General features: G+C 30.2%; 1 protein-coding gene across 1 annotated transcript; it reads left to right on the forward strand.

Moving 5' to 3' along the window:
• Window positions 1-2,611: 2,611 nt before the first annotated feature.
• On the forward strand, window positions 2,612-40,819 carry LOC142317866 (uncharacterized). The gene is made up of 5 exons (XM_075354413.1): window positions 2,612-2,699; window positions 10,395-11,051; window positions 11,520-12,077; window positions 13,197-13,388; window positions 40,785-40,819. Exons 1-5 carry the CDS (start codon window positions 2,612-2,614, stop codon window positions 40,817-40,819), a joined length of 1,530 nt encoding a protein of 509 aa, XP_075210528.1.
• Window positions 40,820-72,089: the final 31,270 nt, after the last annotated feature.

Here is a 72,089-nt window from a genome sequence, read left to right on the forward strand (position 1 = left end):
GTAAAAAACAGGAAAAGAAGAGTAGTGAAGACTCAAAGTATTTCTTCTTTTTCATTATTCTTTTCAAGAATGAATTATAAGTTATTTTTGTTCAGCAGCAATCGAATTTTGAATAAGAATTTATTAAAGAAATTTACTAGATCTTATTATTTGAACCGTGTTTTCAATACTAGGCTACGTTAAAATTAAAATGTATATTAATATGACCTCGGATAGAGGGCATTTAATTCAAGCACATAAAAGAAAAAAATCCAAAACCTTTTATCCAAGATTTTAATTTTATTAAATTTTTGAGTCCCCACTTATTAAAAAATTAGTGTTTTCGTTATATTATTTTCTTTATCAAAATTAATTTAAACCAAGTAGGAAAAACATAAAATAATGACCCGCAAGAAATTGTAAACCCTTTTTTCACCTTCCTCTTTTTCCTTTCCATATTATTTAAAAGGATCTAATTTTTCTGAAACTGTTTAAGTTTTAATTGTTCTTTAGCTGCTATAGAGAACTCCCCTTCTAAGGTTTATAAGGTTTATCCATTAAAAAAAAATTAATAAAAGTTCTTATTTTCTCTATCTTTAATTGATAGTGAATGCATTATTATCACTTTGGTTTATTATAAGCAAATTAAAATAATAGTTATAAAAAGTAGAGAAAGTACTAATGAATGAGCTAAAACTTAGCAGTAATGGGTATTATCTTTGCCTTCTAGAAATATAGATTAGCGGCCAAATATTGAAACATTCACAACAAATTCATCAGGTGCGCTCACAACTTTATCCAGCTGCCTACCTTTAGATCATAAATCAACCACTGATACAGTCCAATTAATAATAAATAGTAATGCTAATGAAACAGTAAGACAAAATTTAGAATCAATTTCGTTCCAAACAATATATTACTTTAAATGTGAAATATCTCAAGCTAATCTTGAATATTTCCTCGTTAATTTTTAAATATTTATACTTTGCGCTCTATTCAAACTGTAGAACTAAATGAATTCATAACTTTAATTGTAACACTGTATCTTTTTCCATGTGTTTGAAGCTTAATGATTTGCTTAATAATATTGCTAAAACTCCGAAAATGTTGCAATTTACTCCACAACGTCTACGACACAACGCCTACTATTTTAACTTACGAAATTCCATTTCGTTACTAAATTATTCTTTAAAAATCTGAAAAATATCAAACAAAATCAAAATATATCAAACAAAACTTTCTTTGTTTATTGAAAATGACTGGATTTTTACAGCCGTATGAAAATCAAAAAAAAATATTTCAAAAATATATCGTATTAACTCCATAATAAATAAATTTTTATCATTGTTCTCACCTATTTTAGGAAATTTAGAAACAACTTTTTTCTTTTTTCTTCCGTGGGCGCAAAATGAAGTGTCGTCACCTTAGTGCTGAAACACGATATTTATATAATAAAAAATTAAACTTAAAATATTAATCTAAAAATTACATAAAAGTAATACATGAACACGGAATAAACGTAAAATGTCCATATCGTATATTAAAAGCAAAACCTTTTCAGATCAGCAGCCTTGGAACTGGCTATGCACGGCGTCAGTTTTAAAACGCTTTTACAAAATCATTTTATATGGCATCTAAGTCGGTTATTTTTTTTTATATTCACAAAGGAATCAGTTTTACTACACAATTTGAATGACGTTTATACGATGTATAAAATGTTTTATTTAGAGTAGAAAGAATATGACCATTTTTTTCTCAGAAATGTGCTTGTGTGTATGTGACTTGTGTATTATAATTGCTATGAGGGTTACGGATTTATTTATTATTTACAAAAATATCTTATCTTACTAGCAACATATCGATGTATTGAAACACATAATAAATTATGATATACGGCACACAAAAAAAAGGAATTTGTGGTCATAAATACGTCACTTTTTCTTGAGATCTATAAATATCTTTACTGACAAATGATGTCGGTAAACATGTAACACATATCAATTCGCAATGAATAAGAGTATACAGTAAAAATGGTTTTTTGTCATTCTGAACAGCCTTTTGAGTGGTGGGGATTTTTATAAAACATAACACAATAACATTCAATAGTGAAAATTTAACTTAAAATAAAAATAAAAATACCATCTGGCGTACCCCAAATGGCATAAATAGATGAAAAATATTGTATGAATATTTCGATTTTTTAATCCAGATATACGGTCTATGAAATCCTAAGACAATCGATAAAATAGTCTGATCGTTACCTAAAATATTTGGCACGATAGCCCCTAGTTTAAACTTGCAACGCAATGCCGCATAACAGTCACAATCCACGAGAATGTGGTGCACTAATAGTTGGCAGTTGCAACGAAAACACATCAGTGCATCGGCCTCATTTATGAGATATACAAGAGTGAGACTATTCGCAAACGGCAAATCCTACATGAAAAGGTCAGTGTTGTGAGATGCTGTTTATCCGGTTAAGAAACCGGATGAAATTTATTATTGATGATAGCACTTTGCCATTCATCACGAACCACATTCTTCAGAAAACAAACAAGATCATTCGAAACAACGCGATTAGTGAAAGAAGTTCAGAAGTTCACAGTTTATATTGCGTTTAGCCATTTCAGAGATGATAGACTGTGTATCACTGACAACAGGGTTCCTGGAGTACATGTCAATAATGGCTTGCAAAGCACTCATGGAACCTGAATATACAAGTACGTGTCGCAATGTTGGCCTAAGTATATTTAAGGTCTTTTCAATTTCAAGCAACTCCGCGACGAAAAGAGTGGCGTCACTGGGAAGGCCAAACATGTATGTATTATTGCCAACCAGTACAGCTCAATCAACAGAATTATCGTGTCTAGAACTCTGATGCCTACGGGGCAGCAATAGATCCCGGTTGTTCCTGATATCGATTAAGATGTTGGTTGGAGAACACCGCATCAAAGATAGGATGATTGGATTTCGCTTTAATACGAGCTACATAGGAGCATATCATTTAATTTCGTCTATCCCAAAAAGGGTGACTCACTACTGTCCACTAGTAGACTGGGAACAAAGATTCCAGATACCGGTCACTTTAAAGAAAATCTACTTTGGTCAAGAGAAGATGTTAAATTTGTTATAAAAAAACAAAAATATGTTACTTTTGATTTATTGAATGGACATTTAATTCTTAAAACAAAGCCGTTATTACGAAAGGAGATATTTTTCAGTTTTTCTCCAGTTATTTAAGAAAGGTTTTTAATAATTAAAATAAATTGAACAGAAAAATTATAATGTGATATAAATAACGTAACCTCGATTACTTAAGGTTATTATAAAGCTAAATTATTAATGTTCAAATTCATCGGTAATAATATAGCATGCCAAGTATACTGATATAGATTATTTTTATTTAAACAGTGTTATTGTAATAAATAATAAAGAAAAAAATAGCAAATAAAAATAATAATTATTATTAGACTTTGATTTAAACTAATATTGAGTAAGTGCATGGATCTAAAGTGATATACGTTAAAATTAAATTAATAATTGCGATAAATCGACGTAAGTTAAAATATTGCTGAAGTTCTGTCAATCAATCTGGTTTACTTATTTATTTATCTCTTTTAATACTTATCACATTTGAGATTACCTTCTTTATAACATAAGTTTTCAATTAACGAAGACTGTTAACAATTGTAAAAATATAAGTATTCTTCTAAGTGCTTAAAAATAGTAATGATAAATCCAATAAATGATTTACTTTTCAACTGAATTACACCTTTTAGATTTTAATATTTAAGTAAGCGCTACGCAACTAGAATAGTTTGAATAGGCTAATTACTTATATATTAATTTAATAAAACTGCGTTCAATTTTTACTTCACCTTATTAGTTCTGTAAGTAATGATTTATAAATTAACGATAGAATCGTTAAATTTAAATTTTAGTTCTAATATTATTACGTGCGTAAAGAGCTTGCTATGACCAAAATGGTTTTTAAGACAATAACTTCTCCATTACAGAAAAAAAAATCTAATAGATTGACTGAACCTTCGTAACTGGTTAGTTATCTACTTAACCTATCTTATTAGTTCTATTCCAATGGGTATTGTATAAGTGTCTCACAGATCAACCTTTTATAATAAAATTATTTATTTTAAGTATTTTTTGAACTGATTTATCCTTTCGAAAGACAACATATAATCTATAAAATCGTTATAATTATTTGCACTATTATATATTGAAATAAATATTCAGTGACTGAAATCAAAGCTAAGATAATAACAAAATATAATTAAATTAATTATATAATTAAATATAATTAAATTAATTATAATTAAAAAACACGACCGTAAAAAAAAAATTGCTCTTTAATATCGAATAATATAAGGTAATTAGAGTGTTGGTGAAAATTTGAAATATAATTTTTATCAAATTTATTTAAACATACATACATATATACATATAAACATATAACATATATACATATATATATATATATATATATATATATATATATATATATATATGTTTGAAATATTATATATATATATTTATGTGGCCTATGATACTTCGGCGGTCATACATCTAAATCGGTTCAGCTGTTGAGCTACTACGGTGGAACAAACACATATACACCCTAAATACATTATACGCTTGTTGATCACAACTTAAAATAATACTTTTTCCTTGTAATTTATTTAAACACACTTAAAACGTTAATATTGTGGTAAGAAAAGTAAAAAGATAAAAACGTACTGCCTCCTTTCAAGAAATTGACTGGTTATTCTTTTAAAATTAACAAAGCAATTCTTTTGGAACTGGTATTTTTTTTCTAGAATATCTCTTTGATATTGAGGTTTCAACTAGGCTTTACATAATAATTGATATCAATTGATTGCTGTATTCAATCTTTAGCCTAGTTGTTAATAAATTAAAGGTAATGTTTATTTAGATTATTTATCCTGTTAAACGAGGGAAAAGAGAAAATACACTATTAGTAATTCAACCAAATATAATTACAAAGTTAAGTTATATTAAGGTAAAAGTAATAAGGAAATAAAAAAAGCAAATATATTATAATTGATAAATAAAACATTAATAATTGATGATGATTGGAAGTTCTAGAAATATGCTAAAATTAAACATTTTTATATTTGAATAATTGGTGTGATATTCAAATTAATCAAATGAGGAACTACGTAAAAAGGAGACGTATAAAATAACATTACTTTTTTAAATTATATTTTCAGATTTACGCTACTAATTGTTTTACTTTGTTGAACCGTGAATAAATTTGATAAAGGCGTGTATAATGCAAAGAGGAATAACGAGAAATGTACTAGAAATTCATGGATAAATGTCGAACGTATAAAAATCTGTAATATACTGAAAGCAAATATGAGCACTTTACTATTCAGAGATTGCAAAACAACAGAGGAAAATAATTTGAATTGTTAAAATTTGGAATAAGAGAAAATGTTTGTGAATAGGCCTAAAATGTATCGCTTTCAAAAATTCGCCTGAAAACTATAATTAGGAAAAGAAAAAAGATATTATATTCAAGAAATGTGTAAAATGACTTTAGAGAAAAATTATTAGATGAAGTTTGGGAAAATATAAAAGATATTGATGAAAACTTTTATTGAGAAAACTAAATTTGAAGGCTTAATCTTTTGACTGAGATCGTAAAAAAATAAAATATATTATAAACCAAAACAACATTAATTATTACATTTTTAAAGATGAAAATGTCTAATTAGGCTATAGAAATTGGTAGGTAGATATTTTGAAACTTGAGAACTATCTAAAATTAAAAAAAAAAAAATTATATATACACAAATGTTATCTTAAATATATCCAAGAGCAATTAGTAAAAACTACCGTTCGATCAGTTTCATGCGTAGAAAGTATTCGATAAGACTGAAGAAAAGCCAATAGAGAATATAGCGTACATAATAAAGACCAAACTCAGCCTGAAAATAAATCTGGAGTGTTTCAGCCACCAGATTAACTTTATAAGCAAACATATGAAAAATGAAGTTACAAATAGAAAACGGACATTTGGTAACGTAAGTGGAATAAAATAATTAAAATTTTACGGAAATTCAAACTAAAATACAGTCAAACAAGTGTTATTTGCAATCTGTGTAAGATCAGGTAATATTGATAAGAGCAGTAGATGAAGAAACCTAGTTATGGTTTAGGAAAGAGTACGACATATACCTCAATTTATTCATACAGCTTCTAACAACGCATTACTAGAATTAAAGGATTAGAGCACGGATTACTGCAAGGAAGAAATTTTCTTTGAAAATAAATAAATGTGAAAGAATCATTATTTATAAAGAAATTACGATAAGAAAGCACAATATACCTAAAGTGACAAAATTCTGTAATTTTGGTGGTAAAAATGAAGGGGACAGCAAATGAAGCCTGCCTGAGCAAAATTATCGTTCATTAAATACTGATTTCTATTAGTATCAAATTTGATTAAAAAAATTCTTAAGTACGAGGTCCAGCTGAAATGTAATGCACATTGGTTCGTAACGGGAAAACAAAGTGATAGGTGCTGAGCATACCAACATTCCAAATTCGTTGACTTATGACTTCTCATTTTTGTCAGTCACCATTGTCATGAGTTGAGTGCGCCTGCTTGTCAGCAATTCTAAAGAAACGTGCAGTGATTGAAATTTAACCGTTGAAAAAGTGACCGCTAGTGATACTAATCCTTTTCTAAAAATCGTTTATGGTAATGAAACTGTTGGTTGAAGAATTGTGAGTAGGTGGGCAGTAAAATTTTTTGTATCAGAAGCTGATAAACCGAATGTTATGATTAACCTTATATTGGTCGACCAGTTTCTTTAACTGATGAGAAGAACCAATATGAGGCGGATAAATTGATTCAAAATGACCATCCAATCTCACAATAACGCATTAAATCACCTTAGAAGACGAGTGTGTGTCGTGTTTGACAATACAAGGAGCCGATAATTCTGCAATACGATAATGCTCAGACCTCGCCACATACACCGACCTCGCCACCGAGGCTCTTGTGAAGTTTGAAATTTGAACCTATTCCATAACCTCTGTACTCATCGGATTTGATGTTCAGCAATATTCTTTCTTTCAGAAATTAAAGAAAAGGATAATCGATGATGTACTGAAATAAGCAGCTGAGGTCGTGGATCGAAGAAAGACCAAAAGTATTTTTCATTGACGGAATGAGAAAACTGGTTCACCGTTGGGAGAAATGTCTTGCAATAATTGGTACGTGGTAAAATAAACGAAAGTTGTTACTACGTTACTTTTATGCTATTTCTTTTTTAACTATTTTCATTTGCCAGTTATAAAAACTGTGTATTACATTTCAATCAGCCGTCAATTTTTGTGGAGTGATTGATTTTATGGTAGTAATAGCAAGTATTTATTAGCCCAGTATTAGAACAATAGTAGCATTTTAAATGAGGTTTTGATAAAGAAATTATTGAAAATTAATAGAAAATTTATTAAGGAAAATAAAAATTACGGAATAGTTTTATTAAGTTATGAAACGAGTTGGTAGACCGTGTATCAAGAGATTACGGTTTATCTAAAGGATAATTTTAGCAATAAAATAATAAAGTGACTAATAACTCTAAAAAATAAATAAGTACAAGATTAAGTAAAAAAAAATATTTTTTTACTCACTGTTTAAAATCTGCAGTTTGGGAAGTATGCTAAGCAAACAAAACAAGGAAATATTTCAGGCAAACTAAAGATTAACGGAATGTCTACCAGAAAGTTGTCTATACTCAATCGGTAGCTTCCTCTCGATATCTACTCAGAATTTTTTAATTTTTTTGCACTAATCAATAAATCTTTCACATTGTTTTCTTTATAATGATTATTTTTCATGATATACATTTGAGTTGATTTCTACCCTCGAGAAAATTGTTTACCAGATATGGAAGGCAATTTGTTAATTACATTTTTATTCATAGCTAACATGTTTTATTTCATTTAACAACATAATTTTGCAATTGTTTTCCTTCATCAGACTGCTAATACATTATGAAACTATAACTAACCCATTAGATTTGTTTACCTTATTTTCTGATTGTAGTAGATTCATTATATCCTTGTTGAATATTTTCAGCTTATTAGATTACAAATATAACAATAGATTTAAAAGATTTCATTTATTTTCCAATCATTTTCTTTTTACCCAAAACGTAACGGAGTGGTATATTCTTTTGAGGTAAAAGGGTCTGTGTTTGTGTGTGTGTGTGTGTGTGTTACCATTTTCCTCAAAAAGTGCTGGACCGATTTCGATACGGTTTTTAGCATTACATAGGTATCACTTCAGAGCAGGTTTTTAGACATGTTTTACGATTATAGTTCACCAGGGGGCGCTGAGTAGATGTGTTTCTCTAAAATGGCTGAGCCGATTTTCATCCGGTTTTTTTACATTACATAAGTATCAATCACCTCATTGCATTATATATGTATCACCTAAGAGTAAATTCTTAGATTAGTTTTATGGTTATAAGCCGCAAGGGGGCGTTGCAGTAGATATGTTTCTTCAAAACGGCTTTTGAGTGATTCTAAGACTTTTTAATTAATATTTTAATATTTAATTATCCTTTTTAATAATCCATTTTAATTTCGTTGTGGGCTTTTAAATATTTATAATTTTATTACTTGTAGCATGTTCAATAGTATTTCGTTACTCAAATTTAATCTTCAAAATTTTAAAGGAAAATAAATCTATCTCTTTATGACGTTTTGAAATAACTTTTTTTTTTCATAAAACACCCCAAAAATTTCTAAAAGTATTTCCTGTTCCTCACCTTACTTATTAACCTTGAAGATAGTACTTAATTTTAAATTTTTGGATCAAATTTTTTCAAATTTAAATAATTTTCTATGTTGTTGTTTTTTCAGTTAATATTTAAATTCATTACGTGAACTGACGAAAAAAACATAATATTAAAAATAAATACATACGTTTGCACAATAAAATGACAAATTTTGGTGCTAGGTTACTCACTTTAAGTATTTTAACGTATGCAAAACTACTTAACTTGTGTAAATACTCCTATATAAATGGAATATAAAAATTCTCCATTTTTATATTTTTTCTATACTTTGACAACCAATTTTTTTTTTTGTGATTGTATACGGTTACAAGAATATCAAATGTAATTTAGGCTTGTAGTAGCAGATAAAAATTTGTATTATTCTTCTTTAAATTTGAGCGGTTTATTTTTGTTTGTTTTCATAAAAGTTTTTAAAAACCAAATAATTTGAAATATAACTCTTTTGCTAAAATAATAAATTATTCATTGCTGGGAATATTGAATATGAGATTAAATCCTGTTTGTATTTGTTTATGTAATTTGAGTATTTATTTATGAATCAAGATGACTTAAATAATCATGTGTTAGCAAGTCCTACAAGTGAAACTTTCAACCCGATCACTGTATAGAGTGGCTCAATAATAATAAAATTACTCTTAGAAAAGGCAAGTCTGATTCCTACTGATTAATGCTCAGATGTTTCACGTTTGTCGCAAGAAACACTGGGTCAGATAGCGTAAAGCAATGAATTAATGTTGACTATTCCTTCTTTCAAGAAATAATACGTTATATATATATATATATATGTCGGAGAATAAAGTACAGTGGAGTATCTTCCGACAAAACGATGAGAATATTCTTTAGAATATCTGTATTTTTAGTAGTTTTAAGAAATGTACTATTACTTGTAATATTTTGTAAAATAAGTTTTAAATTGTTTTATTGCGGTAGGCTTAGGCCTAGGTAGGCACATGGTTGTCAACGTAGTCGGGATCCCAGGACGATAGGGGTATCATAAAATTAATAATGAAAAGGAAATATGCAGTAGGCATATTATTTGAGAATATTGAGAAAAGGCAGTCTTGCTTTGGAACCCAGATCGAACAGACGTCCTGGTGATCGCGAATTCGTTATTTCCCTGAGCCTCGGTCTATCGCAAGTTGTTTTAATATTATTTGAATTCTAAATTAAATTAATCTTATATTATAATTCGTGTACTACTGAGTTATTGATAAGTGATAATTATCATTTGTAATTATTTCATTGTACGAGTTATCTACTCATTTTTATTAATTGAACTTTATTATAATCTTATATATTCTCCACTTGTAATAATAAAAATGAGTGAAACACAAAACGTTGAATCCCTGACAAATCTCCTCGCCTCTCCGACATCAGAAGTGGGATCGTCTCCATCTGGTCCATCACCTGATCAGTGGAATACATTGTTTGAGTTTATGAAGTGTTGTATGCAAAAGCCATTATCGACAAAGAAAAGTGTGGCGTTACCACGATTTAATCCAGAGAGTGCGGGATCGGATTCTGTTGCTTGGTGCTCTGCAGCAGAACTGTGTCTATTAGAAAATCCTCTTCAAGGCAGTGAATTGATATCTGCGCTTAGCAAAGCTTTGGAAGGTTCAGCAGCTCAGTGGCTATCCCAAGTGGCAATTCCAGGTATACAGTGGCCTCAATTAAAAGAACTTTTTGTGTCACGCTTCGGGGGACAAGAAACTGCGACAGCGGTTGTGCTGAAAATTCATCAGGAGGCACCAACCAAGGATGAAAGTGTCGGCGCCTTTGGCATTCGACTTCGATCATCGCTAAAGGCCCGATGGAGGTCTTTAACAGTTGACGAAATAGTTAATGCGGTTGTGCTTGCGCGATTGACCCATATTGATAATCGAGTGGAGCGCGTAGCATTAACTAGCGACATCAAAACGGAAGCCGAATGTTTGAGCGAAATGCGAGGCTTTTCCTACACCCGAAAAAGACCAATATCAGCTTCAGATAACTCATCTACATCCGATTTGAAGCGTTTTAAGCCAGCAGCTTCAGGGAAGTGCCATTTCTGTGGGGAAATAGGTCACAAAAAGTTTGAGTGTCCTAAACTTAAGAAGAAGCAAGCGGAGCAAAGCAGTAACCATCGTGGCTCCAAAGAATCATCCTCTTCATCGCGCAATGTGACGTGTTTCAAATGTGGGGTAGCTGGTCATATTGCGCCAAACTGTACGGCTCCAGGTAGCAGCCGTAGCGGTCCAGGGAACAACAAGGAGAATGGTAGCGTCGAACGCCGTGTGAATCTTTTCACAGTTGCAGCTCCTACTGGTATTCTAAACCATCTTGGTGAGTCGTTTCCATATTGTTTTGATTCAGGAGCGGAATGCTCATTAATAAAGGAATCGATAGCGATTAAGTTTTCTGGACGTAGAATTAATGAATTAATAATTTTGAAAGGCATCGGAAATGTTGTAGTAAATTGTAGCATGCAAATTTTATCTATTGTAATTATGGATTTGTTTACATTAGAGATTCTTTTTCACGTTGTCCCAGATGAATATTTGAGTTATAATATTTTAATTGGTCGAGAAATTTTGAGCTTGGGTTTTGAAGTAAATATTTCTCAAAATAATTTTAAAATCTGTAAATCTAAAGTAGTAAATGAATGTAGTAAATTCGAAATTATAAATTTTGATAATGTTGATACAGATGTTGATAAAAATGATAAAATAAGATTAGTTTCAATCTTAAAAGAGTATGAAAGTTCTTTTATTACGGGTTTTCCTCGTACTCGCGTCAACAGTGGTGAACTTGACATACGTTTAATAGATACAAACGTTACGGTACAGAGAAGACCATATAGACTTAGTGTAGAAGAGAGACAAATAGTTAGAGAAAGAATAAATGAGTTACTTGAAGCTAATGTTATTCGTCCTAGCAATTCACCGTTTGCTAGTCCTATCTTACTAGTCAAGAAAAAAGACGGATCGGATCGTTTATGTGTCGATTATCGTGAATTAAATAAAAATACAGTTGCAGACAAATTTCCTTTGTCACTTATTTTAGATCAAATACCGAGACTTAGAAAGGCTAAATTCTACATTAGTTTAGATATGGCCAGTGGTTTCCATCAAATTCCTATACATTCGGAGTCTATAAAACGTACGGCATTTGTTACTCCTGATGGTCAATTTGAATTTTTAACAATGCCATTCGGCTTGAAAAATGCTCCTTCGGTTTTTCAAAGAGCAATTTTAAAGGCATTGGGTGAGCTCGCGTACACTTTCGTTGTAGTTTATCTAGACGATGTACTGATAATTGCAGATACGATAGAAGAAGCGTTTGAATTACTTCGAGTGGTATTAAAAATTCTTATAGATGCGGGATTCTCATTTAATTTTTCAAAATGTTCTTTTCTCAAAACATCTGTTTCATACCTTGGGTATGAGATTCAAGAAGGACAAGTTCGTCCAAACCCTCGTAAAATAAACTCTTTACCAATGTTACCCGCTCCAAGGACCGTTACTCAGCTTAGACAGTTTATTGGCCTTGCATCTTATTTCCGACGGTTTGTCCCTAAGTTTTCACAAATCATGAAACCGTTATATGCTTTTACCTCAGGTAAAAAATATATTGAGTGGACTGAGACACATGAAAACGCCCGACAAAAAGTAATTCATACTTTGACCAACGAACCCGTCTTAATTATCTTTGACCCGGATTATCCTATAGAACTGCATACCGATGCTAGTTCCGATGGGTACGGAGCAATACTCATGCATAAAGTAGACGGTAAAAATAAAGTTATTGAATACTTTAGTAAAAGGACAAGCCCAGCCGAGTCCAGGTATCATTCTTACGAACTCGAAACTATGGCCGTTGTTAAATCTATTAAACACTTTCGGCATTACTTGCATGGACCACAATTTACTGTTGTAACTGATTGTAATTCATTGAAATCTTCTCAAAATAAGATTGATCTTAATGATAGAGTCCATAGGTGGTGGGCTTATTTACAGGCTTTTCAGTTCGATATAGTTTATAGAGAAGGCAAACGTATGTCGCACGCGGATTTCTTCTCTCGAAACCCTTTGTCCGATTTACCAAAACAGGTTAATAAAATTGAAGAGAAACGCGTTAACCTCGCGGAACTATCGGTTGATTGGCTTCTTGATGAACAACAGCGTGACTCGGAAATTTCGGAAATAGTCACCAAATTGCAAAGCGATGAGCTATCGGAAGATCTCTTAAAATCTTATGAAATTAAAGCCGGTACGCTATACCGGAAAATACAGAGAAAAGGCGAAACCCTTTATTTGCCGATTGTACCCAGAGCATTTCGGTGGTCCGTCATTAACCATGTACATGAGTCTGTTATGCACTTAGGTTGGGATAAAACACTCGATAAGGTTTATGAGTATTACTGGTTTGAAGGTATGTCTAAATACGTACGTAAATTTGTTGACAATTGTATTACTTGTAAACTCTCTAAAGCTCAGTCAGGTAAAATTCAAGCTGAATTACATCCCATCCCTAAGACCCGCATACCTTGGCATACTGTGCATATAGATATTACAGGTAAATTGAGCGGTAAAAATAATACTAAAGAATACATTATTGTTATTATAGATGGTTTTACCAAATATGTTTATTTACATCACACCAGAAAAATTGACTGTAATAGTGCTATTAAAGCTTTAAAGGCTTCAATATTTATATTGGGAGTTCCCGCTCGTGTGATTGCCGATCAAGGTAGATGTTTTACTGGGAAAGATTTTAAAGACTTTTGTAAATCTTTAAATATTAATCTACATTTAATAGCTACAGGTACTAGTAGGGCAAATGGTCAAGTAGAGCGTGTAATGAGTACGTTAAAAAATATGTTCACTGCTGTTGAGTCTAATAATCGTCCATGGCAAGACGCCATTGGTGAAGTTCAGCTAGCTTTAAACTCAACCGCGAATCGTATTACCAAATCTAGTGCGTTAGAATTATTAATTGGTAAAAGGCAAGACCCTACGGGTTGTTAGTTGATGACAACGAAAATGAAATTGATATCTCTAATGTAAGACAACGAGCGATTGAAAGTATAGAGGAAAATGCTAATTATGAGAAGATTAGATTTGATAAAAATAAAGCGAAGGTTAATAAGTTTAAAATAGGAGATCACGTTTTGATTAAGAACGAAGAACGTAATCAAACGAAACACGATAGGAAATTTAGAGGTCCATTCGTATTAACAGAATTACTTGATAACGACAGGTACACACTAAAATCTTTAAGTAGTAGTAGAAGTTATAAGTATAGTCATGATAAGTAAGTCAGTGGCCGTGTCGGAGAATAAAGTACAGTGGAGTATCTTCCGACAAAACGATGAGAATATTCTTTAGAATATCTGTATTTTTAGTAGTTTTAAGAAATGTACTATTACTTGTAATATTTTGTAAAATAAGGTTTAAATTGTTTTATTGCGGTAGGCTTAGGCCTAGGTATGCACATGGTTGTCAACGTAGTCGGGATCCCAGGACGATAGGGGTATCATAAAATTAATAAGGAAAAGGAAATATGCAGTAGGCATATTATTTGAGAATATTGAGAAAAGGCAGTCTTGCTTTGGAACCCAGATCGAACAGACGTCCTGGTGATCGCGAATTCGTTATTTCCCTGAGCCTCGGTCTATCGCAAGTTGTTTTAATATTATTTGAATTCTAAATTAAATTAATCTTATATTATAATTCGTGTACTACTGAGTTATTGATAAGTGATAATTATCATTTGTAATTATTTCATTGTACGAGTTATCTACTCATTTTTATTAATTGAACTTTATTATAATCTTATATATTCTCCACTTGTAATAATAAAAATGAGTGAAACACAAAACGTTGAATCCCTGACAAATCTCCTCGCCTCTCCGACATATATATATATATATATATATATATATATATATATTACGTTGTGTATATATATTACTTCCATTCAGAAGGAGATCGTTTGTAAGAAATTCTATTCTGTATAAAATAAGCAACTGTAAAATACTTAATCCTTTAAAAGTAAGACATTAAAAAAAGCTGCTGAAACATTAAATTAAAGAAAATTAAAACAAAAATACGAGTTACAAGTTGATATTACACAAAAATATTTTTATAAAATTCATGAGGAAATTTCTTCTCAAAGACTAGTTCTGTTTTGGAATTACTTTAATCTGCTTATAAAGGATGAATTTGAACTTCCTTTCTGGTATTTTTTCCTGCGTTTAAGTGATTTTTATAATAAAGTTGTATTAAAAACTTGGAAAATAATATTTTAAAAGAAAAAATCAAGTTACCTTTTACTTCATTTATAAATTAATTATCTTTCTTTAAATCCTAATAAATTATATTATTTGAAAAAATAAATAAATAAACATAAAATTGAAAATATGTCTCGATTTATTAGCGTTAAATGACTAGAATTAACAGTAGTAGGTCAGTCATTTGGAATGAATGTTGTTAGTAGTTGTGTGCAGAGCGGGTCTATGCGCCGTTAATCGTAACTAACCAACCGTCAAAATAATACTGGCCTTTACAAGGGTGAGTGGTGAACCATGGCCGACCAAACTTACTCCACCCTTTCAAAAACGATTCATTTCTCTTATCCCTTATTCTTAATACATTCCCCTCATAAAGCAATTAGTCACTACTGGCTTGATAAAAATTAATATTTCACTTTTTTTTATTACCCTGGTTTATTATTTACATTATTATTTCAGTTATTATTTTATTATTATTTATATATTTACTTATTTTATTTAGTTTATATTTCTTAAAATGAATAAACAGTTTTGAATCAATTTAGTTTATTTGTTAGATGAGTATCGAGCGATAGATTTTAACTGTTTTTACATTTTAATCTTAAAAATTTATATTAAGATTTACTCTACTTTCAATAAATAACTGGCAATAAGTAGCTTCACTTTTTTAACTATTGACTTGTTTTTTATAAGCTTACATATTTTTATTAAAATAGTTGGTCCGTCTAGCCAGAACCTGAACCCTCAGGGCTCAGGTCAGCCCAAGCGAATTTCGAAGCCAACTCAGGGGCTCCTCGCGGCCTCTCGGGGCCTATCCCATGGCAGCAGAGTTCGCCATTTCAAATTGGCAGGGGGACCGGAACCCTGGACAACCGCAGAGCTAGCTACGGTCACCATTCCCAGAGGGCTCAACCCGCTGGATCCCCGCACTGTACGTTATCCTTATGAAGAATAATACAGATAAATAATAATTATGGTATTCAAGCTTAATAGAAACCTCAAAAAGAAACTAAACTACAAAGGATAGAGTAATAGTATCTGTGGTAACTGAAGTACACACAGCTTTGACGACGAAAAATTGATAACTTATTTCGTAGCCAAGGTGGCAGAAATATAATAATGAAATAAAGGGATTAATCTATTTTCTTCTTAATGAATAACTTTAATTCACAACTTCACCCTTCTTGGGGGCGAAGAAATAACGAATATTTTTAATATCTTAACCTTGAAAGGAGCTAGGGTCTTGGTCAATTGTTTCCCCAGAATAACACGAATGTATCTGCAAATTTGAAAGTAATCGGTCGGTTGGTTCTCGCGATTTGCAACAACAAACAAACGGAAAAACTTTATATATAATGTATATACATTTCCGAATAACCGTGATCTGTTAGATGGAAGCATGTACCTGATGCGTGCAAAAGTTAGTCTTCAGCCTACTAACAAATACTCCGTTTGAATTTTGAATATAGGACGATTGTTTGCAGAGATATTATAAGAACACTCCATTACACTTCCCAAAACTGCGCCCCAGGGGCACCCCGATTGTTACTAGTAGATGGTGATGATCGGTCTAGCCTACTACGGGGTGCTAGCATTCCTCACTACTCTAAACTCACACGCATTCCCCAAGAGAAGCTCGTTATTGTTATATAGAAACTTTTAAAATTTATTTAATATTATTTTATTTAACGTAAATTTAATCCTATTATTTTTGTAATATTATTCGTTCGATTGATTCGAATCATTCAGTTGAAACCCAGCTCACACAGTGATAGAAACTCCCAATTCATTAATACAAATCATTAAAGTTTACCCTTCAATCAGCTCCACTATTACATATACATATATATAGAATATCTTATACATATATATATATATATATATAGATTATAGATTATCTATATATATATCTTCGAGATGAAATACTTCTAAAAATCTTCTCAGTTATACCGAGAAAAATGGGTAAAAATTTGATTGCGATTGATAGAGTAGTTTTTTTGTTAACCCTGAACAAATAAAACCCCTCTTTCTCTTATATAATAGTATACAGTATAGATATTGAACATTTAAAAAAAAATTAATTTTGATGATAAATTTAAAAATAATCAAGTTTATTCTTATTTTATAACAATAAAAATTCATTAAGGTGTAGTCCACTTTGAACCATTACATATACTGTAGTTGTATGTTCTACATAAGATGGTTTTAATTGATTCCCGGCAATATTCTGACTTTTTTTTCATACATAATTTCATCTACCAATTAAAATATCGGTAGAAGTGCGTCCGAGGTCAAAATAAAAGATAAAATTTTCTACTCAATGTATTCGGTTGAAGTTGACGACTTAATTAAATAAAAAATAAGAAGGTATAAGTGAAACTAAAACTAACTTTCAAAGATATGTTATTCTAGAAAAATACACGATATTGTGACATAACTGAAACGACAGTTTGTGGTAAATAAATAATACAGTCTGTATATTAATGTAACTAAATTAACTAACTTCTTAATTAATTTTTTAAATATTTTGCTTATTTCAATAAAATCCATAAGGTTGATTTAATTTGTTAACTCCAACTTCGTTCTTACGGTAATATCTTTGTAAAAATCTGAAAAATCCTAAAGTAAATTAAGGTAAAAAAAAATTATATATTTTAGTATTACAAATAATAGTAGTATATTTCTAAAAAAAAACTAATTTCAAAATTAAATATTCTCATTATTATTAAATTTACTATTATTATTCTAGCAAGTTTGCAATTACAAGAGTATATCACGATGCTTAAAACTATTTTTTTTTAACTAATTTATAAAAAAAATTATTTTTTATAAAATTTAATAGCCTAAAGTAGATTCTCAAATAAAGAGATCTCAGCATTAAAACAAGTTTTTTCTTAAGCTCTTCTTTCTTGCGTTTTGGGTATTTGATGCTTAAAATCTAGGGCAAGTTTGGGAGTTCATCTATTTAAGTGCATCTAATACATAAATACAAATAAAATAATAAAAAATATACTATAATTTCGTTTTATAATTTTTAATTTCTAATATAATGATTATATAAATAAACATAGTTTTTTCAATATAATTTTGAATGTCAAAAAGTGAATAATAATCTTCAAAATTAATAAATAGAAAACACCCAAAAATCCTTTATAAAAAATAAAACTAAAAACTCATTTCGGTTTTTAAGTTTAAACAGGAAATTTAGCAAATGTAACGATACAGAATGTACCATACAAAACGCAACCCAACCTTATATTGGTAGGTATTGAAATAATAAAAAAGCATGTTTAATGTAAATGTAATTTTTATTATTACCATCCATTACCTTACATTTAGAGTAAATGTTGGAAGTGGCCGCCATCTTCTTGAATACAAGCTTCAATTCTTTTTACAGCGTTTCTTGCAACTTTTTTCAAAGTTTGTGGCTGGATATTTAATACAGCTTGTTCAATATTGACTTTCAATTGTTCAAGTGTTCGTGGTTTGTTGCTGTAGGCTTTTTCTTTGAGGTAACCCCGTAGAAAAAAATCCGCTGCAGTCAAATCTGGAGATCTTGGTGGCCACAAGCCTCGACCGATAACACGATTACCAAAGAATTCCTCAACGAAATCAGAAGTTGAACCTGCGTAGTGCGATGTCGCACCGTCATGTTGTAGCCAGCAGTGTCTGTCTTCCTTTTCCAAGAGTGCAGTGAACTGAAATAAAATATCCTGATATCGTTCTGCATTAATGGTGTACTCGAAAAAAATAGGACCGATTATTTTCTTCCGCGATATCGCGCACCACACGCCCAACTTCTGCGGGTGTAATTGTTTTTCGTTATAAACGTGGAGATTTTCAGCGCTCCAAATTCTACTGTTTTGGCTGTTTACGTAGCCATCCAAATGAAACCGTGCTTCATCTGTGAAAAATAACGAATCCATAACTTTAATTCCCTCACGCACAAATCTACGGAACCGTTGACAATATTGTAGCCGTTTTTCTTTGTCGGGCTCAAGAAGTTGATTAACCGTTTGAATGCGATAAGGTCGTAATTGTAATTGTTTGGTGGCCCGATGAACAGTTGATTTAGACAAATTAATTTCAGCAGACAAACGTCTGATCGATTTATTTGGCGAGGCGAGTAATCGGTCTTTGATTTCAGTGACTGTATCTGTATTCAACACTGACGCAGATGTTTTGTATTCCTTTATATTAACAGAACCAGTCTCTCTAAATTTTGCAACTAACTTAATACTGATGTTTTGTTAGGAGCTGGTTTATCTGCGTACTTATAGCGAAACAAATCTTGCACTGCAACCACTGATTTCGTACTGAAGTACGACTGAACAATGAAAACACGTTCATCTAGCGAAAACACCATCTTGTCTCTAGCAATACACTGAACGTTATGATTGCATTGTTGTTACTATCGGTAGTGTTCTACTGCGTCGCCGTGATGTTCAGATGTAGGACGAGTCCATTTCAGTAACGAGTAAGGAGGTAAGCTTGACTTTTGAAATTTCATGGATGAGTGATTGATGGGTTACATTTTATATGGGACACCTGTGTGTGTATATATATATACACACACGTATATATATATATATATATATATATATGTTTACAATATGTAACATAGATATAACAATTAACGAAAATAATTTGTACTGAACTAAAATTTATTTCATTAGTAACTTCTGATATATTTTCATTTTATTTTTTTATTGTTATTATTAAATTATTATTTATTGTAATTCTTTTTTTACAATCGGAGGTTAATAATTATTAGTAAATCAATATATTTAAATTAAAAAAAAAAAGTTAAAAAACAAAAAAGGAGATTAAGTCTGATACAAACCGATCCGCCTATAACTCTGGAAGCAATGAAAATAATTACCACTTATGTTATATCGTTATCGTTATATCGTTATCGTTTCAACGATATAACATAACTTATAACATAAGTTATAACAAATGTTTATTACTACATTTGAGAAAATTTCCAAAAAAATTAGAAATTGGGCTTTTTTTGACACTTTTTATCTAGTCGATTGTAATCAAAAGGTTTGGTGCACAACTAGATGTTACAACAGTCCTAAATAAAAAATTTCAACATCCTACGGCTAATCGTTTTTGAGTTATGCGAGATACATACGTACGTACATACACACGTTACGCCAAAACTAGTCAAAATGTGTTCAGAGGTGGTCAAAATGGATACTTCCGTTGAAATCTGAAAACCGAATTTTTTCCTCTTTACTTCGTACAAGGAAGTAAAAATTCTACTTGTGTTTATCTTGTATTGGTCATATCTTTTTTTTTTATTTTATTACTTTCCTTTATATCAATTTATTGATTTTAATTATCTTATTTCTACATTTTCATTTGAGCAGTATTTGAAGTGCTCTGAACTATTGCTTTTAATGAATACCGACGTAGTTATGCTTATGTTTTTATGTGCCATAAACTTGGAAAAGAAATCCGTCGCAGAAATTTCATAGCCATTCACGTGAATCGCAAATTCCCATTTCTTATGTAAAGTGAGGATTAAAGTGGTCTCTTGTCGCTTTCTTTCTAAGATGAATATACTATTATAGATCAAAATGCTAATCTCTTTGAAATACAGTTGGTATTTCAGCCTTACAAGTGAACATCTTCAATTATGAACATAATTACTCTGTAATTATAATAAACATCATTAATCTCAGAGAAAGGAAATTTTGTAGTTCAAGAAGCAAATATCTGAAATGATTTGCGTACGTCACGTATTATAAAAACTGGAATAGGTAGTGTAAATCAACAAATTAATATTATCCTTCTTGTATACATTACGTTCACTGAAAAAAGGATCATAGTTAAGTTGTGCAACAAGAAGTAATAAAAATTATGCCTACTCCAATCTTGGAATAAATTAATTTTTTTTTCTTAATCAAAACTGGGTTTTATGGTTCCTTTTAAGTTAGAAAAGAATTTTAAAAAAAATATTATCTTTCATTATTAAAACTATTTGTGATACTTTCCTGGCATTTGTTATTTATTCTTATATACTGGAAAAATAATTATACATGAAAAAATTAACCTAAGATTTAATTTTTGGTGGTGGGGGTGACTTATGATGTTATTGTAATATTATTTCTAAAATTTATTATTTAAACTTTTAATTTTATTAAAAGTTTAAATAAACTAAAAGTTTTGAAAAATTTCCAAAAATTGAAGTATCTAAAATGTTATCGGCTCTCCCACCGCGAATATTGTCTCCAAAGATTTTATTTAGGGTCGCTTGCACTAATACTACCTAGAACGAAAATTAAAAAATAATCAATTAAAAACATTTGGTTAAAAATTATGCAATGAAGATAGTTTTTTCGATTTTTGGGGAAGGGGAATTTTGGGGAACTTTTTTTAAAATGGTTAGATAAGCATGCATCCATGTACTGAGCCTAATATAAAGTGGAGTTGTGTTTGTAAAATTTTTAGAAAATTGATCCCCAATATAACCTTGCTTCACCACCCGGAGATATTTATCCCAAATTTTACCCAACAAATCGCCCCATATACACGATTTTCTGTGACGAATTTCATCAAAATCGATTTATCTATTAAAACGTTATTAAGCTTCAAACACGCCAACACAAGTACATACGTAGGTATGCATGAAAATTACCCCCACTTTTTTTATGTTATAGGCTTCAAACGTCGAGAAATTAAAAAACTCATACCCATTCTTTTCCTAATTATCAAACTTGCTTTCTTGCAGTATAGCTCTCTAGAGGTGTCGTCAGGAGAGTAAAAGAATGATCTAAATAATTGATTGACGTGAAATTATTACCGCAAATTACATTTCTTTGGTAAAATTAGTAAAATAATGCGTAGAATGAATGTTCCGACAAACAATCCTATATTTATGGCTTTTCGTCTTTTCTAATTATATTAGTATACCCCTTCAGACATATTAAAAGTTTAAATTAAGATAAAATTCTTAAAGAACAAAGAAATATGAAAAAAAGTTCTTATAAATTACTACTACTCTTAAAATCGATAATAATTACAAATACAAATTATAGTTCACAGCAGTGTAATGGTGATTTTTCTGAATCGAGATACAACACATTAATTATATTAATAACCTGCCGGAAAGGGTAAAAATTACAAAAATAGTTTTTCAGTTTATCACGTATATATTACGAATTAATACATATTTCAAAACTATATACTAATTCATTTTAAAATTTATTAAAAACTAGCCGGGAAGGGCGATCGAACCGAGCCCTTCCCGTCTAGCCAAGAGGCGAAGCCCCCTGGACCAACGCTGTGTTTGTTATCCTCATGACTGTGAGAATAATACTGATGAATAACAATAAAACCTGACATTTAGCTCGTTCTTGACGTAGAATCTCTTATAGATCCTCCTGTAGACGAAGCTGCAGCTCGAATCTGGGCGTAGTGCGCTCGGTCAGTAGCTAACCGAGAATCACGCATTTCAGCTGTTTCAGAGGATCAAGATATTCTCATTCTTTTAGCAGATTGAATAATAAGAGTCTCTTTCTTTAAGGCATATTTTTTTAACTTTTGACAATCCAATATCGACAGCCAAATCAAACAATCAAAACCCATAAACGTCGGTTAAAAGTGCTAATTTAAGCTAATTACAATAATAATAATAGAATATTTACATGTAAAGAAATATATTTCTATAATAAGGAACTATTCTTAATTTATAAATACAATGAAGTATTATACAGAAATGTAAAGAAGTAACTAACCACTTGCGCTGGCCTCCGTGGAGCGAGTGGTAGCGTCTCGGCCTCTCACCTGGAGGTCGTGGGTTCGAATCCCGGTCAGGCATGGCATTTTTTCATACGCTACATTATCCATATCCCACACACATGCTTCAAGCTTATTGTGGTGATGTCATCAAAAACAAAAAAAGAATTAATATTTTTCTATAATGTTATATTTAATTTCTTACCCCTATTTCGAATATCTTGATAATAGAAGTTTTATTAAAATACGTCCAGTAGTTTTTGTGTGATGCGCGCACAGAGACGACTCTACGAATCATTTGATTATACTTTTATGTATAAATATTCATAATTGGGTTGTTTTAAAGAATCAAACAAGAAAATGATGAAAGCAAGAACGTTTTGTTACTTTTTCATTTTGTTTGCTTGAATATTTTATGTTTTTCATATAATATTTAAAAAAAAAAAGAAAAAAGCGATAGAAACCGATTCAAAATAATTTAATATTATTTTATTATAGTTCTAAAACTAATTTAGGCTGATTATATGTGTCATTAATAATTATAGTTATATTTTCATTATTTTAAAATTTAAAATAAATAATTATCCTTTAAAATTACGTAACCTACTATATTAAAATTATTTGTTACAGTCTTAAACAAAGTCTTATTAATTAATTATTTTATTCAATACTATATTCCATAATTATAGATTGTAATCAAATAAATTTGATTTTTAATTGAACTGGTTTATCAAATAAATTATTAATTAAAAATTCAGATTATCATTGTTAGCTCCTCAACAATAAAAATGGTATTTAATTTTCTAGAAAAAGAAATTAAAAAAAAAACTAAATTTTATAATCTGTAAATAATATTATTTCCTAATAACGATGAATCAATGGAGACATTATCTCTCATTGCACTTAGTATTTATTTTAATAATAAGAAGAATAATAATGATAATATGAAGAAGAATTGAAAAAAGTAACGAGAATGATAGATTGTACCGTGTTACAAGAAAGTCAGAGTTTTGTGATGAGTGAATCAGAGCAATCGTTGTCTAATGGCCGAAGACCTGGCGTGAGTCTCACCTGACTACATTTATAAATATTGTGTTTTTTGTGCCGGGTCGGCTCTGTGGGCCTGTCAGAAGAGGATTAGTTAGCGACTGTGTGTACCTGGAGCAGCCTGCAGTTACGCTTTAACAGTCTTACAAATTCCACCCAAGCCCTTTTCACAACCATCACGAACTAACTGACTTCTCACCTTCTGTTACAAATGCAAGTACCTTGAATAAGAGTCAATATTTTACTAAAATAATAACTATGAACAGGTAAAATTAAAATTTACATAATTTTTTTCAAAATTAAAATTAATTATATTATGATATTGTCCTAAATTTAATATTACATTATTCTTTCAATACTAAACTGATTATTTTTATGTAAAAATATTTCAATGTATTAAAAAAAAATCTAATTTTTTTATCTTTATCATAACTTTTAACCTTACGAAAATTTTTAATTCAACTGTTCTAGAAAAATGTTTTTAAATATTCTTATTAAAGACTTATCCTGCGACAATTTTAACTCGAAAACGAATTATATTTTATGAAAAGCAAAGTGTAATTTCATTACAGATTGGATTAAAATTATTTACTTAAACTTTTTACTCTTCCACATATATTTGTTATAGTATTTTCTTTAAGTTAAATGCTGCAGTAGGACAAATATATAATTTCGAAATGTTAAAAAATATAATTAATTAAATATTAGTGAATTTGCGTACAGATCTTAGAGGAAAACATTTGTAAATCCACATGAAATAATCTTACTTATTCTCAAAAAAGTGCATTAGAAAAAAATCTGGGTGTTTGCGATGAATGACCTATTAACGAGTGTTTATGATTGTACTATTTATTTCAGGCAACTATGTTGTTTATTTTACGGGGTTTGTGTGTTCATACGAGTGTGCTACTTTTAAATTTATTTTCCTATTTACAAGAATCTTTAATTTTACTAAATGAAGTAGAATATAAATAAATAATAATATTAATAATAATAATAATAATAGTAATAATGGGTAATGCAATTGTAATCCAAAAACTTTGACTAACTCCAGTATTTGTTTGAGTACCAGGTCTTAAATATTACTCGGAAGTGAATCCTGAATTAATATTTCAAAATAATTTTTCGCACATGTTAATAACTTTTCGTTTGAAAGTTATTTACATAATTGCTTTAATTTTCAGAGCTTAAAATATTTTCTTACAATACATCCTGAGGATATGCATTTTAAAATATATCATCAAAAGAGGAGGTTTAATTTTTTTGTCGTAAATATTTTTTTCTGCAAAGTGTGTCATAAGTGGGGAAATGCAAAAAATATATTACTAAGTGGGACCACCTAATGGCTGTAAATATTCCAAATAAAGAAATATCAAATATTGCTAATATGTTATTCTTGACAAAGGCTGATTCTACTAAAATTACGTACCCTCATCAAGTTTCGTTAAAATAAGTTATGCCTTTCTTACGTATTCCCGTGTATACAATAAAATAGACACCAACCGAGATAATAGGCGAAAAGAAAAAACAATACTACTGATTGCAAAGCCCTTTTTGTTTAGTTTTGCAAGAAATAAATGCAAAGATAATATGAAAGTAAAACGAATCTAACAATTATTTACAGAAGTAACTTTAACGTTAAAAGTTACTAGTACATTAAGTGTATAATATTTCTTACGTTACAAATTACGTTACCAATACGTAGGCAACGATCGCTATCATAATTACGACACTCGTTAATCTACAAAAATCATATGTCTACACTAAAATTATTTCCATTCAATTTCTGTTGTCTTAAAAACAGTTGACCCAATTTTTGTGAATGAAATAACAAAATAATTTTTTTCTTTTTTCTATGTTTCATTTGTAGAAATAATGTATCTATCTTGTTTATGAATTTTTTCTCGATAATGAACACAACCGGATAGATTTATTCATAAAACCATCTTCAGTCTACAATGAGAATAGTGAAAGAATATCATTCAGATCGGCCCACTGGTTCTTGAGTTTTATGCAAATAAATACACATATAAGTCATTTGTATCTACGTATATATGTTTGTATTACGTCTATATATAGAATAACATGGTTTTTCTGATTTTATATAAAGATGACACATTTAATTTTGTTTGACAATACGAATAATATGGATGTAACAAAATTTAAATAACAATTTGCAATATGTAGAGAAGCCAGAACTATTGTAGCTGTAATCGAAATTCTGACTAGTTACCAATAAAAGATGTAGATATTTTCAAAAAAGACATGATGGTAGGCTACTAGAAAAATAAGAAGAGAGGTGGTTCACCGTTATTCCCTTTCCTGGGCTGAATGTTCTATTATTACACATCAATATACTTAGTCCATCACCAAAATTCAGTTGACGAATTGTTCTACATGTAAACATCACTACTCATAAATAAGTAATTCTGTCTGGTATCCTTCATACTTCTAGTTATTTCCATCATAATTACAATCATTAGCATTACAACTATTAAGACGGTATACATAGGCTAAAACAAGAAATTAATATAATCCTTCCTTTAATGAAAAATTATGTGTTATAAAAGATCGACTCATTCCAGCAGTAGAAGATAAGTCTGATGTCGCTTAAATAAAAATAATGAACTTTTATAACTTTAAAGGAAATAAAAACGGATATTTATTTTTATTAAATTCAGGAGATTAATTTTGTAAACAGATAATACGTGATAAATGCCATTCTTTTTTTTTAAAGAAATTCTAAACTCATTAATTTTTATTCACTAATGTATATCATTTATCGTCGTGAAACGTATGTAATGTTTAACTATCCAGATCTCAGAATAATTTATAATATATATTTTTTTAACTAAATATATTATTTATCTGATAAAATAAACATTAAATTCTAGATTCTGTTTGATTTTTGATAATTTTTTTTTTAACTTAATTTCTTACCTAATAAAATCATTGTAGATCTAAATAGGTAACAAGCAATAATTATGCTCATAGCTACAGATACTATATTTATTAGTTTTACAAGTTATAATTCAATTTAAAAATAAAAAAAATAAAAATAAATTAACTAAATTCTATAAATTAAGAAGTAATATTAAATTTAAAATTTATTCGCTGTTCACTTAAATAATAATAATAATAATAATAATAATAATAATAATAATAATAATAATAATACGGGATTATATTTTTCCTTATTTTAATACTTAGAAAATAAATAAAAATAATACGTTTAATATTTAAATGATAAAACAAATAAAAAAGAATTAAAGATAAATGTATTTATTAAATATACAGGTGGTTGTTATTTGTCCGCTTGTGAACCAGGCCGTAGGAAGATTAGCCCCTGTCTAAACCGGCTTCTTCAAAAGCTTAAAGAATTTAGTGGGCCATAAAAACGCACAGTTTAAAATTGAGAGAGAAAAAAAATAAAGACTAAGAAAGAGAGAGATATTAAGATAGAAGAGAGTAAAAGACTTTAGGATTTAGGATTGTCTGTCTTTTTACAAAGACTTAAGTATTTATTAAGGTATCCCAAAAAGAAATACTTTATGACCGTTCTGTGAATTAGAGGGTCAGCGGAATTTTGGATACCTGGAAATCCGGCGGTTGAAAACAAGAGAGGAATGTGGATGAGTTGGAATCCGGGTGATGTCGAGACATGTCTTGAGTCTAAATCGGCAGATTATCCATAGTAGACATCAGCCGGTGCGCCTCTACTCCCCTCTAGCCATAATAAGTTAACTGCTTCCCTCAGTCACAGTCACAGATACTACCGCTCGCTCTATCTTTTGCTCTCTGTCTTCTATTATATATCTCTTATTCCCTCTTGCTTGGGTGTCGTTCTTTCTTTATTCTTTCAAGCTACTTCTTATTCTACAGATAATTTAAAAGATTTTTACCTAACTTGTACGCCACTTCCTAATTAAATTACCGAATAAAATTAAACAAGTTATTGAATACAGTAACGTATATAATAAGAAAGAATGAAATGAAGAAGCTGGATAATTGTTTTCTTACTTTTGAAGGTATACTCTTTTACTAAAATAAAATAAAAAATAAATAAATAAAGCATCAATATAATGTACCAAATAAGCACTGTGACTTCTGAGTTAATTTCTTGAAAATTTAGGCAACATAAAATTTATATGAATAGTACGTACTCAACGAAAACAAAAAAAGAAGCAAATAACTTATAGATTGCACTAATGTAGGCTTATTTTACATTTTATTGATATGCTTTTCGTACCGACCCATACTAGTCTAAAAAAGTTTTTAAAAATAACCTAACATTCTTGAAAAACATTCTTGCTGGAGTCAATTTAAATTTGTAAATCAGATTTAAATCTATTTTTGAATTTAGTATTACAACTTCAAGAAAATGCCAATTTTAATATATAGGTTTGGGGAAGATAAATTAATTACAGCAGCATAAATTGATAATTATCACTATTATTTAATAATACTGATTTAGAGATAATCATCAAAACCGAATCTATAAAGAAATTTCAAATTACGAAACAAAAAAACCTATGCAAACAGAGGAACAGCAACAATACGAAACGTGAAACTTGTAGGAAATCTTTTAAATATTACACTTAATGATTGTGGTTTCGTTATTTATTTGTGAAACAGTAATCAGTTGTATCCAGACAAATTAAAAAAAAAAAAATTAAACAGTCATAGTTTTATTTTAAATACTATAAACCTTATCATCTATATATCTATATCATAATCATCTATATATATGAAAATGAATGTTTGTCTGTCTGTATGTCTCTTATGCCTTCCTAAACCGTTCATCCGATTACGACGAAACTTTGGTGAAATATTGTGCGCACGTCCGCGAAGGTTCTGAATTAATTTGGACTCGCTAGGTGGGGATGGGGACAAGATATTTCGGAAAATTGTATTTATGGTCCGATTTGGCTCATATTCAGAAAAAAATATTAGTTATGTGATAAGAAATATTTTTGTGAAAAAGAGAAAAAGGGAAATAGGGAGAAAGGGAAATAGGGAGAAAGGGAAATAGGGAAGAGTGAAGAAGAGAAGAAGGGAAAAAGGGAAATGTTAAATTTTGTGAAGTTCCGTATTGTTCAATTTTTTAATGTTTTATCAAACTTTCATTTGTGTTCATTTAATCTACATATATATACTCAAATCTAGCAATGGCGAAGCATTGCTGGGTCAACTAGTTACTATTATAATGAGGTGGTTAAATATTTCATAAATGCAATTCTAAGAAATATGATTTACATTCAAATAAAGTAAATATTAAATTAATAGTGACCTAAAGATTATTCACTTTTAGAGTTGAAAGGGTTCACCTCTAAATTCTGAACCTCTTATAAATAAAAATAATTGTTCAATTAACTGTCATAGTTAAAAATGGTAAATTGTAAAGAAATAGAAAATTCGAAATATAAGATGTTTCATTTCAGTGTTAGCTTCTATATTTAACTTTTGCTTATAAATAAATAAAATTCTACTTCTAAACACGATCAAATTTTTGATGATTATTGCATGATCACTTCGTTCATAACAAAAAAGGTGTAACACAGTTATTATTATCCCCACCCGTTTAGTTTTTTTATTAAATTCTCAGAATTTATAAACAGTTTAAATTTTATTCCCCTAATGTGTACATTACGATCTGTTCAATTAGTTAACAATAAGCAACTCTCTCCTCAGCCCAGTGAGATGAGGATGATGTATATGACATATAAATGAGGTGTAGTTTTATTTTTTTGTTCAAACTCATGCCGAACATTCCTGAGACATGTGGTTAATTGAATCCCAACCACCAAAGTCCACCGGTCTAGCACTCAAATCCTAGTAAAAGCAACTAACATTTACTAGGATTTGTACCTCAGACCATCGACTTCGAAATCAGAGGTTAAACACTCATTTGCGACGATTAGTTAACCACTAGACTAGCTAGGTGGGCGTTTTCAATTTAATAATTTCTTTTTTCATTTTCAGCAGTATTCTTTTTTTATGCATATAAAATTAATATTAGATAAAATCTTTTAAAATCATTTTAATCATCTTACATTTTTTATAAGAATTAATGATAAATGTTACACTGCAAAATTGAAACTGAAATCTGAAAACAGAATTTGAAAATTAATAAATACGAGTATATATAAAAAGTTAAAACCTACCAGAATAAAATGAAAGTAAATAAATTCACTATAGAATTAAAAAAAAAAATTGAATAAAAAATAATTAAGAAATCTGTGTTATATTATAATTGCCATTAAGAAACAAGGTAACGTGATACCTTACAGTTTATTGATTTTCAATAAAATTAAGCTCTGCTAAAAATAAACAAAAATATACTTAAAGACATTTTTCGTTATATCTTCCCATTGTTATTCGTATCGTTTTCTGAATAGTAATTAAAAGATATATTTTCCGATTAATTATATTTTTATTTTTAACTTTGCAAAAGTTTACAAAAACATATTTTCATTAAAATATTTGTTTTTATTCTTAAATTAATTTAGATCATTGTGATCAGCAATATAATATATTTAACAAGTAAACAAATATAGAGAATATTTTGTTTTATTGAAAATTAGGTAAAATAAGATACTGTTTAGCTCTACCATTCTCCGAGTATAGAACTATTATTATGTTGTCTTTTCTCTAAAATACGTACTGTTAAAAGTAGCATTAGGAGTAATAACATTAGGATTCAAAGCTCTGTACAAGTACTGTACATTACTGGCATCGGTGGAGCATCGGTGGACATCACTAAAATAATTTGATATAAAAATGATATCAGGAAATTAATTAATACTTTGTTCTTTATTGACTATTGTTACTGTTTAGCATTCATTTTAATATAAAAAAAAAAAAAAAAAAAAACTGTGTTTCAAAACAAAAGGATCATTGATTGATGCAATTTCTTACAAAAGACAGTTTAGTTTTTTCGAAAACAGTATTTTATTATTGTTTAAAGAAAAAAACGAGCATTAGGGGAAAAATTATAAATTGAAAAATGACGAGACTTATAAATTAATTAATTATAATTCACGCACGTGCGCGTGTGTGTGTGATACGTGAAACGATACTCACCCATACGTTTCTACATGTCACAGTCACAATTGGTGTGATGCTATAATTCATTCATCCAATCCTTTTTGTTCTGCGCTTATCTTCAAACTTCAATAGTCTTTGCCTTCTACAGCTTTATCTTTCACAATAATTCCTTCCATCACAAAAATAACTAAATTTGGATATTTTAATACATGGCCCATCAAACTTAATTTATCTCTTTATATGACTATGTCGCAAATTTCTCTTTCCCTCTTCATCTTCAGACTACTTCAATTTGATCATCATCAGTCCGTTCAGTTTTCAACATCTTTCTAACAACACTTTTCAAAAATTTTTATTCTTTCCCTTTCTGTTTTTCTTATTTAATGTGATTTATTACTATACATCGGTACGACACAGAACTATTATTAAGATTTTTTTTGTTGTAATTTTTAGATCCATATTTGATATTACCTGATTTCGTTTTACAGAAAACGCTTCTTTGTTCTGCCAGTCTGCGTTTTTGATGTTAACATAACTTCGTAATCCATCCTTTGTAATTTTTCTACTTAAATTAAAAATTTATCCTTTTTCTAGTTTACAGAGTGGTTCAAAAAGGACTTCACAATTTTAAAAGCTTATAAAAATTTATTTAAATAAATCATAGATTCGGTTGAGGTCTAATTTCATAGCAAAACACATCAAGTTTTAACCCATGTAGTTCATTAGTACCGAACTTTGCCACCAGCGCTGTAACCAGTGTTGTTGAAAACAAATACATTTACTGCTGAGAAACGTGCTCGCTGTGTGTTTTGGTTTCACAATTTGCAGTCGGAAACTGCAGTTCAACGTAATTTTCGTAATAAGTACGGTAGAGAGCCTCTTAGTAGGCATAAAATTTATTCTTGGCACCAAACCTTCGTTGAGACAGATTGTTTTGTTAAACATACAAAATCACCAGGACATCCAAGCGTCCCTGAAGTTACTGTGGAAAAACTCTGGAGAAAGCTGTCCACGTAGGCGCAAGAAAATCCACTCGACGTGCTTCACGTGAGACTAGCATTCCACAAGCTACTGTTTGGTGCGTATTACGTAAACAATTGCACTTGAAGCCTGTTTCAACAAATGTTTTTAACCCTGTTTCAACAAATTACAGATGACGACAAACTTGCTCAGCTGCAGTTTTTCTGAGTGGAATGATGGATAGAATTGCAGATATACATAGATACATTTATAGGCAATGTAATTTTTAGTGACGAGTTAACGTTTTATATCACTGGCAAGGTGAAGACCCGTAACTGTCGAATATGAAGTAGCAAAAACCCTCACGAAACTTTGCAACACATTCATGATAGCTTTAACATCAATTTTTTTGTGCCCTAAGGAAACAAAATCTTTGCGGTCCGTTCTACTTCCAGAAGGAAACCGTAAATGGAATCGTTTATCTGGACATGCTTCAACATTTTCTAATTCCTCAGTTAGACCGTTGATGAGTAAGATGAACGCCATTACTATCAGAATGATGGGGCACCACTTCACTACTCATAGCAATCCGAGATTTTTTTTTATATTCGACGCAGGTCCACCTACTGATTCAATCCACCGACCTAGGTCGGTGGATTGCTCGTGAAGGACCAATTGCATGGTCAGATTTGACCTCGACAGATTTTTTTCTTGTTGGATTTCATTAAAGATCTGGTTTATATACCACCTTTGCCTGCGGATCTTGTTAAGCTAGGACTTCGAATTAATACGCAGCTGCAAAGGTACCGACTGACTTACTGGCTTCAGTCTGGAATGAAACCGACTTCTGCTTGGATTTATGTCGCATTATAAATGGAAGCCATATCAAACCAAACTGATACTGGTAAGAAACTAGTACAGTTTCTTACTGTACGTGTTTTACTATGAAATGAGACCTCAACCGAATGTGTAATTCATCTCAATAAATTTGTATATGCTTTTAAAATTTTAAAGTCCTTTTCGAATCATCTGATATTATGTTATCTTATCTTAATATTTGTTTCCTTATTATCTTCCTTTCTTTTGAATTTCGAGTTACCTTTGTTCCGCCAACCTTATTTATTTTCTTGTCTGAAATCCTCCTTTATCAATCAATAAATTCATGCTACTCAGTATTTCTTATAACTCATCTTTAGTTTCTGCCAAATGAACAATGCCATCATCGAAACGAAATTTTAATTTTTTTACGGCAAAATTATTTCAATCTCAAATTATTCTAGTACTCTTTTTTTACGTACAACTTGAAAAACAAACAGGAACAGATTTATTCCGTTTCTCACTTCTTTCTAAAAAAAAAAAAAATTAATAAATAAATACGTCTTTCTTCACCTTCTATTCTTTTACTACTGCTATTTGATTCTTGCACAGTTTCTCTCACATATTTAAGCCTGAATTTTGAAATTATGGGTAGATTATTTTAAAATAAATCTAAAATTTGTCTTAGGATTTTGGTAAAAATTAATTGATTTATTTTGTAAAATACTATGCTGACAAATGTTCGCTCGTTCAGTTTATTTATTCGTTTTTTTAACGACATTATATCTAATAATACTTAAACTAAAATTCACTGGACAATGTGTAAAGAAATTATTTTGATTAAAACCAAAAAAATAAACTAAATAAAAAAAAAATGAATGAATAAGGTTCAGTTAGATTAATCTCGTGTCTACAATTTACATTTAAATAAGAAAGCTAATTCAGGTTTAATTATTCTTATAGCTTTTTATTAATATAAATTAGATTTTAAAGAACAAATAACATTTTAATATTGCTGATTATTAGGTAAATTTTGTAAATTTTATTGTGTTACCTAATATATAATTTTCTTGATAGTTAAAACCTAATTATTTTGTAAAATAATCTTTAATTTCAAAATTTCTATTTTTATTTTCATCTTTAATAGAAATAATATGAATTACTTTTATGACTTAACTCCAATAAAGTTGTGAATATTATACTAAATAAAACAACATAAAAATTCAATTAATTTATTATTAACCGGATCAGTTTTCAATGCTTTCATTTGTTTTCAAAATAATATTTCAATGAAATTTCTATTTGAAATTAACCAATACTCGCTTTATTTAAAGATATCTGGATCATGTAAAATTTTTAAACAATTTAGAAGTTATTTACTAATGTAATAAAATATAAAGAATTTAATTTTCATAATTTTTATTACGATTGGGTAAATCTATGATGAAATAATAAGTAATTTAAGTTCAAGATATTTTACAAATTTACATAGAAGAAGGAAATTGGAAATTATTATTCAAATCTAAATTTTGATTAATCGGAAATATATTATGATAAGTTGTGATTATTTAACGAATCAACTGAAACATAATGGGTTAATACAAGATTGAAACTTCATGAGAATAAAAATAAAAATATCAGCTTTGTTTCAAGGATGTATATAATACATATATTTATAAACAAGTTGTGATTAATAAAGTGTTAATTATTAAACTCTTAGAAATTATAAAAATAAATTTCTTTGGACAATGTATGTAATGTACAGGCCTAAGTATTGTGATGTTCATGTTAATTCAGTATATCTACAGCCTATTCCATTTTATAATAAGTCCATACTGAGATACGTGCTTCACCTTCATAAAAAAAAAATCATTGCCGAAAAATCTGTATGTTTAACATATGAGAAAAATTTACTTTGAAAACTGGAATAAATATCTTGGTTTGGATTGTTACTTGATTAGTCAGTTATGTGTTATTTCAATATACATTTTATGACATAAAAATGAAATAAATCTTATAATAAAAATTTTAGAGAAAAACTAAATGTTTATTTAGAAAAACTAGATACCATCCTCTCTGTCACAGTAATACGTATTTTATTTACTCACACATTTTTTTATTTAGCTTAAAGAAAAGAGTAGTCCTTTTTTATTAATAATTATATTTGCTTGCAGTAGTTGTTACTTTAATAACCGAAAGATATTTTGTACAAGAATACCATAATTGGGTGAAAACTAAAAAAAAAAATATGTTAGTTGTTACGCAATCAATACAACATATTTCTAGAGAAATAGTAACCCTGAAGTACTTGTTACGAACTGCGAAAAAAATAGAAATTATAAAATACCCGTTTTTATTTAAACATAGTTGAATTTACCTGTGTTTATCAAACCGAAAATTAATAGCAAAATGGTTCATGTTTCTCTAAAAGACGTTCACTCACCAGTTTCAGTTTTCAATTCAATAAATTTTTTTCAAGTAATACGTAGTAACGTATTGTGCCTGTTTTTAGATTTTTCCGTTTACTTGGATTATTGAAACGATTTATTTTTACATTTATATTTTATAGAATTAATTATTCAAAAATATATATATCTTTCATCTCATGGACTTGAATGCATGATTAAAGAATTATTAGACTATTGATGATAAATAAAAATAACATTGAAAACATATTTTTTGTTTCCTATCACGCGACGCATGATTTTAATCTACTTTTTGATGCTGAAAACGAATATGAACTCAGAATCTTTCTATTATCTACCATTTTTGAAAACTCCTATATTGTATTTTGTTAGCTCATTTTTTATTAACTACTACAGGCAGATATAACTACTTTTAAAAAATTAAAAAAAAAATCTTTTATTTAATCTAAATAAAAAAAAGTGTAGAATAAATAAAATATATAAAATAGAAAATTACTAATACAGGTTAATTAAAAAGCCTGCGAGTGACAATTTTTATATAGTATTTGTATGTCGTACAATTTTGTTTTAAAACTTTTTAAATTTATTTAAACATATATATATATATATATATATATATATATGTATGACTCTCCAGGTAACGTAAGGATTCCAATGAGGGGTCATACATTTAAATCTATTCAGCCGTTGAGCTGCTACGATGGAACAAACACACCCTAAGTACACAACAACAATGAGAATGATTATATTTTTTTAAAAGTAAATTAAAAATATTTTAATCTTTGAGAGATCTAAATTTAATATATAAAAACAGCTGTTTTCAATTTTTACAAATTCTTAAGATTTTTTTTAACTTTTTTTGTTAATAAAAGTTAATTTTGTTTTTTTTGTTTTTCATAGGCTTTATTAAATCAATTTTTTCAGAATAAAGTTTTTTACATGGTTTTGTAATAAAATTTATGCATTTATTAAGTCATTTTATGAAATTATCTACTTCAAAACTAAAAAACGTCTTTTGTCACCGAATTTTTCTGTTTTACTTTAGATATCATGAAAATGAAGAGAAATTCAGTTCTGCGACTCATTTTATTAGATTTTTCAATTCAGTAAACATAAGAAACCATCACGTTTACCCCTAATGTACTGAAATTTCAGTTCACGTTTAAAGTTACGGCTCGCGTTTTCGGACATATGCTTGTATGAATCTTTTCCCTTATTTCAAGCTTGAGAATCAGTTTCGAGTTTATTTGCCTTTCCTTTTGTATCACCTGCACACACACACACACACACACAACACACACACATACACACACACACACACACACACATATATATATATATATAGAGAGAGAGAGAGAGAGAGAGAGAGAGAGTGTGTGTTCCATTTTAATCGCCCCCAGTCAATTTTCTTGTAAACTACTCAAAATAGAAAAAATGACCCCAAAAAAGTTACTCAGATTGAAAGGGAATATTTATGGTGACGTTGACCGTTATATCAAGGTTAACACGATTTTTTAAAATGGAATGACCTACTTTTGACCCCACCAATGAAAAGAGCAGAAAATTTTACACTGGAATACGTGGTCACACATATGGCCTTGGATATGTTTTGAAGGTCATAGGCTAACTATCAGAGATAGTGTTAAACGAGCTACGCATTTTGAAGGTTATATAATAGTCCTGAATTATTTATTCCAGGTCATTTATCTCGCAAACTCGTATAACACTAACTCAGTACGCTATCGTATAGCACTAAGATCGTATAGCGCTATCGTATATCTGTGATGGTTAGCTATATGACCTTCAAGAAAGGTCTAAGAACATATGTGAGACCACATATTCCAATGCAAATTTTTTTCTCTTTTTATTGGGGGGGTCAAAAGTAGGTCATTCCATTTCAAAAATCATGTTAACCTTGAAATAAAGTCAAGTTCAAGGTCAAATCCAAGGTCACCGTGAGGTGTTCTTTTCGAATCTAACTACGTTTTTAGGTAATCTTTTCGTATTGTGCCTATTATACGAGAAAATCGCCTAGGGCTATTAAAAAGAAACTTCTAATATATATATATATATATATATATATATATATATATATATTACACACACACACACACACACACATATTTATATAGCCTATGACACTCCAGGTAATGTAAGGATTCAAACTCGGATTCATATATTTAAATCGGCTCAGCTACGGTGGAACAAACATATATTCTAAATAAATTACGCTCCTTTTTGGATAGTCGTGTAATTTATTATTGTGATGGAGAGGAAGGTAAAATAATAATAAACCAGAAATAATTTAATAACCATATAATAATTTTAATAATCTTATTTAATTTTAATAATCAGATATAATTTTTCTTTTAAATAACACTGATTGGATGAATACAAATCAATTATTACGTATAAATAGACCTCTTTTCTCATACACACTTCTGCTAATTAGACCAGTAGCCGATTAATCTCCTTTTTTGTGAAAATAGAAATACACCGATCATACAGATACCAAATATTTAAATCCCATTTTTATATACAAATATCAAATTCATTCACTAAGTAATTTTTTTTTACATAATTATTTTTTTATTTTATTTCTTTTTTTTTCATTTATCAAATAAAAACTAACTTACTGGTTCTTTCTTTCATTTAAATTAACCATTTCTGACAAAACATATATATTACTTGGAAAAAACTGCCTATATTCACTCTCCAAAAATACCTGCTTTAAAATCAATCAAACTGGAAATCAAGACTGAGATGTTTGTGGCTAAATAACGTTTTGTTTCGTATTTTATATACTTCCAAATTCAAGCTGGCAAAGATATAAAGCGGATAATGGTGTTTGGAACTTGATAGGGATCGTAGATCTCAGTATTTTCAAAAGGTTCGAACGACGAAGAGGGATTCCTGGCTTTCGTTTGTGTATGAGCAAGGGAACAAGAATTCCTGGGGAGTCATAAATAGGGTTTTGGGACACAAACGTAGGAAACACGTTCTTCTGTCAGCTCTCTCCACCTGGATCGGTGTAATTTCAGATACGATTGAAATTTTACACAGATTACTTGACGATTTACTGGCTGATGATGACGAAGCTGGAGAGAGGCATATCATCTGCGGATGCGACATGAGGTCGCTCATTTTTGCGGGGTTGCATTGACCTTAGAGATTACTGAGGCGAAAATGCTTCAAACTATCTGTAGTATGTATTACGTAGCGGCAAGGCCCCGGGCTTCGATGGAAAAACGTTGGAGCTCCTTGTTTGCTCAGATGGAATGAGCATGCGAATTATCACGGGCGTTTTAAATAAACTGTTGTTTGGCGGATGCTTCTCGATTTGTTGGAAGAAGAGAATTGTAAAATTATTGTTTAAAGTTGGCGAAAAGGATCCCACTATTTGTTTCTCGTATTGGCCCTTGACGCAACTAGCGTAATTTTTAAGGATTTTGAAAAGGTTCTTTACCTTCGTAGAAATGGGAGGTTAATCTCGCGCGACTTATTGATGGAGAACTATTGCGGGTTCGTCCCGGAAAAGGCACTGAGAACATCATATTCCGTGTGATGAGTGTGGTATCAACTAGTGAAGTAGAATATGTCCTGGGAATTTTTCTGGACATTTCTAGGGGGATTAATAATCTTTGGTGGCCCTCGGCCATATATCAACTGCAAAAAAGAGAGTGCACTTTGAGTGAAATGCAGGTCATGCAAAGTTACTTCAGTGTGCTGCTCCGCGAGGGCAGCCATGAGATAGGAAAGACGTTGTCTAAGGGTTGTCTCCAGGGCAGCATGTTGGATCCTTTGCTGTGGGTGGTGGAGTTCGATTCTTCTGCGGCTGAGGTAGCCCGGCGGGTGTCACATCATGGCTTATGCTGACGATGGGCTCCTGTTGGTGGAAGGTTGTTAGCGGAGGGAGGTAGAAATCTGAGCCACTCTTGCAGGATACTCGAGCTGTGCGATCATCAACAAAAGATGATTCAGCCCGAAGAAGACCACGATGACGCTCCTCAAAGGCCGTTTGGCAGTGAGTTGGCGAGTCCGTGTTTCGATGGGAGGCCAACATATAATGTATATTCAGGTTCCATTGTAACTCGGGGGTCTAGATGAGAAAATTCAATTTAAGAACTACCTTCAATACGTTACGGAGAAGCCTGTGGTGCCTTGCTTGGTATTTGACGTGTGGTCAATGCTGATTGGGGCCTTTACTTTAAGACCATGAGTATCCTGTATAAGGGCGTCTGCGAAGAAATTATGCTATGTAAGTCGCCAGTCTAGGCGGATAGGCTAAAATTCAAAAGCTAAATTCAATAGCTTTTGAATTTTAGCCTATCTTAGCCTATAAGCCTATTTTATTTTAGCCTCTTAGCCTATTTTAACATATATTGTTTAGGGCTCAACGCCAAATATTATTAACTGTAGCGAGTGGCTACCACAGGATTTCACGGGAAGCGATCTTGGTAATTGGTAATTGCGGGCGTGAAACCGATAGATTTCTTTGCGTCAGAGAAGCAACAGCGTTATATTTCCAAGACGTTAGGTGAGTTATCTTCTGAAAAAATCCGGGAAATTGAATAACATGGCAATACTTTGTGGTAGATCAGATGGGATGGGGCAGAGGGTGGACGTTATACGCATGCTCTCTTTCCAGATGTTGTTAGTTTGCAGGGCGTCTCTTGGGTATACCTGAACAAGTATTTGACACAATATCTTTCTAGACACAGTTAGGGATTTGCTGAAGAGGTTTGGCCTGATGGACTCAGAAATGTGTCTGCAATGCGGACAGTTGGATGACTTCATCACGTTTTGTATGAATGCTTCAAGTTCGAGTTGATGCGCACGAACACTGTCGGCTCGATATTATCGGGTTATTAGATCACCGTGTTAATTAGCGAAACCAGACCGAATGGATCATAGTGGATTTCAGTTTGTTATTTTTGTTATTCTGTCTTGTTTGAGACTTAGTTTAGATGTGTTTTCCTTTTTTCTTGAGTTCTTAATGACAGTAGTACACCGATGGGAATTTCACATGTGGTATTCGTATCAATGGCATCCTGACTGAGGCAAGAACAAGGCTGAGAGATGCCTTTTACCGAGGTTTTGTAAATGATCTCTGGTAAAGCTCATAAGGGCTAGCTAGTAGTGGCTTGGTGATCAAAATTGTCACATGGAGGTTGTCTTCCCTACGGGGTCAGGATACGTGTAAATCTTTCCTTCTTTCATCCTTTATTATACAATAAATCTTGTCTTTAATAAGACTATATTGATTCTATTGCGACTATATTTTCTCGCATGTCCGTATTTTAATTACTTTTACTCTGAATTCTTTGCTTCATCTCAAATGATTCACATGAATAACTTATATTAAGTAACCAGAAAATCAGGTTAGTAACATACCAGTCACACACATAAATAATCTTAACACTGTAATTATCATACCTTATCACTAACCTTAAAACTGTAATTATCATACTGTAATTTGAGTCAGTTACTTTACAGAATAGAGAAACACACAGCTGTTTCGCCATGAATTCAATGTTGTGTTTGAGAATCATTTTAATAGCTTCGGATTTTAGTTTCGTAAATAGAATGAATGATTAAATTTTATAAGGTAATATAGAAATATTTTTTCTACAGAGTATATAAGAACTATACAGGCTGCTAGACCATAATAAAGGCCTGCTGAACATCCAAAAACGCTGCTGAGCAGTACTTCTCCTCCAAACATCTAGTTATGATGGTAACATCTCTGCGGGTTTGTTCAATGGTAGAGTTCCCACTCCTGAAATCAAATTGATGACCTAGTATAATATCCTCTCGCTACAAGATAGGTCACAGCCTCAGGAGAAACAGCTTTTCAAACATTTGGATGATATCGGTAGAAGACTTATAGGTCTGTAGGAACTTCATGAAGAGGTTTACTTGGCTTCGGGACCATTACTATATGGGAAACCTTCCACTCAGATAGGATACACATTGTTCTGAGGATCCCACTGAAAAGTCTGTTATACATCGGATGGCCTTAAATAGAAGCATTATTTACATTTTATGTAATCAAATCAATCTAAAGTAATCAATCTTAATAAATCAATTTTAAGTAATCATTTATCTTGACTAATTAAATCAAAGCCTGGATCCTTTTTTAAAATCTTCCCTTCATTAATTAATCCTAGCACCTCTGATGTTGAAAAAGGCTTAATTTGTAGATATACAGGAATCGAAATTTCTAGAAATTCAAGAATTATTTTAAAAAATATATAAAAGGTATTTTTCTTAGTGAAAAAAAAATTGTATTTTGTATGAAACGGATTGTGATCTACAATAAATAGGAATATATCCCTATAATTATGTGATGCAGAATATCACCTGAAAAACATTGATGCAATTCAAAAAGGATAATAAAATAATTGGTTATTTATTATTATTTGTATCTTAAAATAAACTGAATGAACTAAATATATTCTTTATTAAAAAAATTATAAGTACATTTCGAGCAGCTGTTTTAAATTTTTACCATGGTAATATGCTTAATTTGTATTGTAGTAATGATAAAAATTTAAGTTTAGTATTATTTTATTTTACATTATCTTTTCTGATAACTATATAATCAGTATGCTGAAAAGAATTCTTTTTTTAATAGAAAATAAACTATAATTGTTTGTAAATACTTTTTTTTAACTACTCATTTTTAAACCCGATAAACATTAAAAAAATTACAATTACCCTTTTTATTTATTCCCTTGTAACTAATCATTTCTGCCTACCCACTCCCAAAATTTTGAGGGTTTTATTCCAACAGTTTTCAAGTTAGCAGTCATTTTTAAATAAGAATTATTTCAGTGAGGAATAGGTATTTTAAAATGTTATCTTCATTGTGATAGGCACAACAATAAAATGCATATATTAATTAAAAGTTAGATGACTTTGACGAGAATGAAATTATATTTAAAAATTATTAAAATGTTGCTTTGCTTAGGAAAAATAATAGTAACGATTACTATTAGTCACAATTTATCAAACGACTTCAATAAAGAAGGCTATGCATTCTACCCTATATTTTTTACTTCTTTGTACGAAGTAAAGGAGGTATTGTGATCGCGAAAAATTTCGGTTTTCAGATTTCAATGGAAATATCCATTTTGACTATTCCTCAATCCATTTTGACTAGTTGCGGCGTGTCGTCTGTACCTATGTACGTACGTATCTCGCATAACTCAAAAACTATTAGCCATAGGATGTTGACATTTTGGATTTCGACTATTGTAATGTCTAGTTCTCTGGTTTCCTGGATGCATTCCAGAGAATTCTGTAGCTATTTGTTTGCTGTTAGTGTTTTGACTGTCGGTAGCGTGTGTACTTCCGACAGTTCAAGCAGTTTCTGACAGCACACTGCGGCGGCTGTTAAGCATCAATTTATTCAGACTCAATTTGCCTTTTTTTTGCGGTGTACAAAGCACAGATTTCTGCGAACTTGTACCCGCCTCACCACGGCGAAGAGGGGGCAACGATATCTGGTCGTAAGTCCCCGTCACGAAAAAAGGAATACTCTTTTTAGTTATACTCGCGTTCTTTTAAGAACGAGGGCCGTAATCCGTAGTTTCATAGAAGTGGTTAAGAGGTACGGAGAGTAACAGGAATACTTAAGGTCTCCTGCTGCCCGTGGAACGCTGCGGGCAGTCGTCACACCAGTGGGCTTGCCCAATATTCCAGTTAGGAGGAAGACAGCGAGCGTCTCGTTAATCATGTCAGAACAGTCTAGGGAATCTCCGGTCATGACAGAGTTTACCGAGGTGAAGAAATCCAGGCGGAAGAGGAAGCCGGAGCTTGTTCCAACGACTTCGTCAGAGAATAGGGTTTCCGAGATGGATACAGGGACACTCATCCTTGGTAAACCTAATCCTGTGGTAGAGGCATTCCGTAAAGCGAAGGGCAGACCTGGCAGTCCTGCTTCGCCGCTCAAAGCAGTCCAGGGCAGCCTGGACTACCTAATTGAGTTTCTTGTTCTTCCCGGCAGCATCGGTTCAGGTGCGAGGAAGACAATTCTTCCTCGCTTGTTAAAACTTCAGGAAGGTTTTTCAGCTGTGGCGGAAGGCTATGAGACTTTGTCCTCCAAGACCAATGAGGTCAAGGTAGTTAAAAAACCGGCTCCTGTTCGAGCACAGTCCAGGAGTTATGCTGAGGTCGTTTGTGGCAAAAGAGAGGTCAGCTAGGCCAAGAAACCGGAGGTTCTTTTTGTGAACAAACCAGAGGGTTCATCAAAGACCAGCATGGAGCTTAAAAAGAACATTCTGGCTGCCCTTCCAGCCGGAAAGGCCTAAGGATCAGAGACATCAAAGAGACCTGCAAGGTTGTAGTCATTGTTGTGGATAACAAGGTTCGAGTCATCCAGGACTCTCCTACTGTCAAGAAGCATGAGGCCAAAGTTGATCCCAAGCGCGGTCGTAGGCCCCGTGCCAAAGTTTATGACATAGAACAAAGCCCCTCCGATGAGGAGGTTCTGACCCTCATGAGGGAACAGAACACCCACTTGGGAAGAGGCAGCGTTCAGGAAAGAATGCAGGCTTATCTTGAATACAGGGAAACGTGATGCCCCAAGGTATGACGGAGTATTTGAGTTAGGTGCTGGTCTCTTCCAGAAGTTCTTGTCGGAGGATTGAGTCTTTCTGGATTTCACATCTTGCCGCGTCAAGGAGTACCTTGATGTGCAGCGATGGTTCAAATGTTGTCGCTTCGGCCATAGGGCCAAATTCTGCAATGAAGCGTCGGTCTGCGCGCATTGTGGTGAAGAGGACCATAAGCGTGACGATTGTGCGCAGAAAAAGTGGCTCCGACTTGCGTCAACTGTAAACGGTTGCGCAAGAGTCATTGCCACTCCGTGAATAGGAAGGAGTGTGGATGTTACAAGAGGGCAGTTGAGATTTAATCGCGTGGCGAGATAGAGCTCAGAGCGACACAGGCATGCAGGTTCTCAGGTTGTGGAGTCTTCAGCATAAGATGGTTTTCAGTGCGGAGAAAACCACTATGATGCTTCTTAAAAGACGTCTGGTAGCGACTCCTCACCCGCGCCTGTTCTGATGGACGGCTTTCCAATTAGGTATGTCACCGTTCAGAAATATCTGGGTGTCATCCTTGATGAGAGGCTTCAATTCTAGGAGCACCTTCAGTTTGTCGCAAGGAAGGCCATTTGATGCTTTCTTTGGTGTTCGTAGAGTCATCCATTCATATTGGGGGTTGAATTATCGTACCATGCGTATTCTTTACAAAGGTATCTGTGAGACCATAATGTTGTACGCTGCGCCCGTCTGAGCTCATAGTTTACAATTCAAATATGTTTTAGGGACATTCTATTGCGAGCCCAGCGTTTTCTATTGTTAGCTGTTGACGGCGGCTACAGAACTGTCTCGAGAGAGGCAGTCTTTGTGATCACCGGTATTAAACCCATTGATATTCTAGCTACGGAACGTAGCAAGCGGTATGTTTCTAAGAAAGGAGGCCTTCTTATTTCTGGGCGTATGCGAGAAATCGAAGACCAAGGTTCTGACTCTTGGCAAGGTAGGTGGAACGATTCTTCTACTGGTCGATGCACGAATGGTATATTTCCAAATTTTAGGGAGCTACGAGCAATTAGCTTGACCTCCCCCAATCGGTACACAACTCAATTCCTTTCAGGACATGGTGCTTTTAGGAATAGTTTGGCCAGGTTTGGTTTGGTTGATTCGGGCTGGTGCCTGGATTGTACGGTCGTCGACACTGTGGACCATGTCCTTTATGTTTGTCCCCGGTACGAGGCTGAACGTACCAGAATTGTTAGGGAACTCGAGAGAGTGGACTCCTTCTTTGTTCTGCGAGTCAACTGGAAGACTCGCAGAGAATTTACTATTGTGGCTGGCTTCCTCCGTTTCGTCGCCCTGTGCAGGACGGCTGAAAGGGTATAGTACAGTAACACCCCGGGTGGCTAGGGACCGGGCAGTTGATTGGCCGGAGGTAGGCGTGTTGGCATTTAGCCACGGTTAGATAGAGATTTTGGTGATTATTATTTGAATGTAAGCTGTCGGCGGAATGGAGACTGCACTGCCGATGGTATGAGAGCCGTGAGGTGTAGCGCCGTTTAGATGAGGGCAGTTTTTGAATGAGCAAACATCATTGTCGGTGGGATTGCGTTTGCACTGCCGAGGGCACGTATTCCCATGCAGCCGTGAGGTGTAGCGGAATCTTAGCGATGGTAGTAGTTTAAGTAATTTTCACGCGGGACTCTGCGATGAAGCTGAGTGGGAGTAGGAGGTCTTTCCTTCTCTCCCTTGTTTACCAGACCGGGGTCCGTAAATTAACCAAGTCAGGGGTATGAGCTGAAGTTGAATTCATTAAGGGAACTAGGACTAAATTTTCGTTGTTGCGATCAACATTTTTGATGGTATGTTGTTTTTCAATTTGACTCGAAATCTTGAAACATTTACAATAAAGTCGCTCAGTAAAAGTAGAACTAGGCGCGAGGTTCCTACTTCCGCGAACTCGGTTAGCTATTTCACAGGGCATCTCAAGATGCCCTCTGAAATAGTCCGGACATTCAAGATGTCCGGACGAGGGCTATAGCGAAGGCAAAAGCTGAGTTTAAAAATCACCGATGTAAATGTTTACCGAGGCATTTACACCGGTGGCACCCCAAGAAGGCCTGGCTTATTACTGTGAGATGTAAAAAGATAGAGGGCGAAAGACGACTCCCGTTAAAGTGCATCAGGGCTTTTAACGGAGGGAGAGGGTGCGGCGACCGGAAGCGTCACAAGGCGGGTGTCTTCCTCTACGGGGTTGGGATGTTGTAACATCTAGATGTGTACCTCCCCTTTTGACTGGAATCGGCTAAACGGAAAGGGTTAAAAAAAAGCCCAAAATCCAAAAAGTTTGAATTTTGGTTTTTTTCTCAACTGCAGTAGTAAGCCCTCATTATGAGCTTTTCAACGATATTCATAAGTGGTACTTGTTTCATTGGTTTCAGAGTTATAGCCAATTAAATTTTTAATTAAAGAAATATTCAGATCTTACAAGTGGAAAGCACATCAGTTCGAATCCAACTTCATTTCCTTTATTTACTTTTACCTTTATTTATTTAGAGGTTTATTAACCTCTGATTGTAAAAAAATAAAATAAATAATAAAAAAAAAAATATGGAACAATATCGAAAGTTATTAATGAAATAAGATATTATGTACTTCTCACTAAAAAAAATTTGTATATGTAATTTAGTAGGCGTACAAGGAAGTGATGTGGGGTCCACATCAGATTTTATTAATAGTTATTCTAAATTCGTTTTTCTGTTAACATAAATCTATTACTTTATTTTCAAAAAAGTAAAAAAATAAACAAACATTTTTTTTTAATTTTATTTTAACCCAACAGGAATTATTCATACTCCAGTGAAATCTATATAAGTTTTAAAATAATAAATATTTACTGAAATAAAATACTGACAGTAATGGTGATTCTTAAATATAATAATAAAACAACGTTATTTTTTATATCGCATTAAATTTTGTTTGTAGCCAACTTTTAAACTTTTTCGTAGTACAAAAACTACAAGAATTATTTCTAAAAAGTAGTATTTTTTGTTAGCAAGAGTTTATATAAAATGAACCAAATATTTTAAAAGGCAAATATTTATTTTTAAATTTTTAGATTATTATGGAAATATGTTAATAAGAAAGAAAACTTATCCCGTGTATTTTCATTTCAGGAACATTGTTAAGTGAAACGATTAAAAACGTTAAGAATAACTTTTGTATATTTAATTGAAATGTATTAAGTTTCAAATGACTGAACACGGTTAAGTTTACATGACTCATACGCTGCACTTAGATATTAACACTTATTTGCTAAGTTAAGACTACCATTATATTTATTTATTTATTATATGCATACATATCTGAACAATCAAAATAACTGTGTGGACATTTATGGAGTAAAATTGTGTTCAATAGAACAAGTAAGTTGATATCCAAAATAAATGATAGTAAAATATAACTGAAGTAATTTAAAAATCTCATCGCTTTATTTTAAAGACTGAAAGAAATTAATTGCACCAGTTGTGTGTAGGTTACATCTGGATAATTTATTAGCTGACTCGTACGTTCTGTGCCCTAAAAAGTTAATGAAATGTCTCTTATCAGTTTCCTTAAATTCCATACATGATTATGGAAATCCTTCACGTTCACTTAATATTCTTTGAAACTTTCTTTATTTACTTAATATATTAATTGTGTGTGTTCTTGTATTTAAATTCCTACTGTATTTATTCGCATGTTAGACCCACATACAGTATTCAACCTCGGAATTAAGAAATTCGATTCTTTCTCTAAAGTATGTCATTAATAATTAATATTATTATAGAAATGATAAAGTCTAAACACAAAATGATGCAAAAATTTCGAAATAATTTCAAACTATATTATATTATAAACTATTTTTGGGTTGATACTTGTAATTACAAATTTGATAAATATTACTTTAAAAATAGAAATAATTATTTTTATGCAGTAATTATTTATCTCCATTAATTGATTTTTACTTGAGATTTTAAAATAATGAATTAGAAAGGAACAATATAAGTAATCTAATTTATCAGTGTTGTCATAAAATAAACTGGTTAAAAGAGAAGAAAAACAAAAATTCAATTTTATATAATGTTGAAATACTCTTAAAATTAAATTAAATTTATATGAAAACAATTTAAAATATTTAAAAAATAATAATTTGAGAAATCTACCAATGTTTCTTGAATTATTATTAAAGGTAATCTAAAGAAACAAAATATTAAAAAGCCACTTTTAATTCGTACATAATCTTAACAGTGATGACAAACTGGTTTTAATAATGGGCAGTAAAACTTGTGTTGCTCAGTGAAAAAAGTTGATAAACTAGGTTTAAAATATATTATCAAACAACGTAACATTACTAGAATTTTAGGATTTATAAACTTTTAAATGATTTAAAAAAGGTTTTTTTTTTGTTAAAAAAAATAAAACCATACAACAGTTGTACTTCTAAGGTGTAAATGTTTAAATATATAAATTTATTGTAAATTTGTTTTATTATTTGTTTTTTATGATTAATTTACTACACAATCTCGACGCTTTGGCCTTGAGAATATGAAATGAAGATTATTTATTACCGTATAAAAAATGCTTCGCCTGACTGGGATTCGAACCCACGACCTCTGGATAAAAGGCCGAGACGCTAACACTTCACCACGGAGATGGGCTACTTTTTTTTATAAAGTACTCCAAAAAAACACAAATATTAAAAATATAAAAAATGAATTAGTTTTATTTTACAAAGGATTTAATTTTTCAGAAAATTTTGAAGATTTCCTTGTAGAGGAATTATCAGTAGTATTGTAAATAAAATAATGTATTAAAAATAAATTAATAAACTAAACAGATAGAAACTTATCCAAAACTAAATTATATATAAACTATTTCCTTTGTTAGCTACAGTTTTGAAAGATTAAATTATAACTAACAAAGGAACTGTACTATTATTGTATATAATTTCATAATATAAAATCATTAGGTTACCTGGTACAAGTCCCATGCACCATGACTGTTTATTCCCCATTCAGTCAAACCTTTGAGTTCTTGGTATGTAAATATATTTATTTTCAATCTTTGTTGCCTTTCTTTTTTCCACGATCTACTAATTTTTCTAGAACTGTTTTAACAAAAAAATTCTTCCAGCTTTTTTGTTAAAATAGTGCACAGTGAATGCGCAAGGAAAGGGGTTTCCCTTTGGAGAAAGGGAGGAATCCTTTCTCCTTTGATGACGTGTCCCATCCAGTGTACCTTCTTACAAACTACTCTTTGCTGATTAGTTTAAAGTTTACGTAAGAAAGTGTAGTTGTTCAATCTCCTCATTGCTTGCTCTTTTTGATTTACTCGATTTTTAAATTCTGAAGTTCACGCCAATCATAGCACTTGTCGAGACGTTTCCTCAATTGTTAATGCCATCTTATTAGATAAATGTTTCTTCCCAATAACCGTTTCCTTAGCCATCTCTATTGTAGTTTTTTATTTCATTTTCACTTCTACAAGTTAAAACTGTACCAAAGAAGCTATACTGTTTTAATTATTCAGTTATTATTTGTGTGAATATTTATCTCATTGTTTTTTATTCTCAATCCCTTTATTTTCCTAACCTTTTTTCGCATTCAAGTTTCAGCCACGATGACTTCATGCTGTGAAATATCTGTTAATATCTGTTAAATATCTGATACTTCATCTCGAAAAAACGAAATTATCTCTTTTGGAAACATTACAGAATTTATTTTCCTTCCTTCTGATCTTCATATTTTACTAGAGTAATCTCATCACATCTTCAATATTTGATATATATTTTAAACAAGGTTGGAAATAATCAGAACTCTTCCCTTTCTCCTTCTAGGTCAAAAGTCTTAAGACTGTGTATTTATTATAGTCGTTTTTTGATCCACAAACAATCATTTACATAATTGTCTACCTTTAAAATCAATTTTTTTAATAAGAGGTAAAATGGAAAGATAGAATGAGAAATTTCTCTCTTCTTTCTCAATCTCTCTCTCTCTCACAAACTCACACACGCGCGCGCGCGCGCGCATACACACACGTATGCGTACACACATTCATAAACTTAAGCAAAATATGCAAATTTAAAAATAAAAAACCAAGATCTCTGCCAATTGTAAAATACGAAATTTAAAAACACAGTAAATTAAAACAAACCCAAGAAACTTAACGTACAAACACGAAGTAATTCACTAGTAGTATTCAATTATATCTCTAAACGGATTTACTAACCACTTAAAGATGATGGACATTAGCATTAGTGCAACAGGTAACTCGGGTAACTTCCCTGATGAATAATGTGTGCCTAGTTTGTTCAGCAAATAATTAGTTGTTGAAGTATAATTTTTACTTATTTTTTTAAGGGGATAAATGCAAAATATATTTTTTTATTTTTTGTTGATTGTGAAAATAGATTTATTTCTAAGATGGATGAATAAGTTTTGGCTCCCTTAAGATGATAAATTTCTATTACTTTAGTTACTTAATAGTACAGGAAAGCCTAAACTATTTCATGCAAAAAGTTATTTGTGTTTAAAAAATTAAATCCCATAAAATCTGTACTAGGTTACATTTTTTAATTCTGAAAGGGAGCTCGGTTATTCCGAGTACATATTTTTTTCGAACAAAAATAACCAGAATTTATATTATTAGAGTAGTTAAAGCTTAATTAATAAGAAAGTGGTAATGTTTGAAAAAACAAATTCACTCTTTTTCTCCGAATAAATACAAAAACGTCTATTTATTTTTATAGGATAACATAACTAACAAAAATTTAAAAAGTCGTAAATCAGAGACAAAAAATTACAATAATGCAAGCGCTTGGGATTAAATAGCTTAAGAAAAAGAATTACAAGTGAACATGAAACTGTTATTAATGAGTTAAAGAAGCGTGTTTTATGAACTGTTATAAATGGAATACTCCTAAGAAAAATATAAAAAGAAAGGCTGAAGATTTTGAAACGTGGGCGTAGAGGAAATTGCAGAAGGGATAATGGACAGACAATGTAAAAAAATTAAAGTGAAGTTATGAGAAAAGTTAACGAGAACAGAAATATAATTACAATAATTCAGGAAAGAAAATTATTTGGGAGTTATCATAGTGGATGAAGGATTGAATAAAACAGTGTAAAAGATCAGTAGAAGGACAAAGGCGTTACGCCAAAAAAGAGTAAAATTTGTAGATTATCTATATGAAAATTGGAGCTATCAGGATTTTTTAAATTTAACTAGAAGTGCGGGAAAATAGAGGCAAATATTATTGAGACAAAGCATAAGTTTCAGGGTTGATAACCCTGTAATGCAATATAATCCGAATATAAATTAATTTTGTATCTCTATATAAATAAATTACAAATAAATGCTGTTTTGGATATATAAATAATTCTTAAAAATTTACTTGTTCCAGAACATACTGAATGAAAACATCTTGATGATGTCATTATAAAAACCCCCCCAAAAAAACAATCATGGCATAACTATTTGATTTTTTTTCTATAAAATTCTGATAAGCTATAGATATTTAGTTCTGCTTTCTTGTGTCAAGATCCGTAGATCGAACCGTTTTTTGAATATTCTGGTGAGTATCACCAGGTTATTACATCTACGGGTCACTAGTTCAGGATTTTTTATAAATTATAAGAACCCATCAATTAAATTATATTGAGAAGACACTACTGGGGAGCCAATTGCTTAAAAATACAGGTACAACCGAATTCGAACTCATGTGTTGACTATACTATTTGACTATAATAAAATATTAATTAAAGTACAAAATGAAATTGTAGAAAGATTACGAAAAACGTGGATTAACGGAGCAATATTTTAAAAAAGACTTAATTATGTTACAATTGTAATATAGCATATTTATCGCTTCCAAACAGTTTTTATCACATGCTAAATACGAAAATCAACAATTTTACTAAAATAAATATTAAAATCTGTGTTCCTGTGTACATCACCGGTAAAAAGTTTCTTACTAGGAAATATTCTTCGAAGAATTTCTTTATATACTACCAATATGATACCTCAGTTTAATTAGATAAAACAAATTTTGATTAGTTGAAATAGAGCTACTATATTTGTTATATTCTTCTTTTTTATGATACAATTAAGTCTTTAATATTGGAAATATAACAAAATTTTATAACTTTAGTTATTTAATGTAATTTTAAAACGAATTTATACATCCGAAATGGTTTTTTAAAATATAATATATAATGTTATATATGTAATAACTTTGTGTTTTTTAAATCTGTATTTAACTAGAAACTACAAAGCACATAAATTTTATCATTAAATATAATGGAATGATTACATGATTTTTATTTTTAAATCTTTAAGGTGTAAAAATGTTTTTATATAAGAGTTTACGTATTAAGAACTTGATTTATCAGAAATACTCTCAAGGTAGCAGAGGATCGGCATTGTTTAAATGATAAAAACCCTTTTAAGTAATAGATTAGCCTCGATTATCAGATTAGTTGTGCAATAATTTATAACTTATTAAAAGTTTTCTGATTATAAATAAGTGTTTTAATCTCATTTTGTCAGATTTATCATTAATTCTGAAGTGTTTTATTTATTTATAATTTTCAAGTAATTGCTAATTGAGTGGGTCAAAGGATGGGTTTGTTTGAATAAAAATAGAACATCAGAGTTTCATAAAAACAGACAGCTAGGAGGGGGTAGCCTTTTGGAATGAGTTTAGATGCAGCATTAGGGGCCGTAATTGGTTTAGGCAAGCGACTTGTGTCGTGGACATTACGCTACGCGCTTTGTAAGGCTCATGAAATTATATTCCAACTTCCGCATATCAAATTGACTAATACACTTACCTTCTATCTAAACTGCAAGTTGGCCTCTTAAGTAGCAAGGCTATTAATTTTGCTTCGTTTAATAGGTTCTATATGGTTTTAGTATGGAGTCAACTGCGTCGTATTTAACAATAACTTAGTAATATTATACAGATAAATCTGTATTCACTTTGTTATACTCAAATCTATTAAATAAATCACTTTTTTGTAAATTTATTGAAATTACATCTAATTTGTTACGACCTTTTATTTTGGGTAAAGCTGAAGAAAAATTATACAACAAAAGTTGTAAATTTTATAATTACAAATTTATTGTAAACAAAAATTAAAAATTAAACAATTACAATTTCAAAACTAATAAAAGCGTAGTAAACATGAATTTTATTTTTTAATTAAAACACTCATCATGATATGACTGCCGTAATATTTTAGTACAATATTATTAATTAAAACCATAAGCAAACATGAAAATAAAATTTTGGTCTGTATTTAGATTTTCTGTTAAGACAGAAAACCTGGCAAAAGTGATTTTTTCTACAAAAATTTTAAGTATATAAATTTATTTACTTATTACATGTTTCACGAAAAGGTTTGATTGGCTGTAAGTATTTAGTTAACAACACTCTTTGAATGAACCGGTCTGTAAATTTCGTATGAGCACAACTAAGTCACACAAATGGAATAAAAAATTCAGTTTCCTAATATGTATTTTTTATGTTTTTTTCTACCATTATAGATACGTTGATGGAAAATCCTGTTGTCACTTTTTGGATTCATTTATTTTCTTCGTGCCTCTTTCATTTAAGTTGTATATTTGTTTACGGGGTCAAGTCGAGGGGATCTGTAATAAGTTTATATGGATTAACATCGTATGAAAAAAGAAACATAACTGTCGTTGTAAGCAGCAGGCTAGGTACGGTGTGGTTAGTTTAAATCGTCTCCTATGGCGGGCGTCTTCCTCCTTGCGGTTGTTAATAGATAGATACCCGTTATTATAAAACTTCTCTTTTGATGTATTAAATCATCACTTTATAGCACATCTCTTTTTTCATAGATTAATTGTGTTATCAACAAAATGGTCAATTGCTTCATTATGCAATAATGATACATCTATTTAATGATGAACTACTTGGGTGTTGGATTGTCTGGAGTACTAAAATTTTGAATTGGAATCAAAAAGGTCTCCAGATTTAACTGTTTGAAAATTTTTTATTGAAATCTCAGATGATCATTTGTGTCTTTATAATGCAAATACTTATATAAACTTTTAAAAAAATCGTCAAAGAGATCTTCAGACCTCGAGAACATTTCAGATATGAAAATACTTGATTGTACAGCATTGCTAATATAATTATCTGGGGATAACCATGAGCAGACTTCAGTTTAAATAATCAGTCTTCTCTTATTTCATAGATTGTGATAAAACTCTCCTTGTATTAGTAATTTTAGCTTATATTATTTGTAACAGTTGCTTCAATGTTAAAAAAAGGCTACATAACATGTTTACATTTTACGTTATTTTTCTATTTGTGTTCAAAACTGAAAATTTAGCCAAAGTGGTCAGTAAATAAAATTCATACAGCCAGTGAGGCTATCTTCAACGTTTCATAGATCCTAGCTTCGGAAAGTAGAGATAAAAATCTTTGTTATGCTTAACGGAATAAATGCCTTGACAGCCCCCAATCACCCTATAATATCCTTAAATGATGCAGGTTTACTTAATAAACTTTCTTGGCCTGGTTACCAACTAATGCGATTTACTGTGATTGCAACCAGATTAACAACATATACAGCTGTCTACAGGCCCTCTTTAAGAGCTGTAAAAGGTATTTTAAAGGCTTTCGGATTACATTACAGATCTTTTGAATTAAATCAGAATCAAAAGATGAACAGTAGTTGATGAATATTAACATTAAATCAAAACAGAAAATGTATTTCTTTGGTAAGTAGATTAGCGTCATTATATTAGAAGATACTGTGATTTAATATAATTTCCTTATGTCATAACGTAATCTAATCTAATGTAATTACATACATGTTTTAATTTATGTAATTTTTTATATTAAATTTTTATAAGGCATTTTAAATTGTACGTAATATCACAATGTAATTTAAAAAATGTTGGATAATATTTTTGAAATCATATTGATCTGATAATCTTGATAATCATGATAATCTTTGTGATTCATTTTGAGAATTTTTTTGAGTTCATGACACGTCAACAAAAATTACTCGATGTAATGTTTATGCATTTTGTAAAATACCTATGTTCAGATATTAAATTTAATTATTTCTCCTCGGCAAAATTTCTAAATTTTTAATTTATCAATGACTGAATATCATACTAGACAAGTTTACATTGATAAAATTTTACACTAGTAAAAAATCTGATGTGAACACTACATGACTTCCTTATACGCCTATTAAATTACATATACATTTTTTTAAACGAAAAGTACATAAAATTTTATTTCATTAACATAAAATTTATTAAAATTTTATCATTTTATGGTAATTATTGAATTATTATTTATCGTAAATTTTTTTACAATCCGAAGGTAATAATTATTAATAAATCAATACTTTTAAATTAAAAAAACAAAGTTAAAAAAAAGGAGATGAAGTCTGATTCGAACCGATGTGCCTTCCCCCTTGATCCAAATATTTGATTAATTAAAATTTTATTTGGCTATAACTCTAGAACCAATGAAAATTGAAAATAAGTACTACTTACGATATATTCCTGAAATACTCTCAATGAGGGCTTATTAATGCAGTTAAGAAAAAGTCCACTTTTTTTTCGGCTTTTTTAGACATTTTTGGTTTAGTCGATTGCAATAAAAAGGGTGAGGTACTCAACTAGATGCTACAACTGTCCTAAATTAAAAATTTCAACATCCTACGGCTAATCGTTTGAGTTATGCGAAATAAATACGTACGTATGTCGTACAGACGTCACGTCGAAACTAGTCAAAATGGATTCAGATAGGGTCAAAATGGATATTTCAGTTGAAATCTGAAAACCGAAATTTTTTGCGATCACAATACTTCCTTTACTTCGTACAAGGAAGTAAAAAGATACAATAAAAAGTAAGTTACTTTTTTTCAATTATTCTACTAATTACAATCTACTGTAGTCGATAAAAAACACAAGACATTACCAACTTCCAAATCCTTAATGTTGTGTCGAAATTGACATAATTGAAAAATGTTTTTAAATTTTAAAGATTATTTTCACTTTTATTGATTTTTTTAATACTGTTCAATTGTTTTTTAATTTTAATATTGTTTTTATTATAATTTTTATCTATCCATAAAATATGTATGGAACTAAATAAAGCAATCGATCTCAAAAACCTGTTTTCAGAAGGTCTTCGTCTGGATAAAAATAGGTAAAGGAAGCACAGAGACGTAAGAAGGAGACTACTTCGAACCTGAGATAAGCTCTTTGTAATCTGGAAACATAGATAATATTTTATCTAAATTTTACTAACTAAAATTCATAACTTTTTCTGAAATTTGTTTTAAACCTATTTATTTTACATTTAGGGGATCTAACTGAAAATTTTCCAGCTAAATTATCTTGAAGTTACGGATAAAAATACTTTCAAAGTTTCTATTAACGATAGACTATTTTGTATATCATTTCATTATAAAAAAACAATACTAAGTAATTATGACCAGAAATATATTTAATAAGTTTCTGGTCATAAGTAATGTTTCTTTAATTTTCAAAATTGTCTATGCATCTACACAATTTTTAAAAAAATAATCTTTCACTAATGTAATTAGAACGGTCCTTCTAACAAACAAGCAGAGGAATATCCTCAATAAAAAAATAATATTAACACTCCTTAAAACTATTGTATGTATGTGTGTGAATAGGAATAACATTTTTTTAAATCTCAATTTTTAATGCCAGTTAAAAAAAGCCATACTATAAATAAGAACGTAATAATTTTACAACTCTCAGACAAATTTAATTTCAAGAAGTCAAATAAGTTGCTAGTTAATAATTGAAAACATTAAAAAAAAAAAAATTAATTTTGGACTTCTTAATTGCAGTAATAAGCTCTCATTGAGAGTTTTTCAACAATTTATCATAAGTGGTACTTGTTTTCACTGGTTCCAGAGTTATAGCCAAATAAAATTTAAATTAATGAAATGTTTGGATCTGTCAAAGGGAAAGCCACATCGGTTCGAATCAGACTTCATTTCCTTTTTTTGTTCATTTTTTTTCTAATTTAAATGTATTAATAATTATTTACCTCTGATTGTAAAAAAAGTTTTTCAATAATTCAATAATAAAAAAAAAAAAAAATTAAATCAGAAGTTATTAATGAAATAAAATTTTTTGTACTTTGTTTTAAAAAAAATATATGTATGTAATTTAAATCAGAAGTTATTAATGAAATAAAATTTTATGTACTTTGTTTTAAAAAAAATATATGTATGTAATTTAATAGGTGTACAAGGAAGTCATGTAGTGTCCACATCATATTTTTTTTTTATTTTTGCTGAATTCGTTCATTTACAATCAGCTTCAACATTGATACTATAAATAAGTCTAAATAATATATCTATCTTAAAGTAGTAACTAAAGAGTGTTCTAAAATGAGTTGACATTTGAATTTTTTAATAAAACTTTTTTTTATTTGATAATTGATAATATTTTTACTTTATTTGAAAGTTGTGACATGGAGATTATTTGTGACACAAAATTTCTAAAAATAGTGCCTTGGACTTGGCTTCACATGTTCACTGTTTTGACAAAATTTTCCAAAACATGTTGACATAATTACCGGAAAATCTTGACAATGTAGTGTCAAATTTCTTTTTGAAGTCCTCAATTGTCTGTGGTTTATTGATGTATACTTTACGCTTAAGATAACCCCAAAGAAAAATGTCTAACGGTGTCAAGTCACATGATCTAGGCGGCCAATTCCCATCACTTCGCTGCGAAATAACACAACCATTATATTTTCCTTGCAATAACTGCGTGGTTACACTGGCCGCGAAAAATATGGTGGCAAATTTAATAAAACAGTTCATTTTGGGACACTCTTTATAACTAAAACCACAATAAATGAAACATTAACGTTAAGATAACCATACATAGATTAATAAATGTAAAATTCCATAAATCAAACCGAAAATAAAACAGAAACAATTATAAGTTGAATCTCCAACAAACCGGATAATTATAACGGTCCATCAAGCAGATAAAGCACACAGATCCTTTACAGCAGCCTCCTAACACCCTCACTGTTGTCAAGTAAATACAAAGCTAGATGATTAACATGACTTCTCCAGCCTGGACACATACCTTGAAACTAGGTGTTCAACTTCGTCTTGAATGTATGGAATTCCTATGTAATCATAAATATCAGTGAACCTCGGCGCTTTTTTTTCTGTAGTATATTATTTTGGAACAGTTGAATGATCTCCACATATCTGTTACTGGTTGTGCCCCAGAGTTGAATTTCGTAAGTCCATACTAGCTCAAGAAAGCAGAAGTTTGTTGGATAAAGAAAGTTGTGATCCATTATTCAATATTCAGTACATCCTTTTAAACTCAACGTTAATCAACCTCCTTTTTTTTTTCCCTTACATGATCTCTCCAAGTTAAACGGCGATCAAGGTATAAGCTTAGATAACTTACCTTACTAGCATGAGTTGTTCTGTGATGGATAAACATAATCTATCTATGTTATGAACTGATTTACTGAATTAATTAACTCGATTGGTGACTGCTTAATAATATGTCTATTTTAATAAAATTTGGTTTAAAGCAATTTTGTTTTTTTTTTTTACTGACTACTATAAAAGTAAAATTAAGTTTTCAATATTTAATTAAGTTATAGTTTCTCTTTTGTTGAAAATATTAAAATGGGAATATTAGAGGAATTTTCTTCACGATTAAAAGAAGAATAAGAACGTTTATAATATCTATTGGTGAAGAATTTTATTTGAAAACTGGAAGAAGAAAAAAATACGGGTCGATTTGGAACAATACTGTTTTTCAAAAGTCCATTTAAAAAATCAGCGAAATGAGGAATAAATTGTACTCAACAAAAAAAATTATTATATTTTATGAATAGTTAACAAAAAGACATAATTTGACCTATTCTATTCATAAAAATAAGCTACATAAACGTATTCGTATATGTAATTCATGAAGATGTAATCAATACTGTAAGTCTATGTCATAAAGATGTAAATGTTCGTTTATTCAAAATTTTAAATTTATGAAAGTTCTTCACCGATAGTTTTGAAATTTTGACACAAAGTTGCATTTGAATACGCGCGTCACATCTGTGACAGGTAAAAACATGCTTTTTAAAAAAAAAAAAAACAGCGCTATCAGTTGGACGTAAAAGCAACACAGCTATACTAAATATTTTACGATTCTATTTTAATGTTTCCGGTATGTGTGTCCGTTATAGAATAAAAAATTACTAGAACAATTTTTTACGCGGGGGAAAGGGAAAAATCGAAAAAGATAAAAGGGGAAGAATAGGAAAATGGTAAAAAAGGGGAAAAGGGGGAAAAGGAAAAAAACGGGAAAAGAAAATGGAAAGGGGAAAGGATAAAAAATAAAAAGGAAAGGGAGAAAAATGAAGGAGAAAAGGGAAACAAGAAATAGAGAAATTTAGGAAGGGGAAATGGAAGGGAATATTGTAAATTGAAACTTGAAAATAAGGAAAGTGGGGAGTAAATGGGGAAAAGGGAAAATGGGAAAAAGTAAGGGTGGAAGGGAAAAGGGAGAAAGGATAAAAGGGAAAGGTTAAATTTTGTGAAGTTCCGTAATGTTCATTTTGTTAATGTTTTATTAAACTTTCAATTGTGTTCATTTTATCTATATATACATATAACAATAGCGAAGCATTGCCGGGTCTGCTAGTAATAAATATTAACAAACGACCTGTAAAATGTAAATTATTTATAAAAGTATCAACACAAATTTTTAAATGGTAAGGTTTTACGGAAGTAATTTTGCATGATTTAAAGTTACGTCTCGGATACTTTCATCCATTAAATTAGAATGCATAAAGAAGTAGATTGCTTCTATAAAAAATTAAATATTATTCTCTAAGCTTTATTCGATTTTATATCCATTTCAAGTTACCGTATCTGATTAATTTATAAAACCTTTTACTGATCTGTTAGTATGAAATAATATTAATTCGATCACGGTTGGGATTTTATGTTATTAGAAATATAATTGTTTTCTGGATCTTCCTAACATGGAAGGTTGCTTTTTTATTATTTTGTTATAAAATAATAAGTTAAACTGTAAATAAGTAAATTGCTTCAATGACACTAAATTAAACTACCGCTTTAGCAAAGCAAATTTATTCGGAACTAAGAATTATATTCAAGAGATATGAAATCAAAATATTCAAATTATAACTGTGAACTACTTAAAGAAATTAATTAGATTGCTAAAAGTAACGACATAAGTGAGATTAAAAATTCTTCAGTTTGTTTTTTTTCCGTTATAAGCAGTACTGTTTGTTAAACTTTTTTTTTATAAACTCTTGTATATTTTAATTTAAACACATATTTTTTATGCGATACTTTTTTATGTTGCAATATTAAAACTATACATTAAGATCGCATTAGAATCCCGTATTATTATGTTTTAATCTTAAAGTTATGATGTGGTTTATAAAAAAAGTTAAGATATTTTGAAAACAAATATTACTTTTGTTGAGTTACATTATTCCCTGAATATAAAAAAAAAAAAATATCGCAGTGGTCATAACTTTCGGGATGAGGTAGAGAAAGACAAGGTGGGAGTTGTTAACTTGATGTCGTGGGGATGAAGGGGAATATAGTGTTGTATGTATAGGACAAAGAGTAATGGCTCGGTAACCAGGTTAGGGTCGGTCCTGTCTTGGAAACTTGGTATGGTAGAATCTGCTACTGCTCCTCCTGTTAATTGTGAGGCGCCTTGGTTCACTTAAAGGCATCGGGTCCGTTCAAGAATGAAATTACTATAGAGCCTTACAGTGATGTCTACTTGTACATTAATTAGGGTCTAAATATATCTGAACCCTTGCCGACGGATGGGCCTTACAAAGACTTTGTTACCTTATTCAATAAACCTCACTGAGGAATCACTTCTTGTTCCAATACAATTATCTAAATTCTTTCCTATTTCAACTGGAGTATTCTGAATGCTTAATGCAACTTCTTCAACTTTACTTCTGAGAGATCACACAATTTCATTTTATCATAAAGGAATCATTGAAAGTGTGTTTTATAACTTTCATTGTGTTAATGCTGTAGAAAGCAATTAGAGTGTAATTCAAAATTGCTCTTAAAGTCTGATTGAATACGAATTTAAATAGAGTCTATAATACTAAGTGAAGTAATTTTTATTAAGACACTATTATTATTGCTATTTTTATTATAGTACACGATGAACAAGGTTAGTGTTCCTATAACTTTTTTCTTTTTAAATTATACATTCCATAAACTCAACTATTTTCTCTTAACATAATATACAGAACCTTCTGAAAATCTTACCTTTATAAATTTAGAATAACATTTTATGATTTTTATATAAATACATTATTGGCATTGCAATGTGTTCTTATTTATTCTCTTAAATGCATATTATTTAGTGTCACACTCTACTCTTTTTATGAATAAAAAATATTGTTACTGCAACGAAATATTACAAAATAGATTTTTTTTACGATTGAAAATGAATATGATTTAGAAATAAATATTTTGAAACATCAAGCATTCACCTGATTATTATAAAATAATAGTACGATTTTAAATAAAAATATTACATATTGAAAAAAAATCTATGCTAGATGAAGTCTAATTAATTAAATGTTTGTTTTTAATTATTAGTTTTATAAGTAAAATAATTTGCACTACATAAATTAAATGCTTATACGTTAACTGTCTACCAATTTAAAGGTTAAAAACGTAGAAAATCATTAATTGCTTTATTTAATAAAATGATTATTAAGAATATATTACAAAACTCAATAAATAAATTAGAACAAGTGGAAACTTCAAATAATTGTTTAATTACAATTATATTAATGTGGATGTCTATAAAAATATATAAAATTTGTTATCACATAACAATTGTTTAACAAATTCTCAAAAAATTGACAATGTTTGCAAAAAGTCAATATCGTTCTAATATTTAATGGCGGAGTAGTACATCGATCAAAAGACAAGATGAAACTATGCCTTCCGAAAATAAAGACACTTTCTAGCACCAATCCTAGGTGCTCGCAGGGTAACAGGAGTGTAAGATTGAGCAAAACCATGAATGTTTTTAGAAAAAAATACCTGATCCAAGATGTTCTCGTAGCTGAGAATGATAAGTCAAAAAGATGTCGAAGATCTGAAATGTTTAAGCCTTTGAGACAAAATCAGAACTGCAGAGAATGAAGTAAGTTGATATACACATTTTTAATCTTTGTGCAAACACGAAATTTGTTTTAAATACAAATACAGCACTCAAGATGATTACACACGAGCTTTATAGACAAGTAGAAGGGTAAACAATTTTAATAGACCGAAATTGCGTTCGGATTTGATTACAATGTTACCAACATGATCTGTAATGTATAACTTTTCATAAAGAGGAAATCTAAGATCCATGAACGTGTGTACTGTCAAAAAATGATGTGGGAAGATAAGTGGTGGACGAAGAACAAAATATTTGTTGAAAACGAAGTCAGTTGGATCTAATCAAGTTTAAGGGAAATATAATTTACCTGAGACTACGTCAGAACGGCTTTTATTTTCCGTTGAAGTCAAACATGATCTTGCAATGAGGAAATTGGATGAAAATTATTAGATCATCAGCAGAAACGATGGATGCAAATGATTTCAGAGACGTCATTGATGAATAATATAAACAGCAAAGAACCAACATTGGAACTACGCGGCACCTCGGATTGAATTCGCAGTTGGTGCAACACCAGCATATCGTAAGAAGATATTTGTTACTCGAGAACCAAAAAATCTGTGTTATAAGGCACTCTAATTGAAGCCAAAATTCCGTAAATTTTTGAGGACTAAGATATTTAGAATTTTAATAAACGCCTTCTGAAAATCAAAATAATAATAATTTCAGTTATGTTTATTGGATGTTATAAATAAAGCATGTGTTATGAAGAATTTGGTAATTTTCAATTCTCACTTGAACTAAATCAAGTGTAGCCTATATATCTTACAATTTTAAAATATAAATAGAATTTACTACACTAAAAATACCGTAAAAAATAAAATACACACTCTATCACTTATTCATTAATTCTCAATTTTTGGATTAAAATACGAATTGAAGTAATGTAATTTTTACTTTTTATAGTCTTTTTCTTCACGGCGGTTGTATCATTTTATTTTAAAAAGAACTTACTTTCTTTAACTTTTTTCTTTATTCTTATTTTAAATATGGATATATAAGACTGTATGGATGTGTTACGAATAATTTTATTGAAGTTTTGAGAGAAAATAAATAACATATCATTAAGAAAAAAATAGAAGTATTTTAAAATTGTCTACTTAAATAATTTAATTTATCCCTTAAAAAATTTCCCACTCGTGCTACCTAGAAAAAAAAAACATGTAAATAGGACCACCACTGGGACTTCTTATATAATATAAAAAAAGTTATGAAATAGAAGAGTTATCAAAATATGTTTATTTGATGAAGAGTAAAGCAAAAAAGTAAATAAAATGATGTGCACCGGTCAAATTTAGAACCATCAACTTTTATTTGTCGGTTAAAAGTAGAAAGGCAGGTTTTCTTTTGTTGGATACGCCGATCAGAAGTAGCAAACTATAAATAGATTCTGTCACCTTTTTAAGAAAATAATTAAATAATACAATAACTTTTGGTCTTCTCTACATCCGGTTTTTTGCATATGAAATAAAAAGACACGTGTTTAACAAATTAATTTGATGATACTATAGTAATATCGGTTTATAAATTTGTAAACATGTATGTAAATATATATAAATTATATATAATGTAATATATTATAAATATATATTAAGTTTTATATAAATAATATATTTGTTCATACACATACAAAACAAAACAAAAAAATAATAATAAGTTAATAAAAATAGAATAATAACGCCGGTTCAAAAGGTTGTTAATTAAATGTCATTTTTAATGGTGTAACTTACATATATCGAAGTAATTTATACAGATAAATCTACTATGACTACAAGAAAACCGAAATTTTAATTAGTAAATCATTTTTATTTAAACTTTTCATACCATACTTGTTTTTTACACTACTGTCCAGAAAGGAGTGTAATGTATTTAGGGTGTATGTATGTATGTTTGTTCCACCGTAGCATCTCAATGATTGAACCGATTTACACATATGTCCCCGTGTTGGAATCCTTACGTTACGGGGAGTGTCATAGGCTATCTATATATGTGTACGAGTACACACATACCTCGTACATACACATACATACACACATACGGTATATGTTTAAATAAATTTAAAAAAATTGAAAAAAAAAATCATACTATATACAAATAAACGCAGCAAAATCAATACGTCGAACGAAATGAACAATGTCATTTCCAAGGTATAGGCAACGAGAAGTTGCCTATCATCGTAAAAATTTAACAAAATTCGTAAATTAAAGTAATTAAATTGAATTTTGTGTATTTATATCAATTCATTGATTGTTTGAAAGAAATTACGTTCTTGTACGAAGTAAAGGAAGTATTATTATCGCCAAAAATTTCAGTTTTCAGATTTTAACGGAAATATTCACTTTGATCATCCCTGAATCCATTTTGACTAATTTCAAGGTGCCGTCTGTACCTACGTTTGTACGTATCTCACATAACTAAAAAACGATTAGCTGTAGGATGTTGAATTATGGATTTAGGACAGTTGTAACATCTAGTTATGCACCTTCCCTTTTGATTGCAATCGACTAAACCAAAAGTATCCAAAAAATCTTAAAATCCCAAAATTACGATTTTTTTAACTTTTTCTTAACTGCAGTAATAAGCCCTCATTGAGAGATTTTCAACGATATATCATAAGTGATATTTAGTTTCATTGGTTGCAGAATTATAGCTAAATAAAATTTTTATTAATGAAATATTTAGATCTTACTCTTCAAATCTTTGGAGGAAGGCACAAAAATGAAAAAAATCAGAAGTTAGTGAAATAAAATTTTATGTACTTTTCATTTTAATTCAAAAATTTTTTATTAATAAAAACAAATTTTATTAACTATTTTTTATTTATTATTTTTATTAATAAAATTTTTTTTATTAATAATTGTTATTAATAAATTAATAATTTTATTAAAAAATCAATATATTTAAATTTTAAAAAAAAGTTAAAAAAAAAATGTGTATGAAGTTGAATTCGAACCGATGTGTTCATGGATAAGGATCCGACACGTACTCAATTACACCACATAACTAACTGATGGACGTGAAACAAAAATAAGGTATAAACTAATGTAAAATACTCATACGGAGACCACAAGAAAATGTTATGCAATGTAGTGTCTACTACAATGGATTGTGTCCATTTTATTAAAGAATTGGAGGATTGTGTCTCACTTTCAAATGAAATAAATTTAAATGAAGTGCAGCAAAAAATGTGTATATGTAATTTAATAGGCGTATAAGGAAGTCGTGTGGTGTGCAGAACAGATTTTTTTTTTTTAGAAGCATTATTTCAGATACTTTTTGTATCTTTTCTTTGACGATTATAACTTCAACGATTTTTTTAAGATCATTATTCTTATGTTAAAATGTTGATGGGCAATGAAAAATTTAACGATTCATTGTACTTCGTTTCACATATTTCTTTTTGCAGAAATGTATTTTTTTCATTTTTTTTATTTTTTTTATCGTAAATTTATCGAATTGTAAATCCTTATCATAAATTTGAGATATATAACTTGTATTTCAACCAAAAATAAACTAATCTTTGTAAACACAGCTTATTAAAGAGTAACTAGAAGTTTTTCGAACATAATAAATTATAATTAAAAATTTCCCTCTATCTGACTTTATACAATTCGATCTCACACGTCTCTCAATCGAAGCTTAGGAGATAATGGTGTGAGAGTATGGTAATACGAGAACTGTTAATTAGGTGCTGGTTAGGAAGCTACGAGTATAACTGTAGTTCTGTAAAAATATTTCTATCCGAATCCTGTAAATTCGACCGATTAAAATGTCATGGTAATATCATAGTAAAGGGTATTGCAAAAACCATCTATGTGAGCAGCCGATTTAAGAAAAAAATAAGTTAATTTTATGAAATATGTATTAAATGTTATAATTTAGTGTACCTACAAGGTAACTCCATTTTGGTGTAATATAAAATTAATGTAATAATCTTTACCTTGTAATCTTCCTCATACTTCTTCAACAAAAGAAGATTTGTATAAATTTAAATTCCACTTACCGACAATTTTAAAAATATATTTCTAAGTACTTTCAGAGCCGTTACTCCATCATCAGGGATTTGTTGTAAGATGTTAATTCAAAATTAAAAATTCAAATGTATAATAATTTTTAATTTAAATATTAAATTTAATCTTTAACATTTTTTTATTTGTTTAAATCTCTTTACAAGTAAAGTCGAAACAATTTTTTTGTTTCTAAATCATCTAATGTTTGTTACAGTTCTATGTGATAGCTAAAATTCCCCTTCAAAAAAACTTAACGATAAAAAAGAAAATGTTAATTACAACTATTAATTACATTTCAAAATAATCCATTATAACCCCCACGTGAAACACACATAAAAACATCTGATGTGAACACCACACGACTTCCTTGTACGTCTATTAAATTACATATACACATTTTTTTAAACTGAAAGATACATAACATTTTATTTCACAAATAACTTCTGATTTTTTTCGTTCTTTTTTTTATTGTTACTTTTGAATTATTATTTATTGTAATTTTTTTTTCAACCAGTGGTTAATGATTATCAATAAATCAATATATTTAAATTGAAAAAAAAGTTAAAAATTTTGATGTGGCTGTAACTCTGGAACCAATGAAAATAAGTACCGTTTATGATATATCGTTGAAAAGCTCTCAATGAGGGCTTATTATTGCAGTTAAGAAAAGCCCAAAATCCAAAAATTTGGATTTTGGTCTTTTTTGTTCCAGTTGATTGCAATCAGAAGGGGAAGTGCACAACTAGATGTTAAAACAGTCCTAAATCCAAAATTTCAACATTCTATGGCTAATCGTTTTTAAGTTATGCGAAATACATTCGTACGTACACACCTACGTACGTACAGACGTCATGCCGAAACTAGTCAAAATGGATTCAGGGATGGTCAAAACAGATATTTCCGTTGAAATCTGAAAATCAAAATTTTTCGCGATCACAATTCTTTCTTTACTTCGTACAAGGATGTAAAGATGTGTAAAAAATTTTCTTTAATTAACTGATAATATTAATAGTAGTTTTGGAATCAAATGTTTTCCATTATTAGGTCAATTTGTTGTAATTTTTATTTCCGTCAAAGAAGGTTGTTTAAAAGTAATGCCGATCAACCTTGAATTGTAATACCTTTTCATCCGAAAATTTCTGGGCTCCAGCATTAGTCCTGTTTATCATTCTTTAATACCCATTCTCAAAACTCATCTATCATTAGGCACTATAATTGGGATTTAGGCTGTCGTCTGGGAAATGAATAAATACATAATAATTATTGTTTATAATACTTGCTTTAATTCTATTATTATTTATTACATAGTAAATAAAAACAATTTATAGCATTTAAGTAACCATCATTTCATATCCAATAAGATGAAATTTGAAAAAAATGTTTGTTATCTGTTAATTTTATATTCAGATGTATAGTCTTCAATCTAACCCTACTCTAAAACCTACCCTGAATGACGAGAATCGAAAATATAAGAAAAAACTACCCTATAACTTTACAAACGAAGAAGATAAAAATTTCATTATTTCTACTAGCTTACAATACATTCAAAAATTTGTTTACTTAGGATTAATTAAATATGTGAGAGCATCTTTGCGAGTACAATATGCAAAACCACAGAAATACTTTTTGTGTACTATTTCTTTGAACTTAGTTATTCGATTAAACTTTACATCGTATCATGTTTCATAATGGGATAATTTTTGCAGAACTAATAATATATTTATTCATGTGACGGATTAACAGAATATTAAAAGAATCGTTAAAATATGTCATTGTCCATTACATCTGGTTATATCCTTAAGTACTAACTTATACGAAATTTTTCAAGTCTTTTTTTTTTAACTCCATTACATTTTCTGTAAAACAAAACATATTATTATATAATAAATACTTAGAAAGTATTCTAGACACAGTAAATATAACGTTTTATCTTTTTTTTACTGTGATCTTTTTTTATAATAGTGTAATCAGGTTCTAACGGCTACAGCTTACGATGCCATAAAAGCATTTTAATCACAACACCGTACACTTCTTGTTTATTATAAAATTATATTTTGGTGAAATTTATCAATATATATATATATATATACATATATTTTTTTTATTATTTGATAATTAGCTTTGTATAATTCATTATAAATAATTTTTTTTCTTACATAAGATTTCAGAATACTTAAGTTGCGTAAATAATATACATTTATAGTATACAGTAGCATTAAGACTACGGCTTACGAATGAAACAGAATTTTAATTGTCTAACTTCTTTATAAATATCATAGCTAAACCAACTGACTCCTTAGGTTAAGCGGTAGGTCTCATATCTGCTTGATTTACTGCTTATTACAATCGTAAAGAATTACATTTAAATATAATCGTTTGTTTGTATCATATTAATGTGCTCTCTTAAGCTTTTGTGATACTTTTATGAGAGTGGATTAGTTATGCGGCTGAATTATTTAATAAGACAATGTTTATTTGTCCTTTTCCATAATAATTTTAATTTCAGTAATAAATATTATAGTTATAATTGTTACTTTAAGTATATTATTGTTTTATCTTGAAATGAGCATTAAAAATATGAATCTTAAAATAAAGGATCTTTTTAGAGAATATCCGAGTACAACATATTTATTAGTGTTATATATCTGTAAACAAATTTATTCTTAATTTACGTTGATATTAGCTTAAATATATATTCATTAAAAAAAAATAACAAAAAACATTCTCGAAAATGTTTAAAAAAAGTAAAATCAATAAATCAATGCACATTTTCTAAACAACCATCATCAGTATTCATAACAAAAAATAAAGATAAATATAAATACAAGAACAAAAAATAAAATGATTTAGCACAAAAAAAGACCAACACTGAATAAAAATATATCTCATTAAATGTTCGATCTGAATGTGAGTAGTAAAAGTTAAAACAACCCAGACTGAAAGGTTTCACCTTTCATTTTTATTTTATTTTATGAATACAACAGTCTCGATATTTTTTAGTTCATTGATAGTGTTTTGTTTATGCACACACCGAAAGTGACTATTTTTCTTATTGACGGGAGACACTACACCATGATGATATTATAACCATGGTGATGATATTTAGCCTTGCAAGGACTTTAGCACCGTCTTTTATTTTCCTGAAAGACTTGTATCTAATATCAGATCTATTGTTATTTTGTGGTAGACGTATAACAATAATACCTAATTTTTATTGTCTGAAAATGGGTTTTGTGGGTTTTCACATCTACATTGCTTCATATTCTTTACTAGCGATCAAAGTATGATTATTATTTTTTTTAAATTAGAATCTGGGAAATTAAAATTCATATTTCATTTTCTAAATTTTATTAAGTACAAATGGGGTAGAAATGAGAAAGAGGATTGAGTGAAAAAATTATGAAAAACAACGTTTAAATTTCGTACCACTTAATTATTTAATGAAGATTGATAAAAACAATATGATCGATGGATAGGGTATATCTTGTTATTAATCTTAATTAAATAATTAAAATTTTTTTTGTTAAAATTATATGGAGTTTTACTGAAATAAAATACCAGTTTTTAGCTACTTTTTGTGTAGCCAATATAAGAGACCCTGTAACGAATGCAGATTATTATATAAAAAAATCTCCTTCTCAGGAAACATCCTCCTCTAATTTTCTTATATTCTTGAGTACTGGAGTTCAGTTTCTGTCTTGTAAATGATAGACGTGCAAGCGTTTTTGAGGTTAAAAAGAAACAATTGAATATACAATGCAGACATTTTTAAAAATATGAGAGAATATTCACCTGAAAGGTAAAGTTTTCTGTTAAAAATTGCATGTAACAATATGGTCTCAAAGGCGGTTGAAGTGAAATATAGAAAAGATTGGTTAATTTATGGTACATTAATGCATATAATTTTCAATAAATTTAATAGAATTTCAGTAAATTTTAAAATCAGAGAAGAAAAAACTTTTGAACATAAAATAAATTTTGGTTATTGTATAGGTAGCCTCTTATGAGGTTTTTCCCTAAAAAAAACCCGGTTGATCTTGTTACACACTGAAGAAGGCTAACAAATTAACTGTATTTGTTCGTGGAGATAGTTACAGATAATCACATCGTGTTAATTTGAACTGTTACTCAGTAAATATCAGTTCGTGGGTTCTAATTAGTAATACATCCTAGCTAGTGAATCCAGAAATCTTAGTTTGCAGGGTACGTTCACTACATGAAAAATAAATGCAGCTCTCTGTATGCTCCGATTCAACAAAGCGATTCAAGATATCCGCAGATTTTTAAATATCAAACAAATTTATATACGTAACCCCCTAACATATAGGAAGATAAGAGATAAGAATATTTAGACTAGAGCAAACAAGGTTTTTTTTTAGAATAAACTGTGATTTCATATCTTCCGGGCGATTCAATAAGATCTTTACGACTTTAAAGCATAAAGATATTTATTTAGATAATCTACAGATTCGGTTGAGGTCTAATTTCGTAGCAAAACATACCAAGTTTTGACTCGGAAGTTCATTACTACCGAATTTGACTGTCAAAGCTGTCTCCAGTGTTGTTAAAAATAGATGTACTTACTGGTGATAAACGTGCTCGCTGTGTGTTTTGGTTTCATGATTTGCAATCAGCAACTGCAGTTCAACGTAATTTTTATAAAGAGTATGGTAGGGAGAGCTTTTTAGTAGACATGAAATTTACTCTTGGCAACAAACCTTCTTTGAAACAGGTTGTTCTGTTAAACATAAAAAAATAACCAGCACGCCCACATGTCCCTGAAGCTCCTATGGAACAACTCAGAGAAAGGTTTCCAAATTTAAGAAATCAACTTGACGTGCGTTACGTGAGACTTGCATTACACAAACGACTGTTTTTTTCGTATTACTTAAACGATTTCACTTGAATTTATACAATCTAACAGTGTTTCTACACATTACGAATGACGACAAAGTTGCTCGGCTGCAGCCTTTTTGTGAAAATTATGGATAGAATTCCGCAGAACGAGACATTTTTAGACATGTAATTTTTAGTGACGAGTCAACGTTTCAGGTCAGTGGCAAGATGAACACCCATAACTGCCCAATACAGGGTAGCAAAAACCCTCATGAAAGTTTGCAACACATTCGTTGTAGCTCTAGATCAATCTCTTTTGCGCCCGAACAAAAAAAAAGACTGTATGGCCCATTGTACTTTTAGAGGCAACCGTAAATTGTATCCTTTACCTGGACATGCTTCAAAAGTTTTTAATTCCTCAGTTAGACGATGATGACCAAGATGAACGCCATTACTATCAGCAAGACGAGTCACCATCTCACTATCCACAGCAATCAGAGATTTTCTTGAAAGTCGATTCCCAGGTTGGTGGATCGGTCCTCAAGGTCCAATTGCGTGGCCACCTCGCTCCTCAGATTTGACCCTGCTAGATTTTTCTTGTGGTTTTATTAAAAATCGAGTTTATGTACCACCTTGCCTGCTGATCTTGTTGAGCTAAGATTTCGAATTAACGCCGCAGCTGCAGATGTAACGTCTGACTTGCTAGCTAGTTTCGAATGAAATCGATTTCAGGTGGGATATACGTCGGATTACAAATGGAAGCCATATCGAACCAAAGTGAGTGTTGGTAGACAAGATTGATGTGTTTTTCTATGAAATAAGATCTCAACCAAGTCTGTAAGTTATCTTAATAAGGTTTTATATGCTTTTAAATTTGTGAAGTCTTTTTGTATCATCCTATAAAAATATTTATTTATGTAAATTTTTTGTAAGAAATTAGGTTTCATTAGTTATTTTTCTAGTTAAAAATAGATAAAAAAATTACACAGGAATTTTCTTTTATTTTGAACTAGAAAATCATAAAAACCACGATTAGTCATTACAGTAATAATTAATCTAGTAATTAATAAGCTCGTATTTACAATAAACTGTAAACACTTAAGCTAATCTTATTTATAAACCTGATTGTTTCTTTGCAACAGCATCTCGTGAGTACCAACCGAACGATTGCTTTTAAATTTTCAGGATATATTTGCCATACAAGGGAAGGTTTAAAAACATACTTCGAGGCTGTAGCTTCCCTGGGG

This window comes from Lycorma delicatula, chromosome 1 (assembly GCF_047948215.1).
Source record: "Lycorma delicatula isolate Av1 chromosome 1, ASM4794821v1, whole genome shotgun sequence".
NCBI lineage: Eukaryota > Metazoa > Arthropoda > Insecta > Hemiptera > Fulgoridae > Lycorma > Lycorma delicatula.

Excerpts from the sequence above, each read along its gene's own strand:
- LOC142317866 (XM_075354413.1), top strand. The coding sequence starts at position 2,612 with ATGATAGACTGTGTATCACTGACAACAGGGTTCCTGGAGTACATGTCA. Across the intron at positions 11,052-11,519 it reads GCCAAACTGTACGGCTCCAG|ATGTTGATAAAAATGATAAA; the intron begins GTAGCAGCCGTA and ends ATGTTGATACAG. Across the intron at positions 13,389-40,784 it reads TGTGCATATAGATATTACAG|AGTATATAAGAACTATACAG; the intron begins GTAAATTGAGCG and ends TTTTTTCTACAG.